Source organism: Medicago truncatula, chromosome 4, assembly GCF_003473485.1.
Source record: "Medicago truncatula cultivar Jemalong A17 chromosome 4, MtrunA17r5.0-ANR, whole genome shotgun sequence".
Lineage (NCBI taxonomy): Eukaryota > Viridiplantae > Streptophyta > Magnoliopsida > Fabales > Fabaceae > Medicago > Medicago truncatula.
In genome coordinates, this window is record NC_053045.1 from 10295624 (window position 1) to 10367712 (window position 72089).

The following is a 72089-nucleotide window of genomic DNA, read 5'->3' on the forward strand; positions in this document are numbered from 1 at the left end:
TTTCTTGAAAAAGTAAAAGCATAAACATTGAGAGTTGAGATCTAGACCTCCAATCGAGATCGGACGGTACAGATCTCTTGATTGCGTGAACGCGTGCAGTCAATGACCGTAGGGAATCCGGGTTTGTATTATTAGGAATTCTATAAGAATTTGTTTAAAACTGATTTGAGTTTATTTGATGATATACATAAACATTGGTATAAGTATTTGCTGGTCAAAGTGGTCAAAGGACAAAGAAATAGACAGGTAATAGATTTAAGTCAATGTTGAGTTGAGAACATTTGTCATACCTAACCTTTTCAAATTTCATTCCCAAATAAACATCACATATCATTAGGTAAGAAACTACAACAACATTGCAAATATCCATCAACTTATTCTAACACTCTATATAACATATGCTATAGTGCCCACAATAAAGTGTACACAAACAGCATAACCACACACTAACACACAAAGACACAATACAATAATATTAAGCTAGAAAGAAGCAACTTCAAGTGATCATTCTCACGTCACTCATGAGAGTAGCCTCTTATTCTCACACACTATAAACTAACATAACATTCTTCTTAAGTTACTGTTTCACACATCATGTTTCAACCTCAGTGCACACTGCATCCAAAAAAAAAAAAAAAGACTCATCAGACATATATATAGGAAACATGTTCTATAGAAAATAAAGTTTGTTACATGAAAAAAATAAAATCAGTAACTCATTTTTAACTTGTAGTACTCCCACCACTTTAATCTTGTCACATATAGTATGGTATCTTATATCATAACATAACATTATAGTAAAATGGCTTAGCTGCAGCTCTACATCTCGATCTAGCCCAATCTCGATCGTTTTAACAGACGAGAGGGTTAATGTAACAATCGAGATTGAGTTGGGCCGATCTGCAGGGCTACATATGATTTAAGTAGCACCTTAAGGGTTTACATTACATATGTGAATATATATATGTAAAAATTATAAGTAGTACCTGTTACAGTCGGTATTAGGGCTGATCTGGTAAGGAATGTTAACACCACATTTCCTTGGAAGACCAGCAGCAAGGTTAAGGTTTAAATTAGTGTAACTGAAACCACTTTGGCTAACAGCATTCTTAATGCAGGTACAAACAGCTCTACGATCATTTGTGGTTTGAGCCATAGTATTAAGGTTCCTTATTCCATTACAACACTGTGCAGCAGGCACAGTGTTTCCACCATTCATGATGTAAGAAACACAAGGGTATAAGCTAGTCACAACTGGACCACAGGATGTAACAGCTGCTTCTGCCTTAGGACCAAAAGTCACAAGGCACACAATTGCCAAACAAACAAGCCTGGTTGCCATAGTTGAGTAACCCATGATAAGGCTAATGTAGTAGAAATAACAAAATATCTATGTTAGAAAATGGTTAATTTGATTTTAGTTTTGTGGGTTTTTGAGATGTTGCAGAGTTTATATATATAGGGGAAATGGGTATGGGTCTGTTTATGGGGTGCATGCACAAGGGCATGTAGGAAATCGGATTCCTAAATAATTTAAAGCATTTTACACTCTGAACACATCTAAGATCGTTGGATCAAGATTAGACGTTTCATATTTTTTGATAGATTTCGATATTTGTTTTAGTGTCATGCTAACGTGTTTAAGGAAACTAAAAATAGAACTTTTATGTTGAAGAAAATAACTTTTAAATGTTAAAAAAATATGTATGACAAAATTTTCATATTAGATTTTTTAATATGCGCCCTTACATGTTGAACGTTTCTTTGTTTTTTAAAATAAAAATTACGGAGTTTAAAATCTAGTCTGTCTGATCTTAATCTGTCGGATTCCTAATAAATTTAACGCATTTCATGTAGTTAGCACATCTATGGCCATTAGATTGTTATTAGACGATTTATATTTTAAGATAAATTTTGATATTTTTTTAGGGTCATGCTAACACATTTAAGGAAATTAAAAAGTAGAACTTCTATGTTGAAGAAAACTACTTTTAATGTTTAAAAAATTGAATGTTAGGCAAAATTTTCACATTATACTCCTTAACACGTGTCCTTATATTTTAGCATTTCTTTATCTTTTAAAATAAAAAATACTGAGCTTAAAATCTAGTCAGTCTGATCTCAATCTAACGACCGTAGATCGACTGATTATGTGAATGTGTCAATTTATGACTACGTGAAATCATCTTAGGACGTGTGGCTAGCCACGTGCTTGTAGTTATGTGGTAGTTGAGGTGAATTGAGTATCATTATAGGTGATGGTTGGAGAAGTTAAATGCTAGTATACTATTAATACTATCTGAGGACAGAGATTCAGACCAAACGTACCCATGCCTAAGATTTTAAAGATAGATCATTGACAATGCATTCAATCAACATTTATTTTTTCTGCAATGGAATTAATGCGAAATTAAATTATTCTTAAATTACTGTAGCTATTTTTTCTGTTCAACAAATTCTTTAGTCGGTGTAATAAGATGAAAATTTGAAGTTAAAATTGGATCTTCCTAGTAGTTAATTGGGTTTCACTTGGTCACATAACTTTTTAAACATCGGTGATATTATTCTATTTTAGATGAGAATGAATAATAGATGGATGATTAAAATAAGGGTTAAATATATTTTTGATCCCTATAAATATATCAATTTTTGTTTTAGTCCCTCTAAAATTTTCCTTCAACTTTTAGTCCCTATAAAACTTTCAATCACTACTTTTGGTCCCTCTTTTAAAGTAAACTCATATGTAGAATTCATATTTTAAATAAAAATTTTCAAAAAAAAAATTCTTAATATTATAAGAATCTCTTCCTAAAAAATTTAGAATTTTTTAACAAAACATGAATTTAATATCAATTTTTACGGTTAAAAATTCATATTAAATTTGTGTTTTGTTAAAAAATTCTAACTTTTTTGTGATTTTTTTTTTTTTATAATATTCTACACATTTCTGCACAATTTTATTAAAAAAATAACTTAAAAATAGGGACTAAAAGTAGTGACTGAAAATTTTATAAGGATTAAAAGTTGAAGGAAAAATTTAGAGGGACTAAAATGAAAAGTTGGTATATTTACAAAGACCAAAACATATTTAACCCTTAAAATAAGTTATTTAGATAAAAAATAATGATTGATAAGTGAGAGATATAATTATTTAGATGAAAGTTTTTGTTATATGGTAGATCATCTAGCTCTACAAAATCGGACCTTCAATTTATGAGATCTTCAATTATTTTGTTATGTGGTAGGTGAAAATCAAACAATTTTATCTTTGGAAAGGAGGCCCAAATAAAACAGTTAATCTAAAAAGTTTAGGTTCAATCGTAGCTTGTATCAAATATCATTAGACTATAATACTCTAAAGTTTTATTAGATATGATACTCAACAACATGATCCAATTATTTAATGTCATATCATTATTTTTATATTTAATTAGTTTTATGTGAATTTATATTTTCGATTAATTTGATCTATGATGATACCCAAGAAAAGTCTAGTGTATGAAAGAATTCTTCTTAAACATCCTTATTTGTTTTTTCTTTCGTGAATTCTATACCCTTAATTTATGAACAACGCTTCTTTTCTGATAGAGAGTAACATAGATGGCAAAGTATATTTTCAACACTTGAGAAAATCCATATTATTTATTAATATTAAACTCAATACATAAGATTTTTTTTTTTGAGCAAATACATAAGATGTTGTTATTGTTATAGTTTGTATATGGAAATCTCAAATAATAATTATAATTATATATGATTACAATCGGGGGATTAGCCAACTTATTTATTCTCTGATGTCACTTCAAACTTGATAAACAACATCAATACCCCCTCTCTAAGTTGTAACTGCTGCTCACTCAATCCTGCATTTGACAATAAAAGTTAATTAACTTAAGGTTAATTTTTAAAATAATATTTTTTAAGAATGGAGAATTATCAATTAATTAAAGTGTCATCAATGATCATTTTATAATCATCTCATATGTGATTTGAGTCGGTTATTTTAAAATAAAACTCTTACCCTCGTCTTTATTATGAGAAGAAGATGAAGACAAGGGTAAAAATGTCATTTCACGAATAGATGACGAGGATATTTTTGTTCATTCCCATGCCATTTTGCTAATTTGATGACGTGGCAGTGATTAAGTTAGTCAAAGAACGAAATTTTAAATGATTAAACAATACAAGGATAAATTGTCAGGATTAGCGATTACAGGAACTAATTTAGTGACTCTCTCAATATTAAATTTAGTGACAAAATTAGTGATGATTTCATATATTTTCTCTATCAACCCATATTTTTTGTGTGTGTATAAACAAGTAAAATAATTAGCATGTATTTCACTATTCATTAGTTTTAAGTATTTATATATAACTTCTGTAAAAAAAAAAAAAAAAAATTGTATATAATTTTTTCATGATCAATGGGGTTTATAGACATACTTTTCGCAGGTTGTGGAGGGACCAAGAGTATAAGGCAAGTGAACCCCACATTTGCTAGGGAGGCCAGCAAGGATGTCCATGTTCAGTCCATGGATCGCGGAAGTGGCGGTCTTGATACACCTACAGGCAGCTTGACGATCGGATTTGGTCACGGCTTGGTTGTTTATGGCCTTAACACCATCGCAGCACGGTTGAGGGACATAACCACCATTTCCCGTCACATACGGGACGCATGGCATCAATTTTGTTTCTACTTGAAGACAACTAAGAGCATCAAGAGTTTGTGGTAAACCTAAAACCATGCACATCATCATTGTCAAGCAAGTAACCTTCACCAACACCATTGAGCTAGACATATTGAATTTGAAGTTATGAAACTTAGAAATGGGAATTAGTGTGATTTAATAAGAATTTGATGTGAAGAGATTGATATAAGATAGGGTATATATATAGTAAATGAGATACAAATTCATTACATAAGTTAGTTTGTATTTTAGTGAGTGTGATAGTTACATGTTTGGTTTGTGATAGTGAAAACGGTTAGTATGGTTTTGAGTTGGCAATATATTTACGGTACGTATAGTCGTTTGAATCATGTGTGAGTGAGTGAATTTTTCTAGATAGAAAAAGTATAGTTTTAAAATTCAGTATATAGAAGTGGACCATTACAAATTTAAATTGGTGACCCAAGATATCAAATAGAGTATAGTTTATTTTTTGGGTACAAAAATTTATGCAGTCTTCTACCATACTTGGACTGTATTTATTGGACGTGGGACATGTACAATAGAACTCATGAGTGGGGAACTAATGTGAACTAATTAATGATTATTGGATATTTATATGTAAAAACTAAAAAATTATGGACAATTTTTTTTAGGTTTATTGAATAATTCATATATATGATTTATGTTTCGGATCAGCATAAAGCCTAATAAGAATCACCCATCAAGCTAAGGCCCACGCCACTTAGAAAACAACACCGTGAAGGTGCACGAGAAGCAATGTGCGGCTTACTGCACATGAGTGCGCCTAGATTGAATGTTGGCTGTCGAAGTCTCTCAGAGGCAGTTATCAACCTACTCGTCTATACATTCGTAACTCAGCATCATGTTCTAGGTAAGATTCATTCACCCATTTTTCGCACAAACAATCCACCTTGTTCATATATTGACTTAAACATTGGAGTGCTAACGTGCATGCAGACACCATTCTTCTTCGTTGCAGAAGCTTTTCTCCTCCACACCGGAGCAACATACACCACAGCAACAACAATTGTTTCTACTGGAGAATTACCACCACATTTTTCTGATCTTCACTGATCAGATCAGTTTATAATGTTGACCAAATAGCCAAATAAATCAATTATTCAATGAACTTAAAAATTTATTTTTTGCTTACAAATGAAACCAAAGGAGTGTATATATATATATATATATATATATATATATATATATATATATATATATGACGTAATTTCTATCATACATTAGTTAAATCATTGCTAATATTCTACGGTACTGCCATTTCAAAAATTTAAGAGAAGGTTTTTTTCTAGAGAGAGGTTCTCTGTCTTCTCTCTAGAAAAAACATTTACACCGCCTTAGCAAAACAAACAGCTCCGATCCCATTTCTTTTCCCCTATCATCCAAACCTTGTTCATAAGATGTAACCTCCCTGCTGGTGGTGCGATGTCGTTTAGCCGTACCACCCCTTTCCCGGTCCTCTCGGAGTCTCAAACGGCAGTTGCTGGTTGGTTTTTGAGGTTCCGGTGTGTGGCTCGTTTGTTCTGTTGTTTGGCTTACTGTTCGTTTTGGGTTCGCGGCCTGTATAGGTTGTGGATCCGATTCAGTTGTCAAGCTTCTCTCAAATCCAGTGGGTTACTGTTTTCCTTCCTTTTTGTCGTGTTTGGCAAGTCGGTGTTGTTCTCGGCCGCCGACGAACTGTTCGTTACTGTGTTATTCGACGATTTTTTTCCTGTGGTTGTTTTTGTTTATGTTCTATTTCTGTTTCAGGAAGATGCTGACGGGTGGTGGTTGTTCCGACTTGGTTTGTTTGAAAGACTGGGTTCTCTAGTCTGCTATGCTCGAAAGAGCTAGGTACGTGGAGACTCTGTGTTGACGGTAGTTTTTATCTTACCTACAGACTTTATTCTCTGGTTCTGTCCTGATGTGCTCGAAAGGGTTAGGTGCGTAGACGCTCCGTGTTGACGGTAGCTGTTGTTTATCGTACCTTAAGGACGTCATCTGCCGTGGTTTTGCATCGATGGTGGACTGTGATAACAAGACCTATGCGTGCTTCGGTTCATAATTGGTTAGATTAGCCTGAAAGGGCTTTTAGCTTGGTTCGTTTCAGAAGGGGGTTGTTGGATCTTGGGTCGTTTCTGTGTTGGCAGTCGATCCATACGCCTTTTATAAGCTTTGAATGCTCACTCTACGTTTTTTTGCAATTCGGTTTCGTGCCCACACGTGGGTTCGCTAGATTGTCCGTGGTAGTGATTGTTTATATTGTTGTCCTTATACCACTTATGTGGTGATTTGTTATATCCGTTACGGGTTGTTTTTGTGGTTTACTAGGTCAGGTTTATGCCCTCTCAGTCTTATACTTCCTGATCTTCTTTTTTTAATATATTTTCTTTTTTGGCTTAATTTTTTTTTTTAAGAGAAATTAATTGCAATACATGCTACAAGAACGTATAATTTTTATTTTGAACTAAAAATAACTCATGTTAAAACAAAGTTATGTTAAGGTGGCAAGTCATTATAAACTAGTTGATTAGATTAAGACGAGTCTCTTATTGTCCAACATTTACATTATGACTTAAAGTTTTAAATATCATTTTGAAAGAAGTTAAATTATCCTATCTAAATTGGTATCAGAGAGAACTGAATCTGAAACTTTAAAGAAAATCATTTCTTAGAGTCACATCACAAGTCAATACCGTTGGACCATTCAATTGGGTTGTTCGAATATCATTTGTACTCAATCTTTATATATATGTTAATAATTGAATTTTTGCTTCTTAAGAAAAGTAGATGAAATGAACACCTGAAGTACAGGAAACAAAGGGGGTCAACATGGTCACGAACACCATTCGAATGTACATTTTTGTTTCCCATCCATATGACCATGTGGTTAGTTTCATGACCTAATTTTTGTTACACGAGATGTTGACATTTATTAGTAAGAATTTTATTCACTTTTGGTTAACAATGACATACATCCATCGTTATTATTTATTGAATCTTATATCGTTTTTTTTGTCAAGTAGCCTAGTGGTTAGAGCTTACACAATTTATAATTGTGGAGAAGCGGAGTGTCTGGAGTTCGAACTCCGCTCCTAGATATAAAATACGATATCCCTACCAACTGAGCTAAGCTCATTGGGATGAATCTTATATTGTTATTTCAGGAAATATTTTTTTTGTTGAAGGATGTTATTTCACGAGATTTTTTGAAGGGTGCGATTTCACGAGATGTTGACACTTATAAGTAAGAAGTTTATTCTAATAATTTTGTCAAAAAAAAAGTTTATTCTAATAATTTTTTTTAAGTCATTGTTAACAAGATATAAGGGAAATACTCAGTTTGAGCATGTTCGAAACTTGACTTTAATTTTAGAAAATTAAATTAAAATATTATTATATACTATCGAAAAGATGGACAATAACGTTACCCGCATTTTCGATTTTTATTTTATATTGGCTAAAAAAATTTAGTGTAGGAAAATTTGACTAAAATTTACACTTAATTTTTAGTTTCTGACATAAGTGGATTTTAATTTAAATTTGAAAAATACATAAATTCTTAATGGTAGAAAGACATATTTATAACAACCAAATCATAATTTATAAATTAAGAGTATTACTATTTTAGGGTAATTCTGGTATATTGAAAATATGGTACACCAAAAAAGTTATGTATATAGTAGTATGTATGTACCTTTATGATTTTAAGTTAGTCCATAAAAAGAGTATTTGAAATTGAAAGTTTGTAAGAATTTTTTTTAAGTGTTTTTGTGTTTAAAATTTGATCTCAGTTTTGGCACAATTGAAAACGTGTTGTTGTATGTATTTCTGCAAACGTTCAAGGACGTTTTATAGAAGATTTAAATAGAAGAATTGTTTGAGAGAGATTTCCAATGCATCAAGAGATTTTTCCAGGTTTGAAAACTTCGCTTCAAAGGGATAATTTTGTTGAACAATTTTTCATAATTTCTTTGCTTCTTTTAGAATTGTCTGTTGCGTTCTCTTTGCCTTGTAAGAGCTTTGCCATTTTATGCATCATGTTCTTCATTTAATTCAACAAAGACAAAATGTACTACGAAACTTGGACAATGACGTTTCTTTAGAAGAAGACAAAATTGGTCAGATGTTCTTCAAAGTGTTGACTATTGACTTTATCTTTCAGGTCAGAGCTTTGTCATCAGAGATTCGTCTTTAAATCAGAGTTTGTCTTCATAACTTGATGCATATTGATAATAACTTCGAATTTTTGTTAACCATCTTCAAATCTGAGCTTTGTCATCTGAACTTCGTCTTGGGTACCAAATATGTTCTACTTCGTTTAGAGCTCGGTGTTTCAGAGCTAAAATGTTGAATTCAGAGTTAGAACTTAATTCTATGGTCCTGACCCCTTGAACAAACTTTAGGCTACCTAATTGTTCTTTCATACATTTTTATCATCAAAACTGTAGAGACATTGTTCTAAAATACACGTTTGTTAACAATCTCCCCCTTTTTGATGAGGACAAATTTATGTAAGCTCCCCTAAGTCTAAGCCAGGTTAATTATGACATAATAAGCATATAAGTATTAAGAAACAATATAAATTCTGCAAGATAATAAAATACTACTTCTACTCCCCCATTTTCCATCAACAAAAAGAAATACTCGTATATATAAAATACTGAGAAAATTAAAATACAAGAGACAAAAAGTTCATGAGATAAAAAAAAAAGGTTTCCTAAGATTTCTTAGATTTTATAAGGTCATCAAAAGCTATATGATGGTGTCTAACTGAGTCTTCATTTCAGCTTGAGTCTCTGAATGTCCTTGAAGTTGAGTTTGCATCTAAAGTTGAGCATCCATTTGATAAGCCAATTCAACCCTTATGTCTATTGGGAAGGTCTGGAACTCAGAAGTAGACACATACTCAACATAAGTTTGAGGTGCTGGAGCAGAGATAAGTAGGAATTTTGGTCTCAGAGGTATTAGAGGAGTATCAAGGTTCAGTACTAGAAACTCATACACTTCAGGAACATCATCAACAAAATGAGGCAAATGGAAGCTATGATTCCTTATGAGATCAACTAAGTCCATCTGATACATCAACTCTGAGAACTAAGCTCTTAGAGCTTCCTTGTTGGACTTAGACATGTTCTTTTTCCAGGGATGGACCGAAATTTATGATATAGTAAGACCCCACATGTAAGGATCATCGTGCGACCAGCAGGTGCAATGTGATAGCTGATTAGGTTATCACGTCCCGACGAACTCATCACTTAAATACTCTACTTAGAATAACGAAACGCGACTTGACTGTTAATTAATTCCAACAAATGAATAGAGGACATTCAAAGAATCCTAACCGCCGCTAACATTCTGCAATCAAAACGTGTAAAATTTGCTCTGGTACAAACAGATTAAATTGCAAAAATCTAAACCCTTATCTCTTTTATTTATTTTGTTCCCAAATAACGCAAATTGTTTAGACGAAACTACAATCCATGTGGATACGATACTCTACTTTACTGATCACTTTATTACTTGGTAAACGATTTGGTACACTTGCCTAATCCGACCATCAAACCCTATTCTTGATGTTTAATTTCTGGCTTGCGTTTGAACCCATTCGCAGCAAGATTCTCAATATCAACCACTAACTCACGAAGTACGTTTAAATCATTCTCATTTTCATGTATAGTCTTAGGGATTAGTTGGAGCTTTTCTTGTGAGGCTATGTTTACTGATCCATTTGTAGCAGAAGCTTTGTTGATTGCAGAGGATGATGAAGAAGATGCCATCGATAATTTTAAGGATTTAGTGTTCGAAGGGTTTCATGAAAATTGTTTTTTTTTTCTTCGAACATTGGATGAAAAGAGTAAAGTGGTAGGAAATATGAGAGTGTGAAGTGAGTGATATGAGTTTTTAAATCTGTTAAGATGGGTGAAAATTGACGAATAACACTGAATTATTTAACACGCATGCATGTATGCCCGAGGGTGTGCACCTGCACACCCTGAATTTTTGCTATTTGCACCAATAATCTTACTGTTACTGCTATTTGCACTAATAATCTTAGGCTTAATTAGTCCCCGAGTCCCTTAACTTAATTGTTTGTACCAAATTGGTCCCCTAAATATAATTTGTACCAAATTCGTCCTCTAAGTTTTGCTCCGTTACCAGTTTCGGTCCTTTTTGTTAGTTTGGGTCAAAAAACGTTAAGTTATGTATATGTGGCGTTTGACGTGGCAATTTAATTGGGTATGTGGCAAAGATGACTCACTACTATATATTGGAATGTAGAGATTGAAATTAGGGTTCGTGTGACATTTTCTCCCCTCTTCTCTTCTTCTTCTCCAAAATCGGCCTACCCTCTTCTCTTCTTCTTCACCAAAATCGTAACCCACTTTCTTCTTCTTCTTCTCAATCGTTTATGAGAAAATATGTCGGCCCAATCATCAAAAAGCCAAACACGACCATGGGTGCAGGACCATTCAAGAGGTTCAGTTGGATCTAGTCTGAGAAGGAGATCGAACAGGGAATGTTGGTGTGGAGAACAAGCTGTGATTCGAACAGTGGCTGATATGAGTAACCCCAACTGTGGGAAGAACTTTTGGGGTTGTAAGAACTACAAAAATTCATTTGACAAAGGGTGTAGATTCTTTAAGTTATTGGATGAGGATGTTATTGATGAAAGGGATGTAAAGATTGAGAAGCAGAAGAAGAAGATTAAAAAGTTGAAGATCGAGCTTGAAAATACAAGAAAATTGCTGAGAATGTCTATGTTTTTGGGTTTGATGTGCTTTAGGATGTTGCTGATAGCATGACAAGCCAGCATGGACATAACTTAACATTTTTTGACCCAAATTAACAGAAAGGACCGAAACTGGTAACAGACAAAACTTAGAGGACGAATTTGGTACAAATTATATTTAGGGGACCAATTTGATACAAACAATCAAGTTAAGGGACTCGGGGACTAATTAAGCCAATAATCTTACTATTATTGCTATTTGCACACACTCAACTTTTTGTTTTGCACCTCACCACTAGACTAATGCGTGTGATATTGCTTTTTAATGCTTAATTTGACTTTTAATGCTTAATTTGACTGTATAAAAAGACTTTTAATGACCAAAAAAAAAAAGACTTTTAATGCTATTGATTTTTCTATAAAACGACTTTTAATGTTGTTATTTTACTTGGTAGACTTTTATTTTTTCATAAAAGCAACCAAAAACGCAGAACATGAGTTTCAAAGGTTAATACTTCCATTACCCATCCACTACCCCAAATCAAATGCATTTGAAATATTACTTGCAAATAGATAATAATGTAAAATACGAAAAAAAATGTTCCCACTCGCTAATTTCTAGTCATATTTTTATTCTTTTTGTTTTGTATATAGCATAAATGATACTCTCTTATATCCTTTTTATTGCATATAAACCATCTACACTCACACACATATATATATATATATATATATATATATTTCCTCCGTCCCTAATTATAAAATTATTTAAAAAAAAAGTTTTGTCTTTAAATATAATACTATCTACAAATTCCTAGATGAATTTAACTCTTCTTTTTTCAACTATACCATTATTATTACTATCAATTATCTTGTAATATGAAAAATCAACATCGAATGCAGTTATACAAAAAAAACTACATTATTTAGTAATAGTAACACATTTTTTCAGATAAATTTATTAATACAACAATTTTTTTTAATACCCATGATTTTTATAAAGTATTCTTATAAAAAAGGGCTGAAGGAGTGTATATTTTAAAATATTATAATTTTAATATTAAAAATATTTAATGAAGTTAAAATTTTTGCACCCCTAACTTAGGGTCCTAGATATGCTGCTCGATGACAAGCCATCTTACGTTGTTTTTAGCATTTTTTTTTAGTCATTTTTATTTAGTTTTGATCTAAATTAGAGGAGTTTTAGAACAATTGCATATGATTTTTGGGATGTTTTGTAATGTTTTTATTTCGAGTCATGTAATTCTAGTTTTCCCCAAACCAAACAGTTCTAGGATGTTTTGGATGTACAAGTGAAGCTTGGAGATTAAACCTCAAGCTATTGGATGCAAGCCTTCTGGTCGTTCTTGATAAAACAAATCTCATTTTAAGTGTCCTTTTTTTAGATTTTTTTTGGAGAAGATTAATAACGATGGAAAACAATAGCATATATTAAACAATTTATCACTTATTTTAAAATTTTCTGAATTTGTTCGAACAAAATTAGGGTACTATAGTGGTAAACACATTTCTTTTGTAATGGGTAGGGGTACAAAGAGCAAGTTTTATATGATCACAAGATTAAATATATAGTGTTTAAGCAAACTAAGAAAGACCCGTATCGTCAAAATGTAAAACCATTTTCTTTTTACTATTGTTAGAAAAATATCTTTTTGTGTTTAAACACTATTCATTTAATAATGTGACCATGTAAAAATAGGTTGGAGTACAACTTATACTCTCAATTAATATTTTGTCTATATAAAATTAAATTTAATAATAAGGTACACAACCATTATGTGTTTATGCAATATTATCATTGTTAAACTGATAAATTTTGAATGATGTCTATTAACCCAAATTTAAAGGCACTAGCAAACAACAAAAAATCAAATAAAATAGCATATTATATAACTCATTCAAGGAGACCATCAAATCCATACATGATACATATGGTACATATATGTGAAAGATTTGTATTATTTAGTTAATACATAAATAAGAGGAGAAGTATGTAAGCTCAGCTTTCCCCACTCTTTATTTTATTCAACATAACATTTATTTGTAATTTGCATAAGGCTGCATCAACAACTTCCTCTTCAACTCTAACGCACGCTGTAAATATAAGAAACACATAAAGTAGTCAGAAAATTTTATATGTTCATTCCATTGCCAAGCATTCATAATGAAATTTATAATATTGTGTTTTTATTGTTCATTTGTTCATCAAAAATTGTAGAAAATAAACAATACACTTACCGGGTACAATCAGCGTTGGAGGAAATCGGAAATGGGAGCAGGGTACTGCATCTAAGTCCAAGTCCAGACCCACGGAGGTTGTTAAAATTCGAAGTATGCATAGCTATATCTTTGGCGCGATTGCATGCTTTTTGGCGAATAGCAGTGGTATTGGCTCTAGTACTTAATTCTTTCACTCCATCACAACACAATGAGGATGGATCTTTCACACCACCTGTTAGGTAATCCAAGCAATCAGCTAGGGTTATTTTCACCAGATCACATATAGGTCGTACAGGAGCTTGAGTCGTACTCACCACCATCATGCACATAACTATAGCCATGCATGCAACCTTCATGTTGGTCATTGATCCTTAATGGAAATAAACTGTAACAACAATTGCTATGTAGTGTATATGTTTGTTTCGGTTTGAAAAAAAGCTGCACATGTGATAGCTTATATAGAAGAAAATGAGTTGGTAAGTACCGTGTGATATATGGCAAAGAAAATAATTTTTGCTCTACTAATTTATGGAATATTTTTAGATAGATGAAATGATAATAGTCATTGGAAGGTCACACATACAAGTGAAAGAGTTAAAATTTGAATCCTAATCGTGGCGTCCGGTCTAATTATTTCTTGTTTGATATATAAGCGTGTGATGCCACCAAAATGGATCATTAACATTATTTGATCCTCTAAAAAAATATTATTTTGCTAAACCTTCTATTTAGTTGTTGCAATTTTTTTTATTTTTACGTTAAAGACAATTTCGTTAACGAAAGTCTGATAATAAATCAAATACCAAGAATACATAAATACAAGGCTGCGATTCTTCAATCCATATGCAATCTAAATTATGAAGATCATATTTAGCTAAATGATGAGCTGCTCGGTTGGCTTCACGTCTAACATGAAAAAAAATTAAACTACAAAATCTACAATTAAAACTAATACAATCTCCAATAATAGAGCAAACATAGGTGGGAGATTGTTGACAGGCTAAAGATTCTGCAACCTCTAAATCTGGTAGTGAAAAGGCTTGATAGGAACTAGCAGTAACGACAACACCCTTCAGTATCTATCACCACAACCCTAATACCCCACTTCCCCCATCCATCGGACATGCTGCATCAACATTAAGCTTATAGAAACCTCTAAAAGGAGGTGTCAAATGAACATCAGATATTGACAAAATTGGACCTCCACTTAGTGTCTCTATCATGGTTGTACTAGCACTCTTAAAATTCACAATAGAACTTTGTGCCTTTGTAACGGTGGCAACATCAACATCAATCCCTTCAAAACATTTCTTATTTCTAGCACTCCATACCTAATAACATTTCTTATTTCTAGCACACCATACCTAATAACGCAAGGCCAAAACATTAACTATAATATCTTCATCGGCATCAATAATTTTTTTCTCCACCCACACCTGAAAACAGTGGTGGTTTCACCGCCCGGCGACCCCGGCACGCGCACCGGCTCTGGCCCAATTTTTTTTTTACAATTTCTTATGTAAATTCCTCTGAATTTCTTATATTAACCCCTATAAATTGGGCAATTTCTTTAGATTTTTTGATTATTTTCATGCAATTTCTTATGTAAACACCTATAAATGTGTAGAATTTTTTTTTTTGCCTAGGCTTCGTAACAATCCTGGCTCCGCCACAGCCTGAAAAGGTATGTGCATGAAATCATACGAATTAAATACCACACCTAAAGAGGAAGCAAGCCATATCTACTTTGTAGAAGTGTGAAATTGTATATGATGCCCACAAAGAACACACAATGGATTACTATTGATTTCTTTTTTCAAATAGATCATTTTTAACCTGTAGTTTTTCATGTAGAGTCCTTCAAGAAAAATGGGTGTGTGCGTGCCAAAGTGCAAAAAAAAAGGTAGATATTTGTAAGATAACATTTGAAACTCTTTTTTTTTATTTTTAGCCAAACGACATTTTAGTGTTTAGCCAAAACAAATGTTGTAACCACTCAAAACAACTTTTTTCTTATTAAGACAAATTGAAATGTGATAAATTCACTATAACAAAACGCGTAAATTCCGGCAACTAATTTTTGCTTATTGCGGCAGTTTTAGCCACCATTATGAAATACACTGGTGGTTTCAAAACTGCCGATAGGTGTAAACTGGAAGTTTGCACTTGACCATCTTTACAACGGCCGTAATACACAATGTTTAAAATGGCGGCTAAATTTTTGTAAATAGTGACAGTTTTAATCAACGGAATTCTCGCTTTTCGATTAAAAAAAGAAACTGGGATGGGAATCATTGTAGTTTTACATGCCACAAATGCCATTTTTTACGAAATAATTTAATATATATTATTGATCATTAGATAGATATTTTTTAGAGAATAATTATTAGATAGATAGTAGGCATTTTTATGGCCCAAAAATAATACAATACAATGATAAAAATTGATAAAAAAAAACATACAAATGTTTATAAAAATTGATAAGAAACATATCAGAAGAAAAAATGAACAACCATTTCATCCATTAATGTGTAGGGGCTTAGTTATAATAGTAAAATTCTATGGTAAAGTCATGTAAATGACTTTTTTGGTGAAATTAAATGACCAATTATTGAACATTTGTGTATTTAATCCATGTAACGTCATATTATATGGTGTATTGCACATTTTTCCATAAAGTGTTTCATTAAATCTTTACTTATTGCAATTATGTTCTTGATTAAATCAAAATTAAACATATATATTCTCATTTGTGCACTAAGATTTATGTTCCCCTTAATATTTTGTATGAGGACTGGTTTGTAATAATGTAAAATTTAGTTTTAGAGTGATCCACCAGGACACTAGTTAACATGACGTTGACAATTATATTATTGGTTAAACAAAATAACTTTTTCAAAAAAGTCAATTTTTTGACTTCACCGTAAAACCCCCCTAATTACTATAAGTATGTGAACAACTTATTTTCTCATTTCAGGCACACAATCCATTTAGAGAAAATCTAAAACCCAATACAATTAATACGACCTGCCTTTGGGGTAATATATATATATATATGGTTTGCTAGGATACACCCACTAGTTTTTATTAACGTGTGTTTTAGTAAAGATATAACTAAAAAGTTGTTAGATACACCTTAAGGTGAATGTTGCTACAACACACCTTCTAAAAAATAAGTGGGTGTATATTAGCAACTCCTATAGGCATTTGCTAGGATACACCCACTTATTTTTTAGAAGGTGTGTTTTAGCAAGTTATAAATAAAAAGTAGTTAAATACACCTTAAGGTGTAACTTGCTAAAATACTCTCACATAAAAACTAGTGGATGTGTTCTAGCAAATCCATATATATATATATATATTGCTTGTCTTAATGTACTAATGCTAATGCAAATATTGAGTTTTTTATTTTTAATAACTAACAAATATTGAGTTGTTAACTCAGTTTTAGTGACGATCTAAAAAAGCACGGATTTTCCTAATATAACTTTAAAATTTTCTCTTTTAACACCCAAAAATTACGTAAATAACATCGACGGTAGTTAACTGCCATTAGTCTACAACGATTGTTAACAGCCGCTTGCTAAATCAGAGTAACGACAGTGAACTCCCGTTGCTGGTAGCTTTCTATCATTACGCTAGACTCTTCCACCGCACACTTCATTCACCACTTTCAATCCCTCTTCCATACAAAACCCTAAATTACGAGTTTTCAGTGCAAAATCTTGATCTCAAATAATTGGAGAAGGATTGCTAGAATATTTCTACACTCATTTAACGTCAATAAACATGTATTCCATACTTTAATCCGTTTACATTGTTCAAATTATCTGCTTTATTTTCTTTTTCGAGAGCCTACACCAAATAACATTCAAATGCCTATGGGAGCCAACAATTGTTGACTGTGCCCAATTTTGAAATTTTGATGCCTTTTTTCTTTGCATTGAGTCATTGGATAAGTTATTGATAATTGTTTTTTCCCTATGTTTGTGATAGATGAAATAAAAATAGTCATTGGAAGGTCACACATATAAGTGAAGGAGTCAAAGTTTGAACCCCGATCACGGCATCTGGTCTAATTATTTCTTGTTTAATATTTAAGAGCGTGATGCCACCAAAATGAATCCTTAACATTACTTAATAATCTAAAAAATATATATTAGTTTGCTAAACCTTCTATTTAGTTGTTGCCTTTTTTTTTTTTTTTACGATAAAGACAATTAATTTCATTAACGAAAATATGATAATAAATCAAATGTCAAGACTGCATAAATACAAGGCTGAGTTTCTTCGATCCACATGCAATCTAAATTATGAAAAAAATATTTAGCCAAATAATGAACTGCTTGTTGGTTTCACGCCTAATAGGCAAAAAAAATAAACAACAAAAACTAACATTAAAACTAATACAATCTCCAATTTTATAGCCAACATAAGTAGGAGATTGTTGACGAACATTCAACGCCAAAACTACATTAAGAGCATCCGATTCTGCTATAAGATTCAGAAAAGACATTTCTTTCGCAAATTTCAAACCCTTCCGCATAACTAAAGACTCTGCAACCTCTAAATCTTGTAATGAAAATATTTGACTGGAACCCGCAGCAACGACGACAACTTCATTATCTATCACCATTAAGCTTATAGAAACTACTGCATCAACATTAAGCTTATAGAAACTACTAAAAGGAGGTGTTCAATGAACATCATATATTGAAAAAATTGGACATCCACTTAGTGTCTCCATCATCGTTGTACGTACTATTAAAATTCACAATAGAACTTTGTGCCTTTTGAACAGTGGCAACATCAACATCAATCCCTTCAAATCATTTCTTATTTCTAGCACTCCATAACTAATAACGCAAGGCCAAAATATGGACTATAATATCCTCATTGGGATCAATAAATATTTTTCTCCAACTACAGCCGAAAAGGTACGTACATAAAATCATGCGAATTAAATACCACATCTATAGAGGAAGCAAACCATATCTACTTTGACGAATGACACTCATGTAGAAGTGTGAAATTGTCTCATATGATGTCCACAAAGAACACATATAATGGATTGCTACTTATTTATTTTTTCAAAAAGATCATATTTAACCGGTAATATTTCTTGTAAAATCCTTCAAGAAAAATGGATGCGTGCGTGTCAAGGTGCCAAAAAAAATGCTAGATAATTGTAAGATACTACCTCCGTTCCTTTTTAATTGTCACTTTTGCATAATTTTTTTGTTTCTAATTTAGAACACATTAAATGTTGTTTTGTCTTTATTACCCTTGATTATTTATTGTAGAGAAAGAAGTAAATGAACTGAGATATTAAATGATGAAGATTATTATAGGAAAAAGATGAATTGTTGCATCAAAGGTAATAAAAAGTATTTGTTGTCTTGGTTTGTGTAAAAAATTCAAAAGTGACAATTAAAAAGGAACGAAGGAAGTAACATTTTAAACTCTCCATCTTTTTTTTTTTTTTTTAGCTAAACGACATTTTAGTGTTTAAGCAAAACAAATGTTGTAACCACCTAAAACGACTTTTTTGTTATTAAGACAAACTTGGAATGTGATAAATACACTACAACAAAACGCGTAAATTCCGACGGCTAGTTTTTGCTTATTGAGGCGGTTTTAGCCACCATTATGAACTACACTGGCAGTTTCAAAACTGCCGCAAGGTATAAACTGGAAGTTTGCAGTTGACCGCCTTTACAACGGCCGTAATACACAATGTTTAAAATGGCGGCTAATTTTTTGTAATTAGGGGCAGTTTTAACCGCCGTAATTCTCGCTTTTCGATTAAAAAAAGAAACTGGGAATTATTGTAGTTTTACATGCCACAAATGCCATTTTATACGAAATAAATTAATATAAACAATGATCATTAGATAGATATTTTTTAGGGAATGATTATTAGATAGATAGTACGCATTTTTATGGCCCAAAAATAATATAATACATTGATAAAAATTGATAAAAAAACATACAAATGTTTATAAAAATTAATAAGAAACATATCAGAAGAAAAAAAAGGAACAACCATTTCATGTAGGGGCTTAGTTACTATAAGTATGTGAACAACTTATTTTCTCATTTCAGGCTCACAATCTATTTAGAGAAAATCAAAAACCCAATACCATTAATACGACCTGCCTTGGGGGTAATAGATATATGTTGTTTGTCTTGGTGTACTAATGTTAATGCAGAATTATCATTTTTTTTTAGATAGACGAAATGGCAAAGCCATTATAAACTCACACATACAAGTGGAGGTATCAAGGTTCGAACCCCGATCATGGCATCTGACATAACAATTTCGACATTTTTACGAGTTGATCTAGGACTTCTGGATGTAGAATTACCATTTTAACAAATATTGAGGTTTTTTTAATGACTAACAAATATTGAGTTGTTAACCCAGTTTTAGAGACGATCTAAAAAAGCACGGATTTTCCTCATATAACTTTAAATTTGCTCTTTAACATCCAAAAAATATGTAAATAACCTCGCCGGTAGTTAACTGCCATTAGGCTACCGCAATTCTTAACTGCCGCTTGCTAAATCATAGTAACGACAGTGATCTCCCGTTGCTGGTAGCTTTCTATCATTAGGCTAGACTCTTTAAGTGATTTCGCAATAAGATTCAGAAAAGACATCTCTTTTCCAAATTTCAAACCCTTCTGCATAGCTAAAGATTCTGCAACCTCTAAATCTGTTAATGAAAACACTTGACATGACTAGTAGCAGCGGCGACACCTTCATTATCTATCCCCACAACACTAATACCCCACTTACCCCATCCATTAGACCTACTGCATCAACATTAAGCTTACAGAAACCACTTAAAGGAGGTGTCCAATGAACATCAGATATTGAAAAAATTGTACCTCCACTTAGAGTCTCCATCATCGTTGCACGCACTCTTAAAATTCATCACAATAGAACTTTGTGTCTTTTGAACAATGGCAACATTAACATCAATCCCTTCAAAACATTTCTTATTTCTAGCACACCATACCTAATAACGCAAGGCCAAAACATGGATTATAATATCCTCATCGGCATCAATAATATTTTTCTCCAACCACACCTGAAAAGGTACATACATGAAAACATGCAAATTAAATACCACACATAAAGAGGAAGCAAACCATATCTACTTCGATGAATGACACTCATGTAGAAGTGTGAAGTTGTCTCATTATGATGCCAACAAAGAACACAAAATGGATCACTACTACTTTCTTTTTTCAAAAAGATCATATATAACCGGTAATTTTTCATGTAAAATCCTTCAAGAAAAATGGATGCGTGCGTGTCAAGGTGAAAGAAAAAAAAAAACTAGATATTTGTAAGATAACATTTTAACCTCTGTTGTTTTTTTTTTTAGCAAAACGAAATTTTAGTGTTTAACCAAAACAAATGTTGTAAAACAACTTTTTTGTTATTAAGACAGATTTGAAATGTGATAAATACACTACAACAAAACGCATAAATTTCGAAGGCTAATTTTTGCTTATTGCAGCGAGTTTAGCCGCCATTATGAACTACAGTGGCGATTTCAAAACTGCGGCTAAGTGTAAACGGGAAGTTTGCTGTTGACCGTCTTTACAACGGCCGTAATACACAATTTTTAAAACGGCGGCTAAATTTTTGTAATTAGTGGCAGTTTTAACCACCGGAATTCTCGCTTTTCGATATTTTTAGGGATGATTATTCGATAGATAGTAGGCATTTTTATGGCCCAAAAATAATACAATACATTGATAAAAATTGATAAAAAAAAAAAACATACAAATGTTTATAAAAATTGATAAGAAACATATGAGAAGAAAAAATGAACAACCATTTCATCCATTAATGTGTAGGGGCTTAGTTACTATAAGTATGTAAACAACTTATTTTCTCATTTCAGGCACACAATCCATTTAGAGAAAATCTAAAACCCAATACAATTAATACGACCTGCCTTGGGGGTAATATATATATGTTGCTTGTCTTAGTAGTGTACTAATGCTAATGTAGAATTACCATTTTTTTTTATAGATAGACGAAATGACAAAACCATTATAAACTCACACACGTAGAGGTATCAGGGTTCGAATCCCGATCATGGCATCCGGCATAACAATTTCGGCATTTTTACCAATTGAACTAGGACTTCTGGATGTAGAATTACCATTTTAACAAATATTGAGTTTTTTTAATGACTAACAAATATTGAGTTGTTAACCCAGTTTTGGAGACGATCTAAAAAAGCACAGATTTTCCTCATTTAAAATTTTCTTCATATAACTTTAAATTTGCTCTTTAACATCCAAAAAATAAATAAATAAGCTTGACGGTAGTTAACTGCCATTAGGCTACCGGGATTGTTAACAGCCGCTTGCTAAATCATAGTAACGACAATGAACTCCCGTTGCTGGTAGAAAATTATCTCTTTTGAAATACAGTTAACTGCCATGATGACAAACAGAACAGTGCCAATCCCTATTAAAATACACATGAAATGGAAAAGATAGAAAATTCAAAATATTGTTAAATCAATGATGGTAAAATGAATTAATTATGGGTATACATACAAGAACAAAGAAAAGTTGAAAGATTGTGCAGGCTAAGTATCGACCCCAACAGAACATGTAAACTGTCCACTTATTAGCAGCTTCGGCATTGTCTTCACATTATTAACAGAAGCCACGCCTTTTTTTTTTTTTTATCTCCTTGGGAGAACGAAGTCAATGCCAATTGCCAACAATTCAATTGAAACATAACAAGAAATGCCTACAAGATATGAAAGAATCACAAATAAAAATAGAATCATTACTAAAAATTTCGAGAGCATATTAGAAAGGAGAACCCATATATTGAGCATTATAGCAGCCACTTACGTCAAAAAAATCAAGAAAATCAATATGCAAGGAAAGTTTCTCAAATTTACCAAACATGGCTAGCTAAATCAAGGTAAGGATGCCATCTTGAAGTCATTCCCTTACCCACTTCATGTAAAAGGCAAGTAGTCAATATATGCAATTTGCAATATAAAAAAGCTTGGAATTAAGTATAAAATTAATTCCGTCTATATGCGGCACCATTTGTATCTTGTTTCGTCCAAACCTGCGTCTTGCGGGGATGACGTTTAATAATATTTGTCGATTAAAAAAAAGTATAAAATTAATTCCAATAAACTACTTTCTTCGTCAGGGGCGCATGAGTGCTATTCTGCATGCCCGGGGCACGGCGCCTGGCTCACTCCCTGGGGTGCATCAGTGCATTTTGTCGCGCGTATTCGCCTTTTTATTCGCCTTTTTCTTCGCCTTTTGGGTGTTTGCTTTGATATAACTTGTCTTGAGACTTGGAATATAATTTATCCTTCTTGTAATGTCTTTAGAGGCCTCCTTAATCTTCTTTCATTGTCTTCCCAAATCTTCAAGATGTTGTGCTTTGCCGATTTTCATGATTTCTTCTTGAATTACATAAAAAACACCTTGGAATTACTAGGTTTCAGGAAAACTAAAATTAGATGACTCGAAATGAAAACATTACAAAATATTATGACAATCATATGCAGTTTTTCTAAAACTCCTTTATCTTGAATTAAAACTAAATAAATATGACTGAAAGTGGATCTAACACAAGCAAAACTAAAACCTTCTTCTACAACCCCATTTTCAAAATATTTAGCGTAGTTATCAATTTTGAGGTATTTGCAGAAATGATTTAATTAAAAGTGGATGTAACACAATCACTCCTTAAATTTATGATTTATATTTTAATTTGAAAAAAATGGTTTGCGATAACCAAATTAAAAGAAAATTTAGCGTAGTTATCAACTTTAAAATATTTACATAAACTAAAATTGAATTTAATGCAATCACTACTTACTATATATATATAAAACCTTATAATGACCATCTCTATTTTGATTTTTTTTCTCTCCAAAACTTCCTCCCTTTGAATGGTAAATTCTCTCTCTATTTATAGATATCAAGTCTTTTGAGATCAAGTTAAAGTTGAAGCTCGGAGATTAAGGTACCGTTTGATCCGACTTTTTTTTTTCTTCAGCATCTCTACATTTTTAAGAAGAAGCTAGGCCAAACACTATATCAATAACGTGTGGGAACAAAATGTGTTTAGCAATAATAACCCTTAAGAGTTTTGAAGATAACAAAGTATTAAAAATTGTCAATTAGATACGCTAATATTTGTTCAAGTGTACAAGACTATAGACAAAATTTGTCATCTGAAATTGATTCTGAAAGAACAAATAAAGAGCAAGAATATCAACAAAAAGAGAAGCTTAAAGAATCTGAAGAAAACTGCGTCTGAAGTTTGAAGTGCTCCTGAAGACAAAGTGCTTATGAAGTGATGACGTCATCAGAAGCAAAGTTCATCAGAAGCTATGTATCACCAGAAGCTGCAGTTCATCAAGAGATGGAGCTCAAGTTTTCAAAACCTGTTTCAAGGACTCTAACTCGCCTAAAAATTACGGAAGACTGGAAGAGTGTGGCAACGGCTAGTTTGAAATGCATTGGATGCTAATTCTTCAAAGAGCGTTGACATAGTATGTTTGCACGAAGTGTACAACCACTACTTCCACTACTCTGTTTTTGTCTCTGCTACAAGACAAGAAAAACAGCTATGCCTGCAAACAATGTTTATGCACATTGGGAACACATTTGAAATTGATCCTTCATAGGACAATAACCATATCAGGCAAAGGATCAATGGTGATTTATAAAAGCTTCTAACGACTCTATTTTGGATGTGCTGGCAATTCAACGTCTCTCTCAGACCTCTATGTAAGGAACTGAAGACACAGAGTATCTCAAGAACAATATACGCATCAGCTAAGCAAAAACTCTGTTGAAATTGATCTTCACTCCAAAGTTCACTTAGAATTTCTTTACAAAGCTTACATCTTAGGAATTCTAGAATCTTTAGAGTCTTTATCTGATTTGTATTGTGAACACCACTGATTGTATATCAAGTGTTCAATCTCAAACATTTTTCATTGTAATTCTGTTTGAATTTAGAAGTCTCTTGCAGTTGTGCTTGAGCAATAGAAGTCTCTTGATCTTGTTCTTGAGCATAGGATGTCTCTTGCAGTTGTGCTTGAGCAATTTGAAGTCTCATACTAAGTTTAGTATTGAGCATTTGTAATCAGATATTACATAGTGAACTCCTCTTGGAAGTGCAAGGGGGACAGGACCGACTTCCGGTTTGTGGAAGGAACCTGTATAAATTGCATGTGTCTTGCTTCTCTCTTTCTCTATGTTTTTATCCGCTGCATCTAGTTCTGAACATTTATTCAGAAGTAGAACTCTATCTGCTTCTGAACTACTTGTTTTAGTCAGGAGAAAAAGAAAAGAAGAAAAAGCTAACACAATTCAACCCCCCATTCTTGTGTTTTTCTCACCTTCATAACGTACCTTCGAAAAAAAGTACTTTTTTTAGAATGCATAAAATTGAACGGAACGAGCTTTAATTAAAAGTTGTTGAATGCTACTTCAAAAAACTACTTCTCCGTAATTTATTTCACAAGCATCTCTATTCATTTCACGCAGGCAACCTTTTCTTTTATTTTTTAATATTATATTTCAATTTGTTTTTTCTTCCATTTTTTTTTGAACCGGTTCATATAATTTTTTTTAAAGGAGAATCAATTTAATTTTATTATCTATTTCTGAAAGAGTTTTCTTATCTTTTTATCACTTATATATTTAATTTTAATATCGTTTAATTATCAAAACCTCACAAATATCTCCATTAAAATGAATCTTAATTTATGTCTCCATTTTTTAGAATTTTGTGGAGGAGATTAATGATGTGGGAAAACAATAAAATTAAACATATTATCGCTTATTTTTAGAAATTTTTAAATCTGCCCGGGCAAAACTAGGATACTATTTCCTTTGTGGAATGGATTAAAAATATTATTAAGTAGGGTGATAATGAAACAAATAAGCTGATTATAGCTATTTGAAATGAGATTTGGTTTATTGGAAATAAAAGATGTTTTGAAGGAATTAATGTGCCAGATCCAGATGTGAGCTTGACACATGCAATGCTAGCGGTTCAGCAGTACAATAATTCCAGTGAGATACAGATGCAAGTGCAAAATCAAGGTTGTCCCATACATACGTACATCAAATGTGCGATGGACTGTCCCTCCACCCGGCTGGTATAAACTCAACACCAATGCAGCTAGACAGAAGGAGGATGGAACATGGGGACTGTCGGCGATTGTTAGGGACTTTGAGGGTGTTGTTGTTGCCACAACATGTTGGAAAACATCGATTCTGACAAATTCTGATATGGTTGAAGCTATGGCGATGAAAAAAGGTGTGGAATTCGCAAAGGATATGTTATTTTTGAACGTGCTTGTTGAATCCGATTCGCAAAATGTGATATCGGGTGTCACGGATTCCCAATCGCCTCTTTCATACATGGGTAACATTGTTGATGATTGTAGACTTTTAGTTTGTCATTTTCAAAATTTACATTTTGTGCACATTAGGCGTGAGGCCAAGGTTGCGCATTATTTAACAAAATATGTATCATCTCATCATGAGAATGTATGGATTAAAAATGCTCCCAATTATATTGATGTTGTCTTGGCGTTTGATTTATTGCCAGACACGTTATAATGAAATTTTTTTCCTTGTAAAAAAAAAAACACGTTTCTTTTGTAATGGGTAGGAGTACAAAGAGCAAATTTTGTATGATCACAAGATTAAATGTATAGTGCTTATACAAACTAAGAAAGACCCCTAAAATATATAGCATTGTAAGTATAAGAAACACATAAAGTTGTCAGAAAATTTTATATTTTCATTCCATTGCCAAGCATTCATACTGAAATTTATAATATTGTGTTTTTATTGTTCATTTGTTCATTAAAAGTTGTAGAAAATAAACAATACACTTACCGAGTACAATGAACGTTGGAGGAAACCGGAAATGGGAGCAGGGTCAGGCCCGGCCTTGAGGGTGTGCAAGTTGCTCAAACTTCTTGTACCATTGTCTTGGAGCCTGCTTCAAGCCATATAGACTTTTCTTCAAGCGACACACAAGGTGTTATTTGCCTGGTTCAATGAAACCTTCAGGTTGCTCCATGTAGATTTCTTCCTCTAGGTCTCCGTGCAAGAATGCTGTTTTAACATCAAGTTGTTCTATCTCTAAGTCTAGTTTTGCAGCTAGACCAAGGATTGCTCTAATGGATGTCATCTTCCCCACCGATGAGAATATTTCTTCAAAATCAATGCCTTTCTTTTGATGGCACCCCTTCACGACTATTCGTGCTTTGTATCTGGGATTTGGGTTGTTCTCTTCAGACTTAAGTTTGAACACCCATTTATTTTTCAATGCCCTCTTTCCATTTGGCAATTTTACCAGGTCATACGTCTCATTCTCCTTTAGGGATTGCATCTCTTCTTCCATGGATTACAACCATTTTTCTTTATTGGTTGTCTCTATGGCTTCCATGAAGCTTTGAGGTTCCCCTTCCTCAGTGAAGTTTACATATTCACCTGAGAAGTATCTTCTTGATGGTTGTCTAGATCTCGTTGATCTTCTCAATTGAGGTTCTTGTTCCATCTCAACATCCTCATCTGCCATCTGCTCTTCATGCATTGCTTGATTTTGGTCTATATGATCAGGCTCATCCATCTGATTGGGTTCTGTTAGCTGATCACGATCGTAATTCATCTGAGGAATCTCTCCCCCTGAATTGTGTACCACAATGGCCTTTGGCTTATTAGATTGAATGTCGTGGATTGTCTAATCTTCATAGAATACCACATCTCTGCTTCGAACAAGCTTCTTAGTAGCAGGATCCCATAATCTAAAGCCAGGTTCATCTCTTGGTGAACCAAGGTATATGCACTCCTTCGTCTTAGCATCTAGCTTTGCTCTTTCATCTTTTGGAACATGGACAAATGCCCTGCATCCAAAGACTCTCAAATGACCATAGAAGGCTTTCATTCCATACCATACTTCATCTGGTATCTCTCCATTTAAAGGTCTTGAAGGAGACAAATTTATCAAATCAACTGCAGTTCTCACTGCTTCACCCCAAAATGATTTGGGAAGTTTTGCTTGAGAAAGCATGCTTCTGACTTTCTCTACAATCGTTCTATTCATCCTTTCAGCTACTCCATTCATCTGAGGAGTCTTGGGAGGTACTTTCTCATGTCTTATTCCATTAGATTTACAGTAGGTTGCAAATTTCCCTATATACTCTCCACCATTATCTGTCCTTAAACATTTCAGTTTTCTTCTAGATGTCCGTTCTACAGAGGCATGGAATTCTTTGAAAACCTGAAGAACTTGATCTTTCCTCTTCAATGGATACACTCACACTTTTCTAGAGTGATCGTCAATGAAGATAACAAAGTATTGTGAGCCACTAAGAGACCTTTCAGATGTAGAGCAAACATCTGAATGAACAAGATCTAAGATATGCTTTCTTCTTCTTGCATCATCTGATCTTTGAAAGGATACTCTGTGTTGTTTGCCTGCTAGACAATCTTCACAGGATTCAAGTGGTTGACCCTTGATGTTTGGAAGATGATTCTTAGCAAGAATATCCAAACCTTTCTCGCTCATGTGGCCAAGTCGTTTGTGCCACAATTCCTTGCTCTTGTCTTGAGATACATTGATATCTCCCTTATTTATCTTTCCCTGCATCATATACAGAGAGCCTTCCTTTTTACCACGAGCAATGATCATACTTCCCTTACTGAGCTTCCATCTACCAGCTCCAAATTGGTTTATCATCCCAGCATCATCTAACTTTCCTGTTGAGATAAGGTTTAGACGCATGTCTGGAACATGTCTAACCTCCTTCAATACGAGCTTACAAACATTCTCTGTAACCATAGTCACCTCGCCAATGCCAACAATTTTGCTTGTGACTTGATTGCCCATCTTGACCATACCAAAATCTCGTTTTTGATATGATGAGAAGAATTCTTCATGAGGGGTTACATGAAAGGATGCTCCTGACTCAATTATCCAAATGCAGTCATCAGACACTAAATTTAGATAGCTCTCCTCTTCAACAAGAAAGAAATTCTTGTTAGTTCTGTCGTGGTTCCATCTTCTTTATTCTTCTTTTGGTTTATCAGATCTGGATGGACTGTTCCAGCCTGTTGATCTCTCTTCAAGAATCTGCACTCAGGTCTTTTCTGACCTGGTTTGCCACAATAATAACAACTTGGTCTTGTGCGGGACTTGGATCGAGCTTGTGATCTCCCACGACCACCTCTTTCACGATTCTTACTCCTTCCTCTATTATCAACAATATTTGCTTCGAAATGGTTGTTGAAGCCTCTTTCCCTCCGTCTTGATTCTTTTAGTAAGGAATCTGTAACAGAATCCATCACAAGTTTCCCATCTAGAGCAGAGTTACTGAGAGTGACGACTAGAGTGTCCCAAATCTCAGGTAGAGAACTTAGGAGTAGAAGAGTTTGCAACTCATCATCTATCTTCATGTCAGCCTTCGTTAGTTGATTCACAATACCTTTGAAGGTATTCAAATTCTCAATCATGTTTTGGCCATCTGAGTACTCCAATTTCACAAGTCGTCTAACAAGGTGGGATTTGTTCCTTGGCGTCTTCTTTTGAATCAAGGATTCAAGTTTTGTCCATAACTCATACACACTGGTATAAGTTGAAACATGCTCGAACAGACTTCTGTCGATGTATTTTCTAATCATGGCTACTACCTTCCGGTTATGAAGCTGCCACTCGGTATCGGTCTTCTTCTCGGGTTTATCCTTTCGGGTGATTGGCTCATGAAAGTCTTTGCAATACAAGTGGTCTTCCATCATCAGCTTCCAATATGAGTAGTTGTCAGCAGTTAGCTTGAACATATAACCAACTGCCTAATATCGTATACTAGAAAAAAAATATGAGTTCGTGAATAGTGCACTAGGAAAGTTCCCAGGAAAGAGAGGTGGGTCAATAGACACGCTTAAATATCAAGTCTTTCCTTGCCAGAACTCCTAGACATGCAATATATCACTACCTCAATTTATTTCTAGCGACAAGAAATTTCTTTTTTGATGTGGAAGATCAAACAATGTTGCAGCCACAGAGCATACTAAGAATTATCTTGCAGATACGACACCTCACAGTCCCAAAGCAACCAGGCTCTGATACCACTGTTGGTAAATGCCTGCATAATTTCCTTCCTCCGTGAACTCAAAATAGGCACTAGCGGAAACGTGAAATATAAGCGTAATGACACAAAGAGAATTTTAGCGTGGAAAACCTTCTCAATGTGAGAAAGGGAAAAACCACGGGACCCTTGGGCCTCTTAAAAAACTTCCACTATAATGATAATGGGAATACAACAACTTCACCCTTAGGTGGATCTCACTATAATATATCTCTCAATTTGTAAGGAACACTCTCACAAATTGGCTCACTATTTCTCTCAAAAGAAAACTCTCTATGAAGATGACTTCTCTCTTGAGCAAGGCTCTCTTTCTCTCTTGCTCTTCTCTTGTGGTGTTTTTGAATGCTTGCTCATGGTCCTATTTATAAGAGAAGCCAGCCAAAGTTGCCTCACATGCATGAAGACATTTGTCATTTGCCTTTCATGCAAAACACCAAGTGTCCCTTGCAATGCATGCACCACACCAAGGGTCCCTTGCATGCACCACAACACATGCCACCCATACACTACACCATGTATCTTACTACTTGTCATCACATACTACCTTCCATTTTGTCAAAGTATGCTGTACATGTGGCAATGGTTGGATCCCACAAATAAGTGTTTAGAGATTAACTTCGGGGGATCTTTTAGTAAGAGAAAGGTCATTTGGTGGATGGAGGATTCCTTTAGATGTCGTACTCACGGTTCTACTCTTTTTTTCGAAGCAAATCCTACAAGGAGCCAGAAGTACTTGCCAATTTCGGGATTCCATTAAGCACTAACGACGGCATATGGGTTGTCCATGACACTCTGGAAGAGGGTTCAATTTTATTGATCTACTTATGGATTTGAATGTACCTTCATATAGATGGGAGCTCCACCTGAGAATTGGAAAGTCTTGCCCCTTGACGTGGATGGCCAAATATATAGTAGATTGGAGAGGTGTGCATTCCATATGCACGAAATTATGTTTAAAGATATGCATAAGCATTAAGCATAGTCCGGATTATGAAATCCGAACTCGTCCGGATTATGAAATCTGAACTGTAAAATGACATTTTTAAAAATTTTACAGGGTGCATGATATATTGGGAAAAGTTCATATCCCACATCGGATAGATAAGACTCTTGATAAGAGTTTATATAGAGGAGACAACTCTCATCTTAAGAACCGGTTTTTAAGGATAAGTTTAGCCTCCAATTTCATTATGTTAGTCCTCCAATTTCATTACGTGAGACTACCACAGGATGGGAAAAGTAATTCTCCTTTTCTAATGCGCTTGACTTTTTCTCGTTTTTGTAGCATGTGCTTGGTTTTTTAGAGTACATTGTGTACTCCTGACTCTCTCTTTTCTAATCTTACATATTATATTTTTCATTAGAAAAAACATATTTTACTAGCACTTTGGCTAATTTTTTTTTTTTTTTATGTTTATTACTCATGTTTTTCTTAGCCTTTTAGTTCTAAAAAAAATCATTTACCTTCTAAAACTCTCTGGAGAATTTAGTAAATGGAATATTGGGCGACAAAGTTCCTATCTTGATTTGATTGTTTGAACAAAAATTAAACAAAAATAGAATCATTGTTAACAATTGTTAACGAATTTATCGAAAAACTTTCAAATTGGAAACCCATATTATTTTTGAGCTAATAATATGATGAATAATTCTTAAAAAAAAAAAAAAAATGATGAATAATCTGAAACTCAAATTTAAATAAGAGTGTTGGGTTGTATTTAAGATGAGCCTCCATCAATCTTTTAAAGCATTGTCATATAGTAGTGAGAATGTTCCCCGATCGTGCATTAGCCACAATTTCCTCTGCCTTGATTCTGCAAATATAACCAATAAAGAAAACAATAAGTCGTAATTAATTCCCAATTTTCCTTTGCAAATATAAATTAATTAACTATTTTCCTAATTTTTAAATGGGTTTTTCTATCATGTACAAATTTGCACATGTTAAGAAATTTAAAATAGTAACTTTGCATTGGAAGTTGAACATTTTGTATTAAATATATAACTTTTTGTTAAATAATTGTTGGTTTCAATAAAAACTTGCTACTTTTAGTTACCTTAACATGTGCAATATTGCACATGTTAGACAAACCTTTTTTAAATAAACCCCACATAAGATTAAACCAATCAATGTGAGTTTCCGTGAGCTTAGCTCACTTGGTAAAAGATAATATTTAATATATATACGAGTCGGGGTTCGAATCCCAGACACCCCACTTATTCTCCTTCAAGGTGAATTTCTACTTGATTAGTAGTGACTTTAATCTTAAATTTTATAAATGTTATAACATGAAATTAACTAATTATCTCTTAAAAAAAAAACATGTAAAAATAATATTAATTATATCACTACCAACTTTCTTGATTATCATGATTTGGTCTTATGGGTCCTAGATTTAAGGATAGAGTAGAAATGCTTAGATACTTGTTAGAAGAAAAAAAAAATTAAAAAAAAAAAAAGTTTGATCTTAAAAATGGTGGATTCAATACTTTAAAACTTTTAAAATAGACTTTTTGTTTAGTGTTTATCTCAAAGGCAACTGCTGGCGCTAGTCCATAAAGTAGGGAAATGCCAATATGACGAATTATTCTTAAAAGATCTACTAACTATGAATTATTCTTAAAAATAAAATCGATTAGGCTTAAATGCATTTTTAACTCATTTACTTTTAAAAAGTTGCGATTTGGACCCCTGACAAAAAAAATATCAATCTAACTTTACAAAACATTGCAAAATTATTGAGAAGATGTCACGTGTCAAAAAACAGGGAGCCAAAATCGCAATATTTTATAAAAATAATAGGGCAAGAGAGCTTATTTTCTCCTAAGGATAAAGGGGTGAAAGAACATATTTCCATATAGATAAAGGGTCAAAAGAACATATTTTCCTAAATATAGATGGTGAAATTGTTATTTTTTTGTTAGATGTTCAAAATCGTAATTTTTTAAAATTTAAGAGGTCAAAAATGCATTTAAGTCTAATTATGAATTAGTTCAAAATAGCCTATAACAAAGAATTTCAATTACAGTTAGTATGACAAGGCAATTAGATCTCAGACATAAAATTTCAATAGTTAGGGCATGTTTGGTTAACCAACTTATTTACGGCTTATAACACAAATATTTGTTATCCTAAGCACATTTGCATAAGCTTTCATAAGTTATTTTTATTGAAAAAGATAAAATAAAGTTAAATTCTTTTTTAATATGCTATAAGTTGTTTTTATAAGCTATATTGGAGAACTTATGAAAATAAATATCGAAAAAAACTAATGAAAATTGCCATAAGCTGCTATAAGTGAAATTTAAACGTACTTAGCACATTCTGCATTGGGGTTAATCTTGTAGTGAATCTTAGCCTCACATAAGCCAAAAAGTCTATCACCTTTATCCACATCAAGATGAAAAATATTACTAGCAAGTTGCTTCAAGCAGCTACAAGTTTCCCTACGATCACGTTTGGTGATGGCAGCATCATCAACTTTCTTTACTGCATTACAACAATCTGGCTCAATTTCTGGAAAGTCAAAGTCAGTTAAAAGATAAATAAAGCATGGTTTAATAATATCAGCTGTATCATAGCAGTAAATTATAGCTTCTGCATAGGTGCAAACAAACATGCATATCACCAAAACCACACATGCAACATTCATGTTTGCCATTTATTTTCTAAAATGGAAAATTCATAACACAATATTGAAATGTGTTAATTTGTTTCGTGAGCGTAAAGTGTTAGAGGGTGTGGGCTTATGTATAAAAGATAAGATAAATGTGATATTCGACATTTAAAAAAAATAAGGACCACATGATCATTATCATTTTTGGAACACATGTTTATTATCTTTTAACTATAATTTCCTACTTTTAGAAATAAGGAGCACAATCCCCGTGAGCTTACCTCAGTTGGTAGGGATATTGCATATTATATGCAGGAGCTGGGGTTCGAACCCCGGACACTTCACTTCTCCACAATTAAATTGTGTGAGCTCTAACCACTAGACTACTTGACCAAAAGAAATAAGGAGCACATGATCATTATTTTTTTTTTCAACCATATTGTTCATGGTTCAAATTTCTACTTTTGACTATAAGGACCACACATGAGATTTAAAGGATACAATTATATGCATTTTATGGAGAAGTGATCTCAAAAAGCTCCCTTCTAAAGCCACCATGTGTTTTGATCACTCCATTGCTGCCTAGTTTAAGATTTAATGTTTGTGTTGGAGTATATCATATGGTTTTCTTCACTCTCTCACTAGAAATTTCGCTCTCCCATCTCACTAGAAAACCCTCTTTGCTTACAACCTCCCATCCTCTTCTCCTCCAAATCCAAACCACAAAGGACACAATGTAGACCTTCAGACGGTGGTGCGCTTGCATGCTTACGATGTCATCACCCCCACCCTCTTGCTGAGTCGTCAGTGTTTACGGCGACTTGGTCGTGAAGGGGATAACCGTGGCGGCAATGTAGTGAAATTTGGATTTTTCGTTTATGACCAACAACTTTACACATTTATGATGTTGGACTAAAAAAAATATCACAAAGAAATTTATGGATTTTAGCAAATACCTTATGATTTGGTGAATATTGAAGTGAACATTGAGGATAAAGACCATGCTATACAATTATTGTGTTCATTAAAAGTATCCTTTGAGCACTTCAAGGATACCATGTTTAATGTAAAGAAGGAATTGTCACCATGGAGGATGTCCAAGTGATGTTGAAGTTACAAGGTGAAATGCATAATTGATGTATGCGTGTGGAAAATTAGGTGGAAACTCTGTTTGAGGTGGGAGTATTCCACTAGTAGGACTATGAGGATACAACAAATGGTTAGACATGAATGATAAAATTATACAATCCTCGCGTGTTATGCTTTATTTGGGAGGAACAAAATTCTTTAAGAGGACGAAGAGGCACAATTTGAGGGTTGAAAAATGTATGGTGCGACTTATGAGATTACCTCAAATGCTATAATTATTAATTTATTTTGGCCCTTCACAAAATTTTGTGACACTCCACCACCGATTAGAAATCACACTATAAAAAAATTTGTAGCGTTGAAAAATATCACTAAATAACGAAAAATGTTACTAGTAGTAACATTTGATCATTTTTTCTAATTATCGGATAGAATTAAAAAAATGTTAGTTGTTATCTCTGTAAGCTTAACTTATGGTTGGCAGAGACATTACATAATATATGTAAGGGTCGACTTTCAAACTTTCTACACTTCACCTATTCAACTTTAAATGACAGATTTCTAGTAATTAAGTTAATTGATTTTTATTTTTTTTATTTACATTTTTTGTATCATCATTAGTAACAACAAAAATAATGTTGCCAACTCGTAAGTTTTGCAACATATCGCATATTTATAATTTTTATATAAACTTCATTCAGATTTGGTGAAACAGTCTAACTTGAACACTCCAAATATGTTCTCATATAAATATTTTGAAATTGAATATCATAATAGAAATGCACTGTGCAATACAATTTCAATTATATATTAAAATGATCACATCACATGTTTTCATCTAATGCATGTACTCTATATATAATTCTCATCTATACTATTCTTATTCTTGCATCCAAATTGTGAGTACAATCAAACTCCATATATCCACTCAAGAGGAAGGAGAATAAAAAGACAATCCGGCCTGCAGGAGATCAAAAAATGCTTACAATTAGGTTTCCAAAAGGACATAAAGTTAGGTTGTCAAAAAATGATTATATTTATATATTTTAACAAGTCTTTTAAAATATCATCATGCTCATAACTTAGATGATTTTAAATGTGCAACAGTAAACTTTGAGTAATGACATCTAATCAAGATTACTTGACGCAAGTTCTTTTAGGCTTTTTTTGGATGGCTCCTCCGACTTATCAGAAGTTGAGTGGTGGGCAAATCTGATCGTTTGATGCTATAAATCATCGTTGACTGCTTTTTTTTATCTTTGTTGGTGGTGTTGAAAAATTGATTGTTGTTGATTTTTCCCCGGTTGTATTTTTACTTTCACTTTGGTGTAATTGTTGGAACACTAGTGTATATTGGCATAAACTTGGAGTATACTAGTTGTTATGTGGAGACTTTGGAATGTAAACACAAGGATGTAGAAACTAGTGTAAAGCATGAATTGAAAATTTTATGTCCCACATTGAGTAGATCACACACTCTAGTAGTGTTTATATATGAGGGATATCACCTCCAAGGGTGTGCCCTTGGGGTACCCACTTTTGTGAACGGAGTGAGCGCTAGCCAAAAATTATATAACATGCGCGCGACGCCGCCGCCGTCCGACCGGGCTTGGGTCAATAAAGAAATAATTTTTTGGCGCTCAGAAAATGGAAAAAATAATTTTTTATTTGCCGCTCCGAGATTCCCGCACGCGGAGGACCAAGTCTCACACGTTTTTCACACGCGCAAGCTTCCGCTCCACGTTTCCGCGTCATGGTTACCGTTACGTGGGTCGTGGGCTGGGTTTGGCGGGTCGCGAACCGGGTCGGAGGAGAAAACGAAGTCGAATCCCCTCTATAAATAGAGAGCTCGGGATTGGTATTCTTCACTCCAAAACCGAGAATCGAATCCTCTTCTCTGGTTTTCTCCCCTTCTCATCTCCCGCGGTTTGTGTTGACGAACCGTTCTTTTCTTCCTCCTTCTTTGGTTTCTCGAGTGGTATATATTAGAGTGGTTTTTTCGAAACTTTTCGAAACCATATTGAGGTGTTATTCTCGAGCGATTTCTGGCAGTGCAGCCTTTAATCGTACAGTAAGAATCTGGGCTGTTTTATCCTAGAGACGGTGCGGTTGTTAGTCTACCTTGCACAACTTAGGTAGTGCCACGAAACATCTTAAAGTAGGCGACCTGGTCGTGACTCTCCCTGGTAATAGTTTCAAACCTCCGTCGTAATTTTCAAATTACAAAAACAATAGTAATACTTAAGATCTAATCCCCTATTTATTTATAATATATTTTGCCATTAAAAAAAAACTTGATAAAAAAATAGTCCACAAGAGAATATTTAATAAACTAATGACCTATTCATATTAGCAATTCTAGGATTTTACCAATTGTCAACTTCCTCATCCTTTTCATGATCCAGCAACTACTCAACTCCACTAGGCCCCTTTGCTTGCAATTAGGGGTGGGTAAAAATAACCAAAAACCAATTCGAACCAGTTAAACGAACTGAACCGTATCAAAATTAACTGAACCATACCCACTCCTACTTGCAACTGCACATTGGCAATCAAATACTGTAAGTATGCCAAAGCAGTAGCATCACCTCGTATTTCTTTGTTGAAGCCAGGAATAGGGCACACATACAGCAACTAGTCTTTATTTTTTTTTTGAGTAATCTAGTCTTTGTTTTTCAAATATTAACTAAAAAGCACCTAAATATTTATCAACAATCCATAATCACATAAACCAAATCAAATTTCATCTACTACAAAATTAGCAAACCAAAGTAGATGATGATCCATACAATTGTATTTGCACAACAATTTAGTAGAAAATTTTGCCAGATGTAGAGTGTAAACTAAATTTACATCATTAGGTGAAGTGTCCTAGTAAAAGAAGGTTAAGAAAAAAAAATCTAGTATTGAACTTTTCTCTGTAGGTGAGGATTCTTTCCTATGCAACGGAAAGGTTATACACACATAAATCAACAAAGCAACTAAACACAAACATTACATATAGAAAACTAAGTTCTATAGAAAATTGATTTTTTTTCTAGTAGTATAGTAGTTGGAGCTCACACATTTAAATGTGGAGAAGTAGGGTGTCCGGGGTTCGAATCATACCCCCTGCATAAATTATGCAATGTCGGTACCAATCAAGCTAAGCTTACTAGGACGAAAATTGATCTTTAATACCCAAATATAAACCCATAATTAAATCTTTTCACCAAATCAAGCGAGTATAACTCATTGAACTATTAGGGTCCAAAATTAAGTTAAATAGGCTTTAAAAGTAGGGGTATGAATACTATTGGGATAGTTTAGTTAAACATGCCGACGTACAAATTTCCTATCAAGTCAATAAGATGAGTGTACCTCAGCTCATTTCAAAATTTCAAAATAATGAACTTTGAATTTTGCTCTTTACCAAAAGGTTCTGCTCATTCCCAAGTGAAATGTCGAATATACTTTTACGCAAGTTAAGTCACATAGCGTGAGTTAACTTATGTCAGTTATGATGTTAGCGTGACTTAAATCACACAACGTATATATACTAGTGTAACGCCCCGTGCCAAGCACGGGATATATTTTATTTAAATTTTTTTAATATGATTTAAATTTTAACAAATTTTTTAAATATCATTGTTTTTGTTTCTTTTCATCCATAATTTTGGCGTTATGTGATATTTTATCTTCGTATTTAAAATTGAACAATAAATAATCATTTATTGAGATCAAAAAGTTAAATTTTATAGATAACTATTTTTGTGAGAGTGATAAAATAATCAATAAAAGTACAATTAAACCCAAAAGATAAAAACACTCTAAATAATTAATATATTTCTAAAAAATTAACTAATTAGTAAGAGTTTGTATTAACTTTGGTTTGTCAGTCATTCAATATATCAAATGGATATGATTACCTATGTTTTAATTTTTCACTCTTAATAAAAATATTAATTTTTTACTTAATCACAATGATCTCTATGATCACAATTATAAATTAAAAAAAAACCTAAATTCAAAATTTTAGTTACATCTATTATTTTTCTTGGTTTCATAAATAATATTCATTGACATTACTTTTTTAATTTATGAAAATAAGCACATTTTTGAATAAAATTTACCTCATAAATATATGTATATTTTGTATTTCATTAAAAAAAATGAATTTTTATGTTAAATTTTGAATATAAAAAAAAGCATTAACAAATCATGTTTGATTTTATATTTGTGAACAAAAAATAAGTTTAAAACACAAAAATATTTTTAATATAATAGGTTATCGCTAATTATTCACATTTAGGGAAATTTAATTTTTGTATTTATTTTAGAATTTGTGTAAAGTTTAAGACATAAGTAAATTGTAAATTGAAAATATGGAAACTAATTTTTTTTTTATTGAAGTGTCAATACATGCAACGAAAACAATTTGTTCAATTGAAAATTGAAATTCCCAAGACAATAAAAGAGGTGCCTTGCATCAATATACAAAATAACATTGTACCAAAAGGTGTACAAACTTTACCAAAATAGACTTGTAATAAAAAAAATAAAAAAAATAAAAAAAACCTTATTAACATTCTTTAACTCCTCAATAGTGGTCCTAGGAGTAAGTAAGAGAAACTCTTCATTTACAAGTATGCGAGATGAATTTGGTAATTGGATCAATCCCGATGCAGGAGAATTTGTATTTGCACTAAGAAAGCTATAATAAAAAGTATCAATCAATAATATTATAACTTAAGAAGAAAAAAATGTTATATTAAAAAAAAATATATATATATATATATATATATATATATATATATATATATATATATATATATACCTTTTCCTTAGTTCCTTTGTTTCACCAATTTCAGGATTGAATGTGATTCTAGTGGAAGAAAATGCATTTTGCAATGCTGGTTTTCCTATCATTAAGATTCAAAAGTATATGAATCAAGTATATATATTCGTATAAACAAACAATCACAATTGCTAGTCATAAATTATTACCTTGAAACAATTTAACTTTTGCCAACATAATGGCTACAACAACATTTTGAGATTCACCGGACGATAGGAAAGAGCTCAGCTCTTCAACATACTCTCCAAAAAGAGTACATTTAAAACGATACCTATTTAAAATTGTCAAAGATTATACAAATATTAATAAAAATACTATAATACAGGTCTTGAAAAATTAGAATTACAAAAAAAAAAAAATCAAACCTACCCATTTGAATCCAATTCAATGACATTCATTTTAGTTTTTACACCATCTCTTTCGTACTCTCTTTCAACTCCAACTCCAGTCATGACTCCAATTACATCTGCATATATAACACACATTAAAATATCGATCAAATTACTATTTATTATTAAAAGAATATAACATACAATTGAATCATATTAAACAAAACATTTTATTAATTCAATATATAAATTATTGTGTTATTTTTGTAAGCAAAAATAATATTAAAAAAAATCTACATGAAGAAAATTATAGTCACTTACCTACCAAGAAGTTGTTGTCGTAAGATTCATTGAAAACATCATATGCAGATGTAAACGAATACACGTTTGTTGGGACCAAAACAGTTTTAGATAGTTTGACTTTTGTGTTGATTGTGAAATTCAGTTTGTATTCATTGCGTGATGGTCGATACGAACCACTGTTGCTAGCAACATCAAATGAGGAAATCGTGAACACCATTCCCTCTTGGAGTTGCTCCTTGGACTTGTAGATCAATGTTCTTCGTATAGACGCACCAATTCGATCACCCTAGATAAAAGAGATGAGAACATTATACTTTAAACAAAAAAATACTAAAAAAAACAAAAAAGAAAAACGATATGAAAAAGGTACCTTTCGATCCATTAGAACCAACTCCATGGAAAATGATAGTTTTTTATTTTTGTAGTCTTGAACAAACCAAGCACGAACAACCCTCACAACCATGTCCACGATTGTTTTCTTGGCGAAACATTAGAGTTGAAGTCGTGTTTCATAGACATTTTCCTTTGCAATAGAAAAATTACAGAAATAGTTTAAAATATAGATATCAGAGCACCAGAGAACAGAAAACGAAAAACTATATTTTGTGATTGTTGTGTACTCATACCCAAAAACTCTACTATTTATATAGAAAAATAGTACCATAACGGTTAATATCAATTAATTATCAATTTGACCGTTTTAAAATTAATATTATCAACGTCTTTAATATTATAAAACGTGCATTAAACGATTAAATTATATTTCATGTAACGTACAAAAAAAATTAACTTCATAACATTTGAAATTTAATTTAATATTTAATAATATCTTATAAATAATTATGTAATATAGTTTTGTAACAAACAAAAATTAATTATATAACCTTAAAAATTAATTAATAAAATTAATTTTTTTAATTAGTAGGTTAATGCCTTAGTGTAACGTCCCAAAATTCAAAATATAATTTATTCAATTTATTTATTATAATTTTGTAACCAACCAAATTTTTAATGTTACATATAAATGTTAATTGAATACTAATTAGATTAATAATTATTTGATTTGTAACGTTCAAATTTTTATTGTAAAATATAAATTTTAATCGAAACAGTAATTATATTAATCATTATCTGATTGTAACCAACTATTTACTTTATGTACAATTTAATGTTAAATAAAAAACGGTTTTTAATAATAATTAAAATTATTAAGCTTGTATTAAAAATTAGGAGGAATTTTGGGAACATATGCCAAGTAGGTTTTTGATGAGGTGGACATCCTTAGAGGAAAGGAATTTGAAATAGATTATTTCTAAGAACTCTAAATTGTTAGTATAAAGATTTAACCCTATATATATTATCCTAGATATCGTAGAGTAACAATAAGAGAAATATATGTTACAATATCAAAGAGAGAAGTACGAGTAAAACATATTTTATTAATGGTATAGATGAGATGATGAGAGTCGATGATAATTAAGATCTTCTATTGGATCGGGAATGTTTTCATATATAGATTTCAAATACAAACACTAATTGTACTTTTGATAATGCACTTTCATAAATTCATTCAGTTCCTTGTTGTCACCGCCATTTTTTTGATGTATCAGTTTGTAGCTAGATATAATTAGGTAAATATGCTAATAAAATACCAAATGGTCACAACCCTTCGCACACTTTTACCTTTATTGAAAGAAGCATAAGGCATCGTACTTAATCAAAGAAATCACACTCATTGAAGAAAATATTTGATATGATAGCCAATTAGTTGACCTTTGTTGCATCGGTTGTAGATCTAGTAGATGCAAAACAACAGAAAATTAAATAGGAGAAAAAACCCATAAAAAAGATGCAATTAGTCATCGATAGAATCAGATGAATCGACAATTGATGTACCCTACCTAATTTATCATCATAATAAATTCAATCATTCAAGTATATGTGTGTGCTCTTCAAAAAAAATAAAGTATATTCTTGTGTACGAACATATCTTAAATATATAGTGATAATTGGATAAATAAAATAAAAGATCACTTTACCAGATCTCTGCAAATGCAACATAATAAGGGAGGAGATCGAGGAAGAGATGGAATTTGGCGAAACGGCGCCGCTAGCTTCCTGTAATTGTGATTATCATTGCAAACTCAACATTTATAAGGGTTTTATAGAGGAAGAGTTGGTAAATATTGAAAATAACGTAAGATGACTAACAATCAAATAACATGCATCAATAAATGTTTTCTGCTTCAACTTTTCATAACTCATTGCAGTTACTAAAAAATGTTTTGTCTTCTAGACTCGTAAACTTGTAAGAGCCTGTTAGGAAATAATTCTATCTATTGATTTTGTTCTCTTTGTTTTCTTATAGCTTGTTATCTTTGTTGCTTGCTCTTTATCTCAAAATGTCTTCGACCAACACAACCACTCCTGTTGCTGCTAAAACAACTAGAAAAAATGCTTCTGGAAATCAGTATGATCTTGGATGGAAACATGGGATTGATGTTCTTGGAACCAGTACAAGGGTTAAATGAAAATAATGCTCCAAGGCTTTTAGTGGAGGAATATCCAGATTCAAATGTCACGTAGCTGGTAATAGAGATGGTGTTGGACCTTGTGTTTATGTTCCAGATGAAATTAAATATCTATTTATGAAGATTGTTGTTGAATATGATGATTTTTCTTTGAAGAAAAGACAATTGAGTATTGTTGTTAAAATCTCGACTTAAATTCTAAAATCTAGGATTTTGTGACTTTTTTCACCTTCAACGACTCAAATCCATAGTAGAATCCTAAAATAGACAAAATCTATCAATTTTGATTGCGATTTTACGATTTCTTATAAACTAAGTTACTTATGACTATATACCATTCATAACATATATTTAGTATTAATTTTTTTGGGTAAAATTCATCGATTTTGATTGCGATTTTACAATTTGCTATATCGATTCTACAAAAGACCTTGAGTAAAATCCTTCGATTTTGATTGCGATTTTACGAGTCCCGATTTTGCTATTCCCTTTCGACCTAAAGTAAAGTCCCGATTTTGACAACCTTGACAACCATTGAGGAAGACGTTCGTGAGGTGAGGACTCATGAGATGGAAATTGCTCCATCTTAAAAGAAACGTAAGTTTGTTATTGGTTCAAGAAATAATTAATCAAATGATGAAAAAGGACCAAGAGGATAAAGTTAAAAAGCAGGTAACTAATAATTTTTTTTTTATACAAGCTATATTCTTTTGAATTGTATTAAAAATGAAGAGTTTGCGAAAACGTGAGATGATTGGAAAGCTGTCAAGGATATTGAAGTTATGCTTGAGGATTATAAAAAGAAGTGGAAGAAAACTGGCTATTCAATCATGTATGATGGGTAGACTTGATAAGAAAAGATGTTCCAAAGCAGCAGGTGAAATATTGATGCAAACATGGAAGAAATTGTATTGGACTCGTCTGCTGCCCATTGCATTGATCTGATCTTGGAGGATTTTGAGAAACAGTTGTGTTATTCGAACAACCATTTATATAACAATTTTTGGAACAATCATTAGTTTACAAAGAAAGTGAGGTTTGGAACAAACACCAAAGCAATAGAGAGGAAAAACGAAAAATATAATGTGAGTATATGATACGAGCAAAGGAGGTGCACAAGAGAACAATATTGGGCTCAACATCAGAAACAGACCCAAAAGGGACACAAAGAAGCCAGCCCGTCTCAATTCCTAAAGGACACAAGAATGCTGTTACCAGCTGTCTGCAACTATAGCAGATTCTAGAACTAAGTTGTTTCTTTTAATTTTTGAAAGTTTAATCCAATGGACAAGGAGATAACATGTGTCCCTTGATCCTGCAATCATGGAATTTCAATGTTATCCAAATTCTCCTACAAAAGGAGTAATCATTGCAATGAATAAAATAAGAAAAGTTTGATTCTAAAAATTCTTCCTTTCCCCTAGGCTTTCCCCACTGGGAATTCAATCTTTCTTGTTTATCTTTAACATTTGGTGCTCTCGTCTGAAACCATGCCTCCTCGCCTTCAACCAGACCCACCCCTCCAAGAAGCCATCGCCGCCCTTACCCAAGCTTTCAATGATTTTCGCGCAAACCAAGATCACCGAAATGAAGCCCATCTCCTATCCGTCCAAGCTTTACAAAACCAGCTGCAAGAGCTACAACAAAACCAATCCCTAATACAACAAACCCTATCCACACCTACCCACTCCCAAACTTCACAATCACAGACCAACAACAATTTTTCCCTCAAACCCCCAAAAATAATACTTCCTCCTTTTGATGGCTCTAATCCATTAGAATGGATATTCCAAGCAGAACAATACTTCACCCACTATTCAATTAACCTCAACTCACGAATCTCTCTCATTGCTAGTTACATGGCTGGTGATGCTCTAGCCTGGTTTCAATGGTTACACAATAACCATTTACTCACTACTTGGGAACGTTTTTGCAGAGATCTGGAATTACGTTTTGGCCCTTCTTCCTTTGAAAACCACCAACAAGCCCTGTTTAAGCTTAAACAAACCACTTCTGTCCATGAATATCAAAAAGAGTTTGAAAAATTATGTAACCGTGTTCATGATCTTCCCCAAAATGCTATCTTAGATTGTTTCATTTCTGGGTTGAACACAGAGATTCACCACGAAATGGCTGTCCTGCGACCCACCACCATTTCCCATGCCATTGGCTTAGCCAAACTACTCGAATCCAAAAACCTAGCTAACCGGTCAAACCAACAATATCACAGAAAACCACCATACTCATCTCCACATCCCAATCCCTCCAATCCTATTTTACCTACACCAAACACTCGCCCCACTTTACCAGCTCCACAAAAAACCAGCATACCTATCAAACGTTTATCTCAAACTGAAATGCTAGCAAGACGTGCAAAAGGCTTATGTTTCAATTGTGACGAGCGTTTCATTCCGGGTCACCGCTGCAAAACCCCACAATTTTTGTTACTCCTCACTGATGAAGACCCACCTCCTGATGACAACCCAAACCCTTCCGATGATATTCTTTTCCTAACCGACCCTATCACTAATACACCATCTCCTGATAACAACTCTCCTAAAACACAACAAGCAGATAAACCCTCACCATTTGCAAACCCTGAAAATTTTCACCTTTCATTCAATGCCATGACAGGTCTTCCTTCACCAAAAACCCTTCGTTTTCAGGCTCAAATTTGTGGCCATAACATCTCTGTCCTCATAGATTCTGGCAGTTCCCACAACATTCTCCAACCTAGAATCGCTAATTTTCTCAAATTACCACAAACCAATCTCACCGCTTTCTCTGTCATGGTTGGCAATGGAGAATACTTGCAATGTTCAGGTTATTGCGATAGCGTACCAATTACCTTACCTACACACCACACCTTAAGCATTCCTTTTTACCTTTTACCTATCCAAGGAGCAGATGCAGTTTTTGGGGTACAATGGCTGCAAACTCTTGGGCCCTTTATTGCAGATTACACTGTTCCCTCAATGCAATTTCACCATGACGGAAACCTTATTACACTATATGGCTCCACTTCCTCTTTACCCTCCCCAGCCACTTTTCACCAATTTACCCGTATGATCTCAACCAACTCCATAGATACTTGTCACACTGTTTCTATGATTACCCAAGATCAACAGTCATCACAAACTACACCCGTAACGGAAGAAACCAAGCTCCTAGCCTCCGTTCACCCTGACCTACTCACCATCCTACACAAATATTCCAAAGTTTTCTCTGTTCCCCACAACTTACCCCCAAATCGTGAGCATAACCACCAAATACACTTACTTCCCAACGCCACACCAGTTAATGTAAAACCATATCGATACCCTCACTTCCAAAAGGAGGCTATGGTTCAGATTATTGCTGAAATGTTAGAGGCAGGCATTATTCGGCCTAGCACAAGCCCTTATTCCTCCCCTGTTTTACTTGTCAAAAAGAAGGATGGAACTTGGCGATTTTGTGTCGATTATCGCGCACTAAATTCCATCACCATCAAAGATCGGTTCCCAATACCGACCATTGATGAGCTTCTTGACGAGTTAAATGGTGCTAAATTCTTTTCAAAAATTGATTTACGCGCAGGGTACCACCAGATCCGTTTAGTTGAGGATGACATTCCTAAAACAGGATTTCGTACATTCGATGGCCATTACGAGTTCTTAGTCATGCCCTTTGGGCTATCTAATGCTCCCTCAACTTTTCAGGCTACCATGAATGACCTACTGCGCCCCTTTTTGAGGAAATTTACTCTGGTGTTTTTTGATGATATCCTTATTTATAGCCCTACTTGGACTGACCACTTATTACATGTTGAGCAGGTTTTGATGTTGCTGGTTACCCAAGGGTTTTATGCAAAATTGAGCAAATGTCAATTTGGAGTCACTTCTGTTCATTACTTGGGACATGTGATTTCAAATCAAGGAGTTCAAGCTGATATTGAAAAGCTCTCTGCCATCTCTGACTGGCCCACTCCTTCTTCATTTACGACCCTGCGTGCCTTTCTAGGACTCACTGGGTTTTACCGAAGGTTTGTCCAAAACTATGCTACTATTGCAAGTCCTCTCACTGACCTCCTTAAGCTACCCAAGTTTAGTTGGCCTCCTACAGCTGCAGAAGCTTTTCATCAATTAAAAGCTGCCATGCTAAAACTTCCACTTCTCACACTACCAAATTTTTCCCTCCCATTTGAAGTCACCACTGATGCTTCTGGTGTAGCTATTGGTGCTGTCCTATCCCAACAGCACAAACCAATTGCTTTTTTTAGTAAGAAGCTAAGTCCTCGCATGGCCTCTTCCTCTACCTATGTGCGCGAACTATATGCTTTAACTGAAGCAGTTAAGAAATGGAGACAATACCTCCTTGGCCACACCTTCAAAATCTTCACTGACCACAAAAGCCTCAAAAGCCTCATGACCCAATCAATACAAACTCCCGAACAACAAAAATGGCTCACAAAGCTGATGGGTTACGACTATGAGATTCACTACACCCCAGGCAAAGATAACATCGTCGCTGACGCGTTATCCCGAAGTTCAGACACAGCTGACCAACCTTGTTTCACTGCTATATCTTCACTGAATTTTCCATTCCTGCAACAGCTCCATGAGTTCTTCTGCACAGCTGAAGGACAGAACATTATCACCAAACTTACTGCTCAAACGCATGGCACAGAAAAATTCACTCACAAGTCCGGCTTGATTTACTTTCAGGAACGTTTGTTCATCCCTAAGCAGTCTGGTGTTATTCCACTTCTTCTCCAAGAATTTCATGCTTCTCCATTAGGTGGCCACTCTGGCATCAAAGCAACACTGGCCCGCCTCTCTGCTAGCTTCTATTGGCCAGGAATGTATCAAGATGTTAAGCTATTTGTAAACCAATGTGCAATCTGCCAGTATAACAAGTACAATACTCATAGTCCCTACGGTTTACTACAACCCCTGGCCACACCAAATCAAGTTTGGGAAGAAATCTCTATGGATTTTATTACCAATCTTCCCTCTTCCTGCAGCAAAACTACCATATGGGTGGTTGTGGATCGTCTAACAAAGTTTGCTCACTTCATAGCCCTTCCCACCGGAATCTCAGCCTCGTCCCTGGCCAAAACATTCATTACAGAGATCTACCGCCTTCATGGCACTCCAAAAACAATTATCAGTGACCGGGACAGACTTTTCATTAGTAAATTCTGGCGAGAACTCTTTGCAGCCTTGGGTACAAAACTGGCTTTTAGCAGCTCATATCACCCCCAAACTGACGGTCAAACAGAGGTCTTAAACCGTTGTTTGGAAACGTACCTCCGTTGTTTTGTCAGCGAAACACCACAGCAATGGGTCAAGTTCCTTCCACTTGCCGAGTTTTGGTACAATACCTCTTTTCATTCAGCCATCAACATGTCTCCCTTCGAGGCCTTATATGGGCGCCCACCGCCTTCTATCTCCAATTATGCTCCAGGAACAACAAAGGTCGGAGATTTGGACACTATACTGACACAGCACCAGAAAATCATCAAACTTGTAAAAGAAAATCTCCTTCGTGCCAGAAATCGCATGGTGCAGCAAGCTAACAAAAAGAGATGTGACAAGGTCTTTGAGGTCAATCAATGGGTCTTCCTGAAGCTCCAACCTTATAGGCAACTCTCTGTCAAGAATCGTGTGTCTCAGAAGCTTGCCAAACGTTATTATGGACCTTTTCGCATTCTTAAACGAATTGGAGCAGTTGCTTACGAGCTCGAGCTACCCCCGACTGCAAGAATTCATCCAGTTTTTCATGTGTCTCTCTTGAAGGCTTGCCATGGACATCCAGACACGCAGATTTATCCCCTTCCTCTTCCTGTTATGACTGATACACCTCAGCCCACTAAGGTGCTGGACACTCGAGCCATTACAAAGAACTCAGCAGTCACTACAGAGCTTCTGGTACAATGGGAAGGGCAGGAATCTTTTGAAGCTACTTGGGAAGATAAGGAAACTTTCATCAGCAACTACCCTGACTTTGATCTTGAGGACAAGATCATTTTTCAACCCCACAGTAATGATATGAGCAAAGGAGGTGCACAAGAGAACAATATTGGGCTCAACATCAGAAACAGACCCAAAAGGGACACAAAGAAGCCAGCCCGTCTCAATTCCTAAAGGACACAAGAATGCTGTTACCAGCTATCTGCAACTATAGCAGATTCTAGAACTAAGTTGTTTCTTTTAATTTTTGAAAGTTTAATCCAATGGACAAGGAGATAACATGTGTCCCTTGATCCTGCAATCATGGAATTTCAATGTTATCCAAATTCTCCTACAAAAGGAGTAATCATTGCAATGAATAAAATAAGAAAAGTTTGATTCTAAAAATTCTTCCTTTCCCCTAGGCTTTCCCCACTGGGAATTCAATCTTTCTTGTTTATCTCTAACAGTATATAAGAGAGAAAGTTGTTAAAAAAAATTGTCAAAAAATAGTTGTACAAATATCATTTCTCCAAAATATTGATTCGTCTCACCAGACCACCACGTTGTATCTCCCAAACATATCTAAAACGTCCCCCGCACACCACAGGGATGAAACTCTCTTCAATTATGTATCTCGTTGTTGAAAACCCAAGTGCGTATATATGTATCTTTTGTTTCCTCTCACTAGAAACATACCCGTGCCAAGCACAAGGAAAGGAAAATATTACAACACTTTGTTTTGGAACAAGAACTATCATTCCCCATTTTAAAATATTCATTAATTTCAAAATAAATTAATATATTGATGACATAACATTTGTAAAATTTGAAAAACAAATTAGATGGATTTCTAGTCCGTGCTTGACACAGTTATGGTACTCATTAAACCTTCATTCGAATTTATTTTCAGTTTTTTGTTCATTTATAGAAAGAAAAAAAATAAAACATGTTCATTATTTTTAGTTCATTTTTTTTTAACAAGGAAAAATGAAATATATATTAAAAACCTGGGAAATTTAAACCACAAGATGTGCTAGAAAAAACTCAACAGTATACAATTACAGAGACAATAGTGAGACAAACAGAACAAACTACCCAATGCTCAAACAAACAAAAGGGCTTGACCACCACATATGAAAATTATTACGGATAGAAATATTAGTAGACTTCATCCACCAAAAAGACTGTAATTTGATTTTCTCTACCAATTGGTGAACAATATGGTCCCTATTTTGAAGACGATGTTGTTTCTTTCATTCCACAGAACCCACACAGAGCACAACCATATAAGTTGCATGAAAGAGCGAATAGTACGAGAGGCACCTGCGGAATACACAAACTGATAAAAATGATCTGACAGACATAAAGGCTCGGCGGTAGCTATCCCTAACCAAGACCGAATTTGCCCCCACAAGGCAACCTAAAACGGACAAGAGCGAAACAGATGTTACACAGTCTCAAAGTCAATGCATCCTACCACACAATGTTGATTATCATGAGGAATAACACCGTGCACACACAAATTATCCTTCGTCGATAGTCTATTCCGTAGGAGTCTCTACGCAAGAATAGAGACCTTCAAGGGAACCAGTTTGTGCTAAATTAAATTCGATACAACTTCTGATGTCTGGACCGGTTGAATGGTAAGCATTTGGTAAACACCGCTAACTGAGTAACTGCTCGACGGATCAAGTCTCCACACGCACCGATCTGTAGAATTATGCTGTAAGGAAATGTCATACAATAAAATTCTACGCTCCCCTAACAACTTCTGCTCTCAGGCCGACAACCGCCTACGCCTCCCCCCCTTCGCCCCAGCCTAACGCACACATATCTTCCACTAAAATAGATTTATTGACAGCAACGTCGAACAAACGCCCAAACCTAACACACAATGGCGTACCACCCACCCACGTATCCAACCAAAACGCCGCGTCTACCCCATCACCAACCTTACGCTCAACATTTTCCCTAAACTACCCTTCACCTACTTCACCTAACTCGTCACGAATACTCGCCACCTCCTTCCACCACAAAGAAACACTCCGGCCCCCAACCGTCAACCTCCCATCCTCCTCACTATAACGCGCTACCAACACCCTATACCATATACTACCTTTATCAACTAGTAACCTCCAACACCATTTTTCTAATTGAGAAATATTAAACTCCCTTATCCTCCTCACCCCCAAACCACCATTAATTTTACTAACACAAATATTGTTCCAACCTACCCATAAAATTTTTCTATGATCCTCACAACCAACTCACTATTTTTAGTTCATATCTTGATAAATATTCAGAAACTCAAGTTTGTGTAAAAAAAAATCAGAAAATCAAGTTTAAATAACATGTGATAGTATGATAAATATCCAGAAACTCAAATTTAAATAAGAAGATACGGTCATATATAAGATGATCGTCCATCACTTTGATTCTTATTATCAATATTAAATAAGAAGATAAGATTATATATAAGATGATCCTCCGTCACTTTCATTCTTATTATCAATAGCAGCAATAAAGCACTCTATATAGTGGTGACAATATTCCGTGACCCAACATCCGCCACAACTTCCACACCCTTGATTCTGTAAATATAACCAATAAAAAAAGTCATTAATAAATTTCCTATTTACCTTTGTAAAAATTCATTAACTAATAGTCAATTTTGAAATTAAATCCAGCGTAAGAATAAAATGATAAAGGTATAGTTTTTTTAGGGGCAACAAAAGTGTAGTTAGTAGTGACTTAATCTTTTTTTCTTCATTACCAAACAGTGACTCAATCTTAAATAAGAAAAATGTTAATCAATACTTTTACGATACCGATTAGCATGATCCATTAAATAATCAACAAAAATAATTCTACTTCCGTCCCAATAAAGGAGTCGAGATATTTATATATTATTATAAGACTGTCTTTTAATTTTCAACTACAACAATTAGTTATATTTTTTTTTTACACAACAATTAGAGACTCTCTCCGTCCCAATTTAAATGATTTTTTTTTTCATTTCACACTTATTAAGAAAAGTATATTAGTGAAGGAAAGAGAAAAATTGTTTTAAGTCTCTTTGTCAAGTATTAGTGCATTTACTATTATGATTAGCGAAAATACGAGCATTCACGTTTCTGTCTTTCCGCTCTTTTTATTGTGCTACCGTTTGAAAATTATAACAGTGTTTTTTGTATGAAATTTTGAGTTGGATTTAAAACTAAATTTATAAATGTTTTTTGCTTTCAAGTTATAACAAACCAAACTAATCTTGATTATTTATTTTAATGACACAAACAATATAACAAAAATAATATAATCTAGATTTTTTAATGAAACCAACAACCATCTTTATTATATAAAAAATTGTTTAAGGGTATAATTGGGATAATGAAAAAGTAAGTATAAATATACTCATCTATTTTGTTACACTTTTCAAAATTGAATTTGTCCAAAAAAAATCCAAATATTATCAAAATAGTAAAATATATCATGAAATAACGGGTTTGATAAAAGTAATAAGACGTTAATTTTAATGCAACTCATTGACATATCAAATGATATCCTATTAATCGCAATATTGGTATTTTTATCTAAATTCATTTTTAATGCAACTAGTGATTTCTTCAACCAATATATTTTCTGTCAAATTAACAATATGTTTTATGAGCACATAATAATGTTTCATGCCTTCAAAAAAATTTTCATTAATTATAATTTTTTAGACTTAATTGATTCATTGATCCCTTAACTTAATTGTTTATTTTAAAGTGATCCCTTAATTAAAAAAACGTCTCAAAATGGTCTCCTAATTTTCTTGCCTTTATATGTTATGACCCTCTCCGTTACCACTTCAACCTTAAATAACTAATATGGGCTAAAATTAAAAGTGGTCCTCCATATACTTTATTAATTTTTTAGTTTAAGCACTTTGATTTTTTTTTAAAAAGAAGATTGTTGGATCGTGCAGCTCTATTAGATCTTACCGTGAACCATCAATATCTAATTTTCCCTCTTTTCTTCATCTTCCTACTCATCTTCATCATAATCATCTTCATCGCGTTCAATAATCCTACCCATAAAAAAAAATCAACAGCAACAATCAAAATAAAATCACCAAAAATAATCATCAACAATCTTTATCTTCAACTTCATACCCAAAATAAACAAAATATAATATGCAGCACAACGGGATAGAAATTCAACAAATCTCTCCCGTTTTTCAAATCCCTTGGTCCAAATTCTCATAAAGTACAAGTATGAAATATGCTTTTTTATTGATGGAATTTCATATGAACATCTTTAAATAAGAAATATTATTTCACTTTAAATAGACTAACAACTAATAGATAAAAGAGATTAAACTCTTTTTTTTTTATATTTAACATGAATTTTTGAAAGAACTTGCCTATAGATTATATTTTTTTTTTTGACAAACTAGATTATATTTATAGGGTTAATATATGTTTATCCCATGTAATATTAACGATTTCCGATTTACCCTCCTATAGCAAAAAAAAATTGTTTAGATTCCAACCCTGTAATTTGAAGATTCTTTGATTTTCGACCTACATGGCATCAAATTAAAAAATTTAAGGTACTTTCATCCCCTGTAATTTGAGATAATTTCGGTTTACCCCTTCTGCCATATCATCGATTTTCTACAGTCAAAATTCATGAAGGTCCAAAACCAAATAATCTTCAAATTACATGGTTGTAATCTAAACAAATTTTTTACAGGATGGTAAACCGGAAATCGCGAATATTACATGTATTAACCCTATATTATATTATGATGAAGACTAACAACTAATAGGTCAATGTTATGTTATTGTTATGGTCCAAGAGTGTTCCTACATGAAAATACTAATTATTAGTGAAAGTAAACATACTTGGTACAGTTGATATCTCGAGAAATCTGGTAGGGTGTTTGAATACCACATAAGGCAAAGAGTGCAGCACCATTTTCAACATTGAAATCCTTCTTAAAAGAAAGAGCCATATCTCTCAAGCAGTCACAAGTTTCTAGACGATCATCATAGTCTTTGGCGTCATCATCAACTTCCTTCACTGCTTCACAACAATGTGGCGTAGCAACTGAAATTGAACCTATAAGAAAAGGATAGCATGGAGTAAGAGTATAAATAATGAAGGCAAATCTATCAGCTTCTGCAATATGTGCAACAACAATGCACAACACCAAAACGAGACATGCAACCTTCATTCCTGCCTATTGTTTTCTATAAAGGAAAAATCAAAGTAGAAATTAAAATATGTCTTTGTTTGGAATATTTTTCTTTGTTAATTTGTTTGCTGAGCTTTAAAGTGAGTTTGTTGGTTTCAATATAGAAGATAAGATAAGAAAATTGTGATTTTCAACATTCTCAAGTTACTAAATAAAAAAAGAAAAGACGAAATAAGATAAGATATGAATTGGTATATTCAGAGAAGGAGGGACCATGAGTATTGAGTAGGGTGCTCTATTACGATTGGCTGGTAGTTGGTGTAATAATGGCCAATTAACTCCTATCTGCAACTATAATTTTTGTTAGTTGTTGGTACCCCATGTTAGTTTGGTACTCGTATATTACTCTTTTTTTTTTATTTTTTTTTTTAAGGTATTCATTCATTCAAATTATAGAGTAGATCAATATAATACATTTGCTAAAAACAAAAATAATGAATCGACGAACAAACTCACAACATTCATCTTAATAGCATAAAATACCAAAGTACAAAAGCTTGTATATATGACTATATTGAAGTCTCCATAATATTTATGTCTCCAGATCTGCAACGTTGAAGACGTCAAAGTCAATGATTGTATCTACACTGGATCGAAGCTGATATGACAATCTGAACCGAACAAATACCTGAACAAAACAAAAAGACAAACAACGACGCACAAAAACGGCAAATAAAAAACGTCACACTAAGACGAAGAAATCACGAAAGAAAAAACAAAATATATGTGATAATCACTTATTTCGAAAAAAAGGGAGGGAGAGAGAGAGAGAGAGAGAGAGAGGTATATTACTCTTATATTGTTCAACAAGTAATAAAGTAGTAAGTGATATCGTTCTCCATAGAGATTGTTGTTCAACTCAATAATTAGTAAAACTTATTTCAAAAGTGAAAAGTAAATAAAAGTGAATAGAAATATTGCAGGGTTAAATTGATGTGCCCAATGCAAAATTAGGTTTTGGTGATTCAGATTATTAATGGTGATTAGGGTTTCCTCGAATCCCCCTTCGTTTTTTTTTTTTGGAATTATCTTTTAAGAAATAAAACAACTTATGAGGTGCATCACTGATTTAAAGTGTCACGACGGTCAAACTCACACTAGGCTCTTTCGATAACTCGTATAGGACCCACCAAAGTAGTGTACTACGTTTTACTAAAGATCGGAGTAAGGACTGACACAACTCAAACCTTAATTTCCTAACCTCTATAAGAAGTAGTAATTAGAAAAGTAAATGAACTGATAAAATTTCGGGTTATCGGTTCCTACTTTAATCCTACGGATCAATCCCCAAGGTTACACTTGTTCGTAGTTAACCAATTGACGAAGCATTAAGAACGAGCATAATCTAATTTAAATCTCAACACAATCAAAAGCATAAACTGAATGAAAACTTTATTAATAAATTCCAACAAATAAGAAGGGGTTCATCGTGGAACCCTAATCAAGAGGTTTAGTTGCTCATGCAAACATACATCATAACAAAACAATAGACAAATATACCCTAGAAAGAATAAAAGGAGGAGAAGATTCAACTTGAATCTCTGATGTTTGACCCTTGCTCTCAACCGTTAATGTTTCTGAATGAATAAAATAATGGGTAAGAGGGTCTCTAGTTATAGCATTAGGTTATTTATGGATTAATAGAAGAAAATTGGGCTTTATCCACCGATCCAGTTTGAAAAATAAGCAAAAAGTGATTTTTATCCGATACCAGGCGCAGGGGTTGTCTCAGGAACTTGAAATGAATTTTCTTCACTTTGCATTTTTTTAACAACCTTCTAAGAACCCTTGATCTTCAATTCTTCATCTTTGATCCTCCACATGATGTCTTGATTTGTTGATTTACATGATTCCTCACTACAAAACACTCTAAAAACCTATGGAGTTGCATGATCTAAAATAAAACTGAATTACAATGAATTGAGTGAAAACAATACAATATGTTCCTCAAACTATTGACAACTCCTCTAACTCTCATCTCATTTGCCTTCAAATGTAAAGAAAAAGTACTAAAAACATAGGCAAAATGTCATATGATGCTCTGTCATCGGTAGACAAAATTTATTTAAAATTTAAGTTATTTAAAAATAAATTAATATAAAAAAATGATATGACATTGAATAAATAGATGGTAGATACATATCTAATCAAACTTTAAAGTATTCTAGTGTTCACTATTTTCCTCAACTCCTTTGTTTAAACGATCTTTGTCATTGTTACTTACCTCATTTGATATCTACCGCATTGTTCCCAAAAATTTGATTTTGGTCCTAATCTTATTCTAGTCCCAAATCATTACTTGGCTCACATTAGCATACCTTAAAAAAATATTATGAATCGATCCTATGTAAACAAAATTTGGTTTTTGAAATAAAAAGCTTAAACTGATTCGCAACTATGATCAATCGATTCATTTTTCAACATATCATATGATGAACAATTCATTATTCACCTCAATAAGGTTATTCTTCGTATGAAGGTATCTTGGGATTTGGGAGAATTTTCTGGAAGATTCAAATCTGAAGAAATTTGAAAGAAAATCTCAAAGTTGAAGGTATCTTGGGATAAATAGCCGAAGGAACTGCAAGATCATTGAATAATTGAAGGATTTGTGTTCAAGTCTCAAGGACTGGGATTTTGTTAGAGGAGTTTAGTTCAAGATTTTTTTTTTTTTTTTTTATGCAATTTAGTTCAAGAATTATAACCTAGACTTTTGGTGGCTAATTGTATGTATAAACTCATAAGCACTTTGTGCATCATTCATAGTGGAAAACAATAATTCTGATGCCCAGCTTAGTTGATATGGACAATGCATAATATATGTAAGGTCTGAGGTTCAAACCTCGGCCACCACCAAAAAATAAAAAAATAATTCCGATAAATTTATTTGTCGAGTGTGAATTAAATCCATAGCGAGGATGATTGGGCCGAACCCCTAAAATCAGAATGTCGTCTCTCTCAACTCTCTTTTATTTTTCTTGCAAAATTAAATTGAATTGTGATGATTTTACATGTGCTTGATTACTAATTAGTCAAATAAAATATTATCTGTTCAACAAAATTAAATTGAATTGTGATGATGTTTAACAAATTGATTTATTTAACAATTTTGATTTAATATTATCTGTTCAACCTGTAAATAAAATTTTAATCATCTTGATTACACATTAGTCATTGATTCAATTTTTTATAATTTTGGTGACAAGAAGGTAGCGGAAAACAACTTCACATGGAAATAGGATTCATCCCATCCCCAGATCTAGAAGACTATTGCACTTTTGCCCTAAAAAGGGGATCCATTGTAAACACAAAGAAGATAAATCAACCCAAAACCATATTAAATATTTATTGCCATCTTAGAGTGGTTCATGGAAATCAACCATATAACATTTAAGGTGATGTTGTTTTAGATTTGATTTTCAGTTCAGTCAACATCGCTGTTGTAGACATTGGATCAAACATAATGATTAAATTACACCTCTCTCCTCTCAAAAATGCTTGAATTACATTCTTTTTCCTCTTATGTTAAAATATACACTCTCCTCCTCTCTTATTCAAAACATATTAGAAAATTTTTCACTCACATCCCCTAAGAGAATCTTGAATTACATTCATCTCCCCTCTTATGTTAAAATCTACACTTTACTCCTTCAATAATTTTTTTTATTTCTAATAATCTAGCAAAAAAATAATAATCTAACACACTTCGAAAACAAATAGTATTGCGGGTCTATTTTAATATAACCAAAATATGAATACCTATTTTTTCGCTATTTTTTTCACAATTTCATTAACATATAGTTTTAAACCCTATTATAAAATATGAAACAATTTAAAATAAAATTTAAATATGTTAAAAATTACTAAAGATAATAAAATATGGTTATTTAAAAGTTAATTTTATACTCTAAATTATAAAATTGATAGCAAAATATTTAAATTTATTTATCATTGACATTTAAACTATAAATAAATGAATTTATTTTTCTAAAATGGTGGTTCAAAATTAGTATATATCATAAAAAAATAATATTAATGTTAAAATAGTTTAAAATGTAGTGCATATTTAATTATTAAGGGAGGAGGTTGTAATTCAAACATCTTAAAGGGGAAGGGAGTAAAACTTTTATTTTTCAAGAGAGAGGAGTGTATATTTTAATATTAGAATAGAGGGAAGTGTAATTCAAGCATCTTTAAGAGGAGATGAGTGTAATTTACTCATAACTTATCCTCAGATAAATTTTACTTTTCAATGAGAATTATTGTCCAATTAATTAAATTTGTGTGGACAGAATTGGAAAATATAAAAGAAAACACTTTCATCCCAAATTTTATTTCCTTTGTCTTGGCTCCATATTCTTAAGGAAGCGATGACTAAGAATAAAGATAGTCTTTGGTAACATTTTCAATTGAGCTTTTTATGTTGTCCCCAATTTCATTTCCTTTGTTTTATTAGTAGTAGATAGATCTTGAACAATTACTTCTCTAGAATAAAACACTTTCATTCTTTTTCAGCTAATTAATAACGTGAATACTCAGAAATTCATGAACTCAAATTAAAATAAGAGTAATGACATAACCAGGTAAAAACCCAAAATATTTCACCAAGTAATTCATATAAAAACAACACATGCAGAGGTAAGAGACTATCGAATACAGTCTGGTACAAGAAGGATAGGGCCACATATAAAATGAGCCTCCATCAGTCTCATTATTATTCTTAAAAGCATTAAATGGCACTCTCAAATACTAGTGAGAAGTTCCCATATAACTTTGGAGCCGCAACATCATCTTCAAGCCCTGATGCTGTAAATACAACCAAACAAAAAAATATAGTCAATAATTAATTTCCACTTTTCGACCTTGAATATTAACTAATAATAACATCAAAAAATAAATAACCAATAAAGAAGCAGTAGATCAGAAGTAACTAATTAATCCTAAAAAAATTCCAAAAAAAAATTATTATTAAGTAAATTCCAAAAAATTCACAAAAATGTTTATTTAAAAAAAATTATAAAATATCCTCTAAAAACATTATAATTTTTCTTACTTCTAAAATTTTGTATGCTTATTATTGTGATGCTTTAATAGAGTTGCTTCATTTTTTCTAAACAACTAGTATTGTGTTATTTTAATAGTCAAGATTTGTAACCTAGACCTATTTATACAGTGTTTCTTAAATATTACTCGCTCCGGTAAGCACTCTTTGCCTCTAATAAAAGAGTGCTTACATATCGAGACGGAGGGAGTATGACATATAAAAGGGAAAGTTACAACACATACGTAGCACAGTTGGTAGAGGTACTGATCTTGTATGGAATGTTAACACCACATTTGCCAGGGAGACCAGCAGCTATGTTAGGATTCAAACCAGAAATAGCACCAGCAGCACTTTTCAAGCAGTTGCAAGCAGCCTGACGGTCAGGCGTGGTAGTGGCGGCACTGTTAAGTCTCTTGACTCCACCACAGCATGCTGCAGATGGACCAGAACCACCTTTAAGATATCCAATGCATGGAGCAAGAGAACCAGTTACTGTTCCACATGTGATTGCAGCTTCAGCCATAGGTGCAACAATGATGCACATCATCAAAAGAACACATGCTACCTTCATGCTTGCCATTATATTTCTTTGTAAAGAGAAATGTGTCTTTGTTTTTCTAGGTTTGTTTGATTGGTGAGTGTAGAGTGGAAGAGGGTGGGGGTTTATATAGAAAAAAAGATGAGGTGGGAATTGGAATTTAGAGAAGATGGGAAGATGAGCAGAGTGATGGCGTTGGCGTAGTGCATGTAGCTCTGTCGGTATTGGTGGTAGTTGAAGGCTGTATTAAATGAGGTATGGTACTATTGTCTACAATTATTGAACACTTGTCTCACTATCATTGATTTTAATTTATTACCACGGTTGCAGTTAGATTTGGTGATAATATTTGTGGGACCCTTATAAAGTGGTAAAACATTATTGACCTTTTTTAAATGACGATTATTATCGCAGTAATCTTTAAAAAGAAAAAATTGATCTTTTTAATTGAGTAAATTTTCAATGATTTTCAAAAGTTTTAACATAATTGCATTTTTATGATATTACTTGAAGCTTAACTTTTTATTAAACTTTGTTAGGTCTTGCTAACAAGTAGATTAAGATATTATTTACGAAACCGACAAAAGAAAATTTATCATGAAAATACAAGTTAAATACTTGTTAAATTTTATCTTGCATAATTTTTGATACAAAAATTGTTAATTTTAGATGCTTAAAAATACATTAAAGACATTTGCTAATATTTTCTAACTTCGTTTAACGGAGAGGAACTTCTGTTACATTTAAAATAGATATTTTATCATCATATTTAAATATTGTTCTTTTTTTTTACTCTTAAATTAAGACTTTCCTTTCTACCGTGTCTTTATTTGCTTCTCTATCGAATTTTATTTTTTAGATATTTTTTCTTTAGTTCAAAAAATATTTTTGTACAACAAGTTTCTCTTTTTTTCTTTCTTATATTTCTTGTCAAGTAAATTGGTAGTTATAAATTAACATTTTTAGGATGAATAAGTGTGAAATTCAGGATTTAAAACCCTAACAGTTATATATACAATGTGATGTCCCTATCAACGACGACTTAAATAAGTATGATGATCTTTTAGTTTCTTTTCTTTTTCTAGTTGCTGAGGTGTTAAGTATGTATGTTATGAGGCAAAGGGATGAGTATGTTTATAGGTTTTAAAGTTGAGAGTTTTGGGTTGTCTGCGACGCACCTTCAATATGATGATGATGATACTCTCTATATAGGAAATACAACTGTGGAGAATCTTTGGGCCATTAAGATTATCTTAAGGTGTTTCGAGCTTTCCTCAGGTCTTCGATTTAATTTTGCTAAGAGTTATATCATGGGAGTTAGTGTTGATGTGTTTTTCCTCGGCCTAGCCGCAAATTTTCTCCATTTTAGTATTTGCTTGATTCTGTTTAAGTATCTCGGTCTTCCAGTCGGGGATAATTATATAAGACTGTCTACTTGAAAACCTTTGTTGGATTCATTAGTAACCCGTCTGAGGTCGTGGAGTAATAGGTTTGTCAGTTTGGATGGTAGGGTGATTCTTTTAAACTTAGTCCTTAACTATATCCATATTTTTTTCATTTCTTTCTTAAAATGCCAAATTGTGTTTTGAGACAAATTGTGAAAAATTCGATGTCTCTTTTTATGAGGAGGATCTAAAGGGAAATAAAAATTCTTTGGGTCATTTGATCAGATGTTTGCAAGTTGAATATTGAAGGAGGGTTGGGTATTATAAATCTAAGATTGGTTAATATTGTCCATATATGTTAGTGCCTTCAGGAAGGCTTGATATGGTCAGTCTACACATTTTTGGAATGGTCCATGGTTGAGTGATATTCCTTTCAAGATTCTTTTCCCTATATTTTTTTAGGTTTTTATTTAGAAAGAGGCTAAAATGATTGATATAACTGTAATAGATGGATCCAAGTGGGTTTGGGACCTTAAATGGAGGAGAGATCTTTTTGAGTCAGAGCTTGTGACTTTGGGATAGCAACTTAAGGATTTAGAGAGTTCGGTTGTTTCGGTAGATGTAGACTTTGGGGTAAGGAAAAATAATTCATCTATTATTTATTCGCTGAGGTCAGCTTATAGGTTCCTTCATATGAGAGCTAGTGATGTGGATGAAAGGTTGTAAGAAATTGTGCAACTTCTTTCAAGGGTGTGAGAGTCTTGGTCTCCACTAATATGCTTTGGGTTGATCTCCTCTCCGACAGGTATGTTGCTGGTCCAAACTTCCTCCATGCCACTACTCACTATAGCGACTCGCCCACTTAGTCTTCCCTCATCAAAACAAAAAATATCATTAAAGATGATCTCTCTTGGCGTGTTGGATCAGGTAGTTCTTCTTTTTGGTCATGTCCTTGGAGTTCTTTTAGTTACTTAGGGTCCCTTGTGCCCTATATTGACATCCAGGATTTACATTTGATAGTTAACGACGTCGTCTCCTACATCGGTCCACATACTCAGTTACTTTACACACAACTACCTCCCATAATGTCTAAAAACATCAATAACATCCGGTTAAAGTTTAATGATTCCCATGAAGATACTTTCATTTGGAGTAGCAACAAAAATGGTACCTACACTACCAAAAACGGGTATTCTTGGTTGCTTTATCGCATGGATCCGTAACCCATTCTAACTCTAATATCTCTTGGTCTTGGATTTGGAAACTAAAACCTCCGGAAAAAATCAAATTTTTTATTTGGTTGGCTTGCCACAATTTGGTACCTACTTTATCCTTACTTAATCATAGAAACATTGCCCTGATTGCAAACTGCTTTCAGTGCAACCTCCATAAGGAGACATTCCTTCATTGTATGCGTGACTGTCATTTCTCGAGAATTGTTTGACAGTGTTCTGGTTTCTAACACTCTGAATTATTCTCTAACATGGTTGATCAAGATTGGCTCAAGAAAGGTTTTTTTAGGTTCCAATTCTTTTATTTTTTTCGGGTGCAAGGAACGTAATTTGATTTAGGCATTTAGGGTTTTTCATATATATTTTGCATTTAAAAAAATATTTTCTAATCAAATTACGTTCCTTGTTCGCTAAAAATAAATGTTACTTGTACCCACCCCCTAACTTTAATTCCTGGCTCCGTCCCTGCCTATTAGAGCTGGCTTTGGTGGTGTCTTAAGAAACAATGCAGGTTTTTACCTTTTAGGATTTTCTAGCTATAATCATAATTCTTCAGATATAAGTTGAATTACCAGCTATTTACCGAGGTATGGTGTTAGCTAAAACTATAGACATTGATGAGCTGGTTCGCTACTTTGACTCCTTACACGGTATAGATCTCATAAAAGGTACACCCATGAAATTTCATGTTCATGCAGTTTTGATTCAAGACATAAAAGATTTGATCGAGCAAAACAATATTGATCTCCTCATCCATCCTTCTTCTCCGGATGATATTTTGAGCCTCCTTAAAAATGACGTAGTAGGAACTTTTTTCTCCAGAAAATAGTTCTTTGTTTTTTCTTTCCTTTTTATTTTCTTTTTGTTGTTTTGATTAGCTTTGTAACAAAAAAAAAGGGATGCAAATGGTGTTTTGTATTTTGTACTTTGTAACCAAAAAAATGGATATTATATTAAAAAATTCCAATGGTAATACGATTGCCTTATTCGTTTCAATAAATAAAACTACAAATATTACCTTTATTTTACATTTATAAAGTGTTTTTTCATAAACAATGTTTACAAATTTATGAATGATACATAATAGTTATTTATTTATTTTTCTTTCTCTCAATTTTTATTTTATTTTCTTAAGCTATTTTGTATAAACTCAAAACTAATTAGTCTAATCCAAACAAATCCTAAGATGTTTAAAAAAATATCGGAAAAATTTAATATGAACATCCGTAAAAAATGCACTGTATTTAAAAAATTTAATAAAATACTACCTTATCCTTTTTTATTATATTATAATAAATTACATTGGTCACGCAAAATTATTAGTCCATCTTAAAAAAATAAAAGATAAGAGGAATTCAACACTACCATAACCGAAATATATAAAAATAAAATCAGATTGTTTGAGCTCCAGTGACAAGGAGCTGTTTCTATAGACGTATTTGAAAAATATCGGATTTGATTCCTAGCGGAAACAATACTTGGTCAGTGCGCATTCTTCTACGCTGAATTAATTGTCTACCTTTGATAGATCGGAAATTGATACGAAAGACAAAAAAAAAATATAAAATTAATTTTATGCAACTCATCTCTGATTTTTTAAAATCACTTATTTTCTAAAATCACTTTTTAAATTTTTTTAATAAATCAAAACAATGCATCATAATTAGACGGTTGCCGACAATACTGTGTTTCATCAAAGCTAGTTGATTTTAGCATAGGTGTTCAGTGTTCTATAATCACGCCACAGATTTATAATGTTAAATATAGTTTGGGGCCTACCATGTTTTGGTACCCAATCAAATTCAAACTTTTGCTATTTCGCAGACTGAATTGCAGTAATTGTTTGGCACATATCCTCTCCCATCTCATTTTACACTCTTCATTTTACTTTCATTTCGCAGTCTGAATTGGAGTAAAAAAAAAATTCATATGTTAACTTGTGATTTAAAGACACATGTTAAGGAACAAAAAAAAAAAAAATTATATTGGAAAACATTATATCTTAACTTTTAAAAAGTTCACTACACGATTTCTGATATGTATATTTCTATAATGAATTCATTAACATGTGTCTTTGAAAATACAAGTTAACATTTGTAAAAAAAGAGTTAATTGAATATTTGATCCCCAATTTATTTGTTGTTTTCATTTTTGTCTTATGACTCTAAATTTTTCTTTTTTGGTCATTCAAATATGCTTCCATACATCATTTAATGAATGTATGAAGATGGATTTTCGAAAAATAAAATAAAATTGGTTTTTGTTTGGCCTATTAGGGGGTAAATCAAAACAAAAATATTTTACAGGGGGTTGAATCAAAATAAAAATTTTACAGGGAGAAAACCAAAAATGACTTATATTACGGGGGGTAAAGACCATTAACCCAAAAATTAATAAGGTCTACAGTGGACCACCTACAATATTTATCCACCTAATACATTTGGGGTTAATGTTAACTGACATTGATCAAACTGACTAACATAACATATTTAAAGGACCGAAAAGGAAAAATTTAAAGTTATGAACCAAATTGAAAACAACAAATAAATTAGAGGACCAAAAGTTCAATTAAGTCCAAAAAAAAGGACAAGACTTTCTAAAAAATCTTAGATGTATTTATTACCTTTTTTAATAGTTCTTCATTAATATTATCAATATATCTTGAAATATGAAAAATTAACATTAAATATCTATAGATAAAGGGTAGTTTGGTAATAGTAACATAAATTTATGACTAATTTATTACTTCAAACATTTTGCTTAATACCCGTGATTTTTAAACTATTCATGTATAAAAGGGCGGAGGGAGTAATTGTCATTTCGGATCGTGCACGATTCTTAGCAAAAAGATTACATTGTGAGATGTTGTCAACCACACAAGATGAGACACCTTTTTTCTTTTCTAGTCTTGGCACCCATTGTTGAAAAGCAGGGAAATTTTCACCACATCCATTGTCCACCCTATAAGCTGTAGATCCATCCAATTAAGGATCTCTTTCAATATTCCAACGTCTTGGGGTACATCACGAACAAGTGACTAGCGGATTCAATGTCGTTAAAGCACCACACACAACATTGTTGATGAACATCCGAAATTACATTTCTCCTCCACAATTTTACTCTTGTTGGCAACTTATCTTGTAACAAACTCCATCCAAATGCATTGATTATAGAAGGTACAACTATGCTCCATAAACGCTCAATAGCTGTCACATAATCATCATCAAAATCTATTAAAAAAAAGAAAAAACATCTCAAACAACACTTTGTAGCATTATTCTCTGAAAAATTATTCCCCAACTCTGGTAGCCACTTGCACACATCGCCCACATCCAGCTTTGGATTGTAAGTGGACAGTAACAACTGGAATTCTGCAGCATAAACATCTGCAGCAAAGTTAAAATGGTTTCTCCAGCACCAGCCCGATGTTAACCACAACCGTGCCAAAGCCCCTTGTTTGCCACTTTCGCATCTTTGTCTTTCGCGTGCCCAAATAATTGGGAAACCTCAAGTAGTGGGCACCACTACAAAGAGTCTAACCTTGTACAACTTATACCTTCCGAACAAAGTATAACAAATTGAAAGGAGTGGGCACGAAATCCTGATTTAGTTACAAAAGAAATATGGAAATGAAGGAGTGTTAATAGGACATAAATTCGCGAAACATGTAAGTAAATTGAGCAAAGAAGGTGAAAAGAGTAGAAATGGAGAGTTTCTCACCTTTTATAGACTTCAAAAATCCGAACCAAGGGCTCAGATCAATCAGAAACAAATAGTCACGATATATCAGTTGGGAGGCATCTCGAAACGCGGAAGGTACTTAAGTACTGGTGCACGTGGATCCCAGTAACCTAGACGCGTACTTTGTGTAACGCCCTAACTCTATTAAAGCAATTAAACATGCGAATAATTCATATATTCAAGAGATAGTCGCTACTTTCACCAAATCAAAGAAAAATCAAAAACAAATCAACGGTCAACATGCATGTATATAAAACCTCATCAGTCGCAGCGGATACAAATCTCATACATCAACATACATGTCATGTGATCTCAAAATACATAAGTATAAAGTCTCCAAGTCCGACACATGGACAAAATCTCAAAGTATCAAATAATCCAACAAGATCTAGAGCTAACGACAAAACCCTAGATCAGAGCCACCCTACTCTAAGACGCGATAGTGGAGAAGACTCCCACTATCCACCAACCTCAAGAAAACACCAAGCTACTAGTCTTGCACAACGTCTACTCATCCATACAGGCAAGTAGGCGGTTAAAACCACTAGGGGTGAGTATTACATCAACATAATCAATGATACAGATAAACAGGAATATCATAATACAATATTGTGTATGAATCAAAATAGGTAATTTCCATACACACATCATCACCGTAATCCAAGTTTCACCGACACAAATTCAACGAACACATTATCATCAATATTCATCATTTACAATTCCACCAATTCTATGAGTTCATCAATTCACATAATTAATCATAACATGACACAACAATCCATCAAATACAAACATCACCATCAATCACTTACAACCACGAGTACATCAAGTAATTTCACAACTAGGACTCATGTCACCTTATGATATGATCCTAGACACAACACCTACATGCATGCGGTACCGGTCATCACCAATATTTTAGGCCGTCGCCCATCATCACCAAAATCATCACCAATTGGATATATAAACATATCCGTCATCACCAAATATGTATGCATGAACATATGACTCAATAATAATGCATATGTCCACACAACAACTCACCAAAACATCACCAATAATTCATCACCAATTTTTATTTGCATTTATGCGATCACACCAATAATTCATCACTACATTCACAATCAATACCATATCATAATAAACAATGTATATGGACTCACCAATATCATCTCATCATTCCAACATTTCTCATATACCAAGTAAGAGAACATACAACACCTCATGTTAATATCATATCCAACATATAGTCACTCATTCATACAACTTCACTTAGTCATACAAGAATGGTCACAATAACTTACAAGACAATTGGCTAAAGAAACATTTCCGACAAAAATCCAAATCAATTGGCAAACGGTTAACATTGATAATTTTCAAAGCGAGACAACTTATTCGAGTTTGAAATCCTAAAATTTAATCTTAATCAATCATATAAGTATGAGCATAGGCCACTTACGAACTATCAATCATTAGTTCAAAGATTAGCCTAAGTTCGTATGAGAAACTCCCAAGTTTATACATTCCACAATCCCACCCGAAAATCAAGTTTGGCATGATTTAGACATTGTACTAACCTTACAAGCATTGCCTAAGCCCATAAGAACTGTAGACTAAGCTTGCAACTCCTTTTGTTCACAAAGACCAAGTTCCAACGATTTCCGAAAAACCGAAACGACACAAACTCAAGTTTCAAACCATCTGGAAAATTAAAGTTTCGACAAGCCAAATGTGTTCCAGTAGAAAAGTCGGTGAAAACAGCAAAAGAACACTTCAAAACGATCGCCTAGGACCCTCACACGACCACCCCCAAGCACCCGGACACGGAGCAACAAGCATTTTGCCCTGTCTGGGGCGCCTGGCGCTAGCAGTGGGGCGCTTAGCGTTGGCTCCCTGACTTGTGGGCGCCTAGCGGCCTTGCTCAGGCGCAGCGCTCCGTAAATGCGCGTTTTCGCGTGTTTCGGCCGCGTGTTTTCGCCAATTTTGACCAAAAATCAAATGTTTAAATTCCTCAAGCATCAAAAGTGATCCGAGGCATAACCCGAGGCTCTAACACATCGAACTCGCTCGTTTCGTGGCATTTGTACAAGTTATGAAATTGTTAAAATGATTTTCTCAAAACAATAAGTCTTCAACAACAACAACAATTCATTTCTCAACAACAATCATGATATATCAACACCCAAGCCATAATCATAAACAACAACATGTATCAACAACAACAACAACATCAATTGAAACTTGATTTCCACCTCAATTCAACAACAACATGTCATAATTCACCAATTAAACATAATTTCACAACTACTCATTTTGACACATTATGAACATGTTATTTCATCACCAAGAATTCATTTATCATTCAATTAACATACTCAAACTTATCACCAAAACAAGAGCACGAATTTTAACAACAATTATCAATTCATTCCAATCAACCCATTTCATACAACATGAGAAAATGAAAAAATTGAACATGATTATGATGATAACTAACCCCCTTACCTTAGGTTATGATCAATTCAAACTTGAGCTTCACTTTAGCTCCTAATTCTCCAATCTTCAAGTTTTCCCCCTTTGCTAACCCTTGTTCTTCCTTTCACTCACTTTCTCTCTCTACCTCTCTCTAACTTTGTGAAATGAAATGAATGAATGAATTCCTCTCCAAATTTTAGGTTTAGGTGTGTTCCCACTCAATTGGGATCAATTCTAGACCCTAATGGGCTTAACCCATTCTAACACAATTCTAAAAGTTTCTAAACACTCAACGGTAATTACTAACAACGGTAAAATATAACCAACGGTCACTAAACGGTAAAAACTAATCACTACACTAGTCACTTAGTAAAATAAGGGTTCTCACTAAATATTAAAAATAATTCTCACCAAAATTACCATTTTATCCTTACCCGCCAAATGACCAAAATACCCTTCTAATACGGTAATCCATGTAATTGCACCCAACGACAATTAAATACACACAAGCACAAATAATCACACGCAAACACATAACAAAAGTAATTAAAATAAATCTAGCTAAAAATCGGGCTGTTACACTTTGCACGATGTGGACACATGTAAAGCAAAACTAAACTAAACAGGCATCCCATAAGGTCACGTCATTTATTGCCAACTAACTCCACTCACTAAGAGCCTACCGCCGAGAGTTCTTATGCGGAGCGCTTTATAAAGAAATATATGGCACCAAGAAACAAACCTCGCGGAGGCGGTGAATCTTCGCGCAACCACCTTCATGCCTCCAGACAACAAACCCATTACGTCATAAAGACAATAATGGCTTGGGGGCAACTGTTTGGGACCGGTTAGAAGCCCAAAAAGCAAGGCCCATTAAGCCACGACCCATGACAAACTAGTGAGACACAAGGTGATGGAGCACATAAAGACTTGTGTGGATCACCGCACATGAGCACACCCTGACTTCATCCTCACCGTCCAGATCATCACTAACGGCCTCCTTAGATGATGTTGCATCTCACAGAGATCGTTAAACGTCCTCTGCGCCTATATAAGTGTGACTCAGCGTCACCCTCAGGCCTCAGGGTACACTTCACTTTTCACCTCTTTTGCACATAACCACCTTTATCAGATACTGACTTTAGCGTTGAAATGCTAACGTGCCTGCATATATCTTTCTTCTCCACCGTGAACACTCAACCTCTGCCACACCGAAGCACCGCGGACAACCACTCAGATACATCAATCGTCATCATACATATCAAGAGTGGATGGGTTTATTTTTCCAAAATCAACGCATGACACACATGTTTTACTTCATTCAATCAATACACATCGACAATAAACTTTCCAAAACCACCGGATGGTATTATTATTTATATGTATTTCTACAAGTTCTTTTTTGAGGAAGTTTGTTTTATAATTTTTTGTCCGCTTTAAACAGGTAGATATCATTTGGTTGATAAAGGATGTCACGATAAAGAAGGAAATATGGTGCCTTAACCTAAGATATGATTTGAACATGAGTTCCCAACTAATGCTCAAGAATCCTTTAACCGTGTACATTCATCTCTTAGACGTTGTATAAAAAGATCATTTGGAGAATTGAAGAAAAGATGAAAGATATTTAACAAAATGCCTCAATTAAGTGTTAATATCCAAATTGATGTTATAATGGTTGCATTTGCGTTGCATAATTATATTCACATCAACTCATAAGATGATGTAATGTTTATTATTCTTGAGCAACATTCAAATTACATACCTCATGATGAATCTCCTGATAATGTTGATAGTTATCAAGGTAGTGAAAGACCGGAGGGGAGATTAACCAAGACGAAGAAGATGCGTAACAAGATTGCTGCTTTATTAATGGAATATTAGACGATAGATTTTTTGTTTTTGAGATGAAATTTGACCATAGACTTATTTTGATTATTATTTTGGATTAACACAATTGTTGTTAAGATTATCTTAATTTTGGATTGATATTATAGTTGATAAGATTATCTTAATTTTTATTTAAATTACAATGTTGTCATTTTTTAATTTTTTAGAGAAACCCCACATTGAATTCAAGAATCATGCCATTTGAGAGAAATCAGATATCGTAAATTACTTAGATTAATGGCATACAACGATTTCATATAATTTGTTTGATAACAAAAAATTATAGTGATGTTCCAAAATGATCTGACGGCTTAGTAGTGTACTTGGATGATGAATAAAACGAAAATTTTCTCTTCTTTTTTTCTTTCTTTTTTTAACAATAAGAAGGTATGTTGTTGTTATATTTTAAGGAAAAAAGGCATGTTGTTCTTGTCCTCGTAAAAGTACAATAATATAAAAATATTATTTTATATTATTTTACATTTATAAAGTAGTTTAACCGTAAATTTAACTACGCACTTTAATTTGTTTATCAATTATCCACCATCAACATTAGCTATAACACCTACAAACTACTCCCTTCGTCCTAATTTATAAGCAAAAAACACTAATTCACATTTATTAAGAAAACTAACATTTAGTGATTTGAGGTATAATTTTTTGCGTTCTCCTTGAAATAAGTTTCATGGAAAGATGTAAAAATAATTCTCATTGATTACAAATTATGGAGAAAATAAAAAGGAGAACACATTGAATCCAATTTGCATTTAATTTTACATTGGAAAAGATGATTTGTTTGAAAAAACATAATAATAGCATAAAAGTTGATCTTTTTTGCTTATATTTTAAGATAAAGAATATGAGAATTTTTTGCTTATATTTTAGGACGGAGGGAGTAACAACTAGCTCATTAGAGACTTAGTTAGATCCACCATAGGATAAATATTTGTATTCAATTATTATTATAGTAGAGGTTAACAGGATTATGCGTTATGTGGTTTTTATTACTCACATTGAGAAGGTTTTCGTACTAAAATTTTATGGTTTTTTTTAGATTACCTTTGAAGAATGGTGGGTAATTTACCCACCAACCAATGAAAATGAGCAATTTGTTGGTGGGGTCAAGATAGTTCATGGATACCACTTAAAAATGTGCTTATGTGGCTAATGTGTATTGGTTAGGGTAAATTACCCACCATTCTTCCATGGGTACCCTAGTTGTCACCAAATTTTATTATGTGTCATTTTAGATTTTTGTGATGCGTCTATTTTAAATTAACGGAGGAGGGAAATTATGCACACATTTAAAATAAAATTGAAACTCAACTTAAAATAAGAGTAATGAGATAACAAGGCAATAACATAATTCAAATATTTCACTTTGTAAACTGATACAAGTCTTGTACAAGAGGATAGGGCCACGTATAAGATGAACCTCCATCACTCTCATTATTATTCTTAATAGCGTTAAATGGCACTCTCATACATACTATTGAGCAGTTACCATAATCTTGGAGCCACATCATCATCTTCATGCCCTGATGCTGTAAGTATAACAAAAAAAAACTAGTCAGTGATTAATTTCCTATTTTATAGACCAATACAAAAGTAGATTAGTAGTGACTTAATCTCAAAAAGTTCCCAAAAACATTGAATAATATAAAAACTTTATTAATAAAATATGGTATTAATTAATTTGTAAGGGCACCGGTTAACATGAACCCTTTATGTTATCGTATGTTATGAATGCTAGACTACTTGAAAAATGAGAATAAAAAAGTGAAAGTTTGAAGTAAGATAAACATACGTAGCACAGTTGGTGGAGGTACTGATCTTGTATGGAATGTTAACACCACATTTGCCAGGGAGAGCAGAAGCTGCAGCGGTATTCAAACCTGAAATAGCACCAGCAGCTTGTTTCAAGCAGTTGCATGCAGCCTGACGGTCAGGTGTGGTGGCGGCGGCACCGTTAAGTCTCTTGACTCCACCACAGCATGCTGGAGATGGACCAGGACCACCTTTAAGATATCCAATGCATGGACCAAGAGCACT

At 33.3% G+C, this 72089-nt stretch overlaps 8 protein-coding genes across 9 annotated transcripts in view; all 8 read right to left on the reverse strand.

Annotated features, from left to right (window-relative positions):
- Window positions 1-254: 254 nt before the first annotated feature.
- LOC11424398 (non-specific lipid-transfer protein 1) lies at window positions 255-1454 on the reverse strand. Its single transcript, XM_003605245.4, has 2 exons — window positions 987-1454; window positions 255-615 (listed from the first exon to the last, which is right to left on the reverse strand). The coding sequence occupies exons 1-2, from the start codon at window positions 1355-1357 to the stop codon at window positions 606-608; spliced, it is 381 nt and encodes a 126-aa protein (XP_003605293.2). The 5' UTR covers window positions 1358-1454; the 3' UTR covers window positions 255-605.
- Window positions 1455-3613: 2159 nt separating this feature from the next.
- On the reverse strand, window positions 3614-4870 carry LOC120580240 (non-specific lipid-transfer protein 1). Its single transcript, XM_039833796.1, has 2 exons — window positions 4444-4870; window positions 3614-3863 (listed from the first exon to the last, which is right to left on the reverse strand). The coding sequence occupies exons 1-2, from the start codon at window positions 4797-4799 to the stop codon at window positions 3854-3856; spliced, it is 366 nt and encodes a 121-aa protein (XP_039689730.1). The 5' UTR covers window positions 4800-4870; the 3' UTR covers window positions 3614-3853.
- An 8443-nt stretch (window positions 4871-13313) lies between these two features.
- On the reverse strand, window positions 13314-14076 carry LOC11424399 (non-specific lipid-transfer protein 5). The gene is made up of 2 exons (XM_003605252.4): window positions 13681-14076; window positions 13314-13536 (listed from the first exon to the last, which is right to left on the reverse strand). Exons 1-2 carry the CDS (start codon window positions 14025-14027, stop codon window positions 13527-13529), a joined length of 357 nt encoding a protein of 118 aa, XP_003605300.1. The 5' UTR covers window positions 14028-14076; the 3' UTR covers window positions 13314-13526.
- A 17340-nt stretch (window positions 14077-31416) lies between these two features.
- LOC11424039 (non-specific lipid-transfer protein 5) lies at window positions 31417-33576 on the reverse strand. The gene is made up of 2 exons (XM_003605256.3): window positions 33167-33576; window positions 31417-31665 (listed from the first exon to the last, which is right to left on the reverse strand). The coding sequence occupies exons 1-2, from the start codon at window positions 33511-33513 to the stop codon at window positions 31605-31607; spliced, it is 408 nt and encodes a 135-aa protein (XP_003605304.1). The 5' UTR covers window positions 33514-33576; the 3' UTR covers window positions 31417-31604.
- A 5499-nt stretch (window positions 33577-39075) lies between these two features.
- Window positions 39076-40391, reverse strand: LOC120579844 (uncharacterized). The gene is made up of 4 exons (XM_039832521.1): window positions 40045-40391; window positions 39764-39860; window positions 39374-39665; window positions 39076-39250 (listed from the first exon to the last, which is right to left on the reverse strand). Exons 1-3 carry the CDS (start codon window positions 40241-40243, stop codon window positions 39530-39532), a joined length of 432 nt encoding a protein of 143 aa, XP_039688455.1. The 5' UTR covers window positions 40244-40391; the 3' UTR covers window positions 39076-39250; window positions 39374-39529.
- Window positions 40392-50849: 10458 nt separating this feature from the next.
- Window positions 50850-53884, reverse strand: LOC11424042 (non-specific lipid-transfer protein 5). 2 transcript variants are annotated; one of them, XM_003605260.4, is made up of 3 exons: window positions 53380-53881; window positions 52474-52559; window positions 50850-51081 (listed from the first exon to the last, which is right to left on the reverse strand). In XM_003605260.4, the coding sequence occupies exons 1-2, from the start codon at window positions 53709-53711 to the stop codon at window positions 52517-52519; spliced, it is 375 nt and encodes a 124-aa protein (XP_003605308.1). In that variant the 5' UTR covers window positions 53712-53881; the 3' UTR covers window positions 50850-51081; window positions 52474-52516. The 2 variants fall into 2 exon arrangements, with proteins under 2 accessions (XP_003605308.1, XP_039688589.1); XM_039832655.1 differs by lacking the exon at window positions 52474-52559 and having other exon boundaries at window positions 53380-53884.
- A 4404-nt stretch (window positions 53885-58288) lies between these two features.
- On the reverse strand, window positions 58289-59410 carry LOC25494404 (non-specific lipid-transfer protein). Its single transcript, XM_013599737.3, has 2 exons — window positions 59019-59410; window positions 58289-58538 (listed from the first exon to the last, which is right to left on the reverse strand). The coding sequence occupies exons 1-2, from the start codon at window positions 59354-59356 to the stop codon at window positions 58526-58528; spliced, it is 351 nt and encodes a 116-aa protein (XP_013455191.2). The 5' UTR covers window positions 59357-59410; the 3' UTR covers window positions 58289-58525.
- An 11985-nt stretch (window positions 59411-71395) lies between these two features.
- LOC120575797 (non-specific lipid-transfer protein) overlaps window positions 71396-72089 on the reverse strand; it is an 872-nt gene continuing 178 nt past the window's right edge. The window contains exons 1-2 of the mRNA XM_039832888.1: window positions 71845-72089; window positions 71396-71581 (exon numbers count right to left, since the gene is read on the reverse strand). The exon at window positions 71845-72089 is cut by the window's right edge and continues 178 nt beyond it. Coding sequence (XP_039688822.1) covers window positions 71569-71581; window positions 71845-72089 — 258 coding nt within the window. The 3' untranslated portion in view covers window positions 71396-71568. The remainder of the gene's footprint in view (window positions 71582-71844) is intronic.

Excerpts from the sequence above, each read along its gene's own strand:
- LOC11424398 (XM_003605245.4), bottom strand. The coding sequence starts at position 1,357 with ATGGGTTACTCAACTATGGCAACCAGGCTTGTTTGTTTGGCAATTGTG.
- LOC120580240 (XM_039833796.1), bottom strand. The coding sequence starts at position 4,799 with ATGTCTAGCTCAATGGTGTTGGTGAAGGTTACTTGCTTGACAATGATG.
- LOC11424399 (XM_003605252.4), bottom strand. The coding sequence starts at position 14,027 with ATGACCAACATGAAGGTTGCATGCATGGCTATAGTTATGTGCATGATG.
- LOC11424039 (XM_003605256.3), bottom strand. The coding sequence starts at position 33,513 with ATGGCAAACATGAATGTTGCATGTGTGGTTTTGGTGATATGCATGTTT. Across the intron at positions 31,666-33,166 it reads CCCAATGCAGAATGTGCTAA|AATCAAGGCAGAGGAAATTG; the intron begins GTACGTTTAAAT and ends TTATATTTGCAG.
- LOC120579844 (XM_039832521.1), bottom strand. The coding sequence starts at position 40,243 with ATGGTGTTCACGATTTCCTCATTTGATGTTGCTAGCAACAGTGGTTCG. Across the intron at positions 39,861-40,044 it reads CGACAACAACTTCTTGGTAG|ATGTAATTGGAGTCATGACT; the intron begins GTAAGTGACTAT and ends TTATATATGCAG. Across the intron at positions 39,666-39,763 it reads ATTGAATTGGATTCAAATGG|GTATCGTTTTAAATGTACTC; the intron begins GTAGGTTTGATT and ends AATTTTAAATAG.
- LOC11424042 (XM_039832655.1), bottom strand. The coding sequence starts at position 53,711 with ATGAAGGTTGCATGTCTCGTTTTGGTGTTGTGCATTGTTGTTGCACAT. Across the intron at positions 51,082-53,379 it reads CGAGATATCAACTGTACCAA|AATCAAGGGTGTGGAAGTTG; the intron begins GTATGTTTACTT and ends TTATATTTACAG.
- LOC25494404 (XM_013599737.3), bottom strand. The coding sequence starts at position 59,356 with ATGGCAAGCATGAAGGTAGCATGTGTTCTTTTGATGATGTGCATCATT.